Below are 72,089 nucleotides of genomic sequence, written 5' to 3'. Positions count from 1 at the left end.
AACTCATCAAAACCAAGCACTACGCGCATGCTCCTAGGGGGATAGATTGGTAGGAAAAGACCATCGCTCGTCCCGGACCGCCACTCATAAGGAGGACAATCAAAGAAACACCTCATGCTTCAAATTTGTTACACAACAGTTACCATACGTGCATGCTACGGGACTTGTAAACTTCAACACAAGTATTTCTCAAATTCACAATTACTCAACTAGCATGACTCTAATATTACCATCTTCATATCTCAAAACAATCATAAGGTATCAAACTTCTCATAGTATTCAATGCACTCTATATGGAAGTTTTTATTATACCCATCTTGGATGCCCATCATATTAGGACTAATTTTATAGCCAAAGCAAATTACCGTGCTGTTCTAAAAGACTCTCAAAATAATATAAGTGAAGCATGAGAGATCAATAATTTCTATAAAATAAAACCACCACCGTGCTCTAAAAAGATATAAGTGAAGCACTAGAGCAAAATTATCTAGCTCAAAAGATCTAAGTGAAGCACATAGAGTATTCTAATAAATTACGATTCATGTGTGTCTCTCCCAAAAGGTGTGTACAGCAAGGATGACTGTGGTAAACTAAAAAGCAAAGACTCAAATCATACAAGACGCTCCAAGCAAAACACATATCATGTGGTGAATAAAAATATAGCCTCAAGTAAAGTTACCGATAGACGAAGACGAAAGAGGGGATGCCTTCCGGGGCATCCCCAAGCTTAGGATTTTGGTTGTCCTTGAATTTTACCTTGGGGTGCCTTGGGAATCCCCAAGCTTAGGCTCTTGCCACTCCTTATTCCAAAATCCACCAAATCTTTACCCAAAAACTTGAAAACTTCACAACACAAAACTTAAACAGAAAATCTCATGAGCTCCGTTAGTGTAAGAAAAAAACCACCACTTTAAGGTACTGTAATGAACTCATTCTTTATTTTTATTGGTTTTAAATATACTGTATTCCAACTTCTCTATGGTTCATACCCCCCGATACTAGCCATAGATTCATCAAAATAAGCAAACAACACACAAAAAACAGAATCTGTCAAAAACAGAACAGTCTGTAGTAATCTATATCAAACGAATACTTCTGTAACTTCAAACATTATGAAATAAATTGGTGGAAGTGAGTAATTTGTCTATTAATCATCTTCAAAAAGAATCAACCTAAAATCACTCTCCAGTAAAAAATGGCAGCTAATATCGTGAACGCTGAAGTTTCTGTTTTTTACAGCAAGATCGCAAAGACTTCACCCAAGTCTCCCAAAGCTTCTACTTGGCACAAACACTAATTAAAACATAAAACCACATATAAACAGAGGCTAGATGAATTATTTATTACTAAATATGAACAAAAAGCAAGGAACAAAAATAAAATTGGGTTGCCACCCAACAAGCGCTATCGTTTAACGCCCCTAGCTAGGCATAAAGCAAGAATAGATGTAGTATTATCATGTTTAGTGTGCAATTCTTCAATTGGACACTTATAACCCTTAGGAGATTCTTTCCTTTTGTTAATGATCAAACTTTTAGGCAAGAAATCAAGAAATTGATTTGTAGCAAAAGGTTCCTTAATGATAGCAAAAAAGTTGGGGTGAACACTTATTGATTTGAGATCTTCATTCTCCTTACTAGAAGATTCACCCTTATTTTTAGGAACATGCATAAACTTGGCAACTTTGGTAAGAGGAAGGTTTGAGGTGTTTCTAACGGTAGAAAAGGCAGACCCTAAGTTGGTAATAATATCCTGAAGTTTATCAATTCTAGCGGAATCTTGATCTATCTTTTCATTAACTATGGGTTCCTTTTCTCTAAAAAAATCAAAGTAACTCCTACCTTAGATCCATATTGGGTAATTTGGTTGTGGATCTTTTTATCCAAATTCTCGATCAACTCTACAGTGGTAATTTTATTTTCAATAATATCAAGCCTTTGCATCACATGTTCCAAAGTTAAAATAGTTCCATTAACCAAAAGAGGTGGTGGGCCTAACAAATCTATCATAGCATTATAAGAATCGAAAGTATGGCTACCCAACAAATTCCCTCCGATAATGGTATCAAGAATATATCTATTCCAAGGAGTGATGCCTACGTAAAAATTGCGAAGAAGAATGGAAGTATATTGCTTCCTAGTGGATCTATTCTAAGCATTGCAAATTCTATACCAAGCATCTTTTAGATTTTCTCCCTCCCTTTGTTTAAAATTAAGAACTTCATTATTTGGAGTACTAACAATGATAGAAGGACTGGCCATGACGGTGAAACAAATGATCTAACACACGGACACACAAGAAGAAAGCAAAAAGAGACGAACGAAAAAGGGCGAATAAAACGGCAAAGGTGAAGTGGGGGAGAGGAAAATGAGAGGCAAATGACAAATAATGTAATGCGAGGGAGAAGAGTTTATGATGGGTACTTGGTATGTCTTGACTTGAGCGTAGATCTCCCCGGCAACGGCGCCAGAAATCCTTCTTGCTACCTCTTGAGCATGCGTTGGTTTTCCCTTGAAGAGAAAAAGGTGATGCAGCAAAGTAGCGTAAGTATTTCCCTCAGTTTTTGAGAACCAAGGTATCAATCCAGTAGGAGACTACACGCAAGTCACCTAGTACCTGCACAAACAATCAAGAACCTTGCAACCAACATGATAAAGGGGTTGTCAATCCCTTCACGACCACTTGCAAAAGTGAGATCTGATAAAGATAATAAGATAAATATTTTTGGTATTTTTGTTGTATAGATTGGAAAGTAAAGATTGCAAAATAAACGGCGATAGAAATTGGCAAGTTGACGGGAAACTAATATGATATAAAATAGACCCGGGGGCCATAGGTTTCACTAGTGGCTTCTCTCAAGATAGCATATATTACGGTGGGTGAATAAATTACTGTCGAGCAAATGATAGAAAGGCGCATACTTATGAGAATATCTAGGCATGATCACGAACATAGGCATCACGTCCGTGTCAAGTAGACCGAAATGATTCTGCATCTACTACTATTACTCCACACATCGACTGCTATCCAGCATGCATCTAGAGTATTAAGTTCATAAGAACAGAGTAACGCATTAGGCAAGATGACATGATGTAGAGGGATAAACTCAAGCAATATGATATAAACCCCATCTTTTTATCCTCGATGGCAACAATACAATACGTACCTTGCTGCCCCTACTGTCACTGGGAAAAGGACACCGCAAGATTGAACCCAAAGCTAAGCACTTCTCCCATTGCAAGAAAGATCAATCTAGTAGGCCAAACTAAACCGATAATTCGAAGAGACTTGCAAAGATAGCAAAACATGCATATAAGAATTCAGAGAAGAACCAAATATTGTTCATAGATAATCTTGATCATAAACCCACAATTCATCAGATCTCGGCAAACACACCGCAAAAAGTATTACATCGAATAGATCTCCAAGAACATCGAGGAGAACTTTGTATTGAGAACCAAAGAGAGAGAAGAAGCCATCTAGCTAATAACTATGGACCCGAAGGTCTGTGGTAAACTACTCACACATCATCGGAGAGGCTACGGTGTTGATGTAGAAGCCCTCCGTGATCGAATCCCCCTCCGGTAGATCGCCGGACAAGGCCCCAAGATGGGATCTCACGGGTACAGAAGGTTGCGGCGGTGAAAAAGTGGTTTCGTGGCTCTCCTGGATGTTTTCTGGGTATAAGAGTATATATAGGCGAAAGAAGTAGGTCGGTGGAGCTAAGAGGGGCCAACGAGGGTGGGGGCGCGCCTACCCCCTGGGCGCGCCCTCCTGCCTCGTGTCCACCTCCTTGCGTCTCTGACTTCCACTCCAAGTCTCCTCGATTGCGTTTGTTCCAAGAAAGATCCTCGCGAAGGTTTCGTTCTGTCTGATATTCCTTTTCTGCGAAACACTGAAATAGGCAAAAAACAGCAACTGGCACTGGGCCTCCGGTTAATAGGTTAGTCCCAAAAATAATATAAAAGAGCATATTAAATCCCATTAAACATCCAAAACAGATAATATAATAGCATGGAACGATCAAAAATTATAGATACGTTGGAGACGTATCAGTGTGCTATTTCTCTTTCTAGAGGCATGCATCCTCCACTTACACCTTTTGTAAGCACAGTGAACAGTTAGTCTACTGGGCTCACTCTTGTCAATTATAAATTCACTTTGGATCTTGATTGAAAAGGTGGCAAGTGCATTCCTACAATCTATGACATCTGAAAATATAGTTCCTTCTGCTAAAGAAGGATCATCTCTGTTATACTGCACATTAGGCCTACCCTCATCCTCTGTCTCAGAATATCCCATGTCCATGTCCTCCTCTCTTTCATCAGAGTCTGTCTCCTCAAATTGTGGGGGTGGAATGTAATCTTCACCATCGTGCTCATTGGGTGGTTTCCTAACAACAAACTCTGGGTGCATTCTTTCATCCTCATCGTCTGTGGGCACTTCATCAAGAAATTCCTCTTCTATGATTGGATATGTTGTTGCTTTCCTATACTCAGGACATGGTTGACTAGGCAAGTTGGCACTTGGGGTTCCTGGTTGCTGTACTGTGCTGTGAGTTCCATTTCCTCTTCTAGCCTCACTACTATCAGGCTCTGAAGTTGCAGCTGCTGATTTCCTTCCTCTAGATGCACACATTTGAGACTGTGAACTACTAGTTGCTACTTTCCTTCTACTAGCTGCTGCTTTCCTTCTACTAGTTTGATTGCCTCTAGGCTGTGAATAATTGGGTGTAGATCTTGCTACTCTGCTCTCTGTTTCCCCTCTTTTCCTTTGTATGACATTAATTTCCAGTTGCACTGAATTGCTCTCAGCATTTGTGGAAAACATAACCCCTAACTCATCATCATTTTGAACTCGCACCCATACAGTATTCTGCATGTCCCAATATCTAAATTCTACAGCATCAAAAATACCCCATGGATATTTATCACTTATAGCACCTCTAAATTGGACAAATGTTGATGTTTTGTCCACGACAAAAGGAAATGTGAAGCCTGTACCGGCTCCTTTTTGTGTCACCAATGCCTATAATAGTGGTCTCCATTCTACAGTTGAGACGAAAAGCTCTCTCTGGTTTCATCCTACGATAATTGCAATATAAATGACATTACAAGCATGTAGAAACCACTAAGAGCGCATTCAATCGGGCTAAATCTATGTACAGTAACAGAACACAGATCTAGGTCAAGATTCAAAGAAATTTACCCTGCTGGAATTTGCATTCCTGTCGTCTATGTCGTCTGCCTGGATACTTCTTTGGCACCACCGCAATCATCGACCACCGCCATCTCTTGTCGACACCGCCTCCTTTAGCACCATAGCAGAGGGAAATAGACGATGGATAATCACCTCCACTCCCACCGCATCCCGACGCCCACAGTCCTATAGATCCGCCGCAGCTACTAGACTGTCGGTGAGGGATTTAGGGTGACCTAGGTTTAGGGTTTCGGTCACCAAGAGGGGAACGAGAGAAGAGGTGCATCGCGAGGGAGAAGAGAGTGAGCGAGTGGATAATGTTTTAATGCGGGCCCACATGTAAGAACCAGGGGCAAAAATGTCCAACAGACGCCCAGTTACCGGTCAAAGACCATTGACCCGACGGAAACGGCCCGGAGGGGGATTTCTATAAGGGCCACAGACGGAAGAGGGGTATTTTTGAGCATACCTGAAAACTAGGGGCAAATCCCAGGTGGTGGCTCAAGTTAGGGGGAGAATTGTAATTGTCCCTATTTTCAATTTCTTCCATCCTCCTAGAGTGAGGATCAACGTTCTTTGGTTGAGCCATAAAGACAGGAAAGCACACCAACACACAAGCACACAAAAAGCAAACAAAGAAGTCGAACAGAAGAAGGGCGAAGAACAGGCAAATCTTTTTGAAAATCGTTTTAGAAGTGGGGGAGAGGAAAACAAGAGGCGAATGGCGAATAGTGTAATGCAAGAGATGAGAGTTTATGATGGGTACTTGGTATGTCTTGACTTGGCATAGATCTCCCCGGCAACGGCACCAGAAATTCTTCCTGCTACTTCTTGAGCTTGCGTTGGTTTTTCCCTTGAAGAGGAAAGGGTGATGCAGCAAAGTAGAGATAAGTATTTCCCTCGGTTTGAGAACCAAGGTATCAATCCGGTAAGAGACAACGCACAAATCACCAATAACTGCACAACCAATCAAACAACTTGCACCCAACGTGATAAAGGGGTTGTCAATCCCTTCACGGTTACTTGCAAAAGTGAGATCTGATAGAGATAGATGAAAGTAAACAAACGGTAAAACTAAATATTTTTGGTTTATAGATCGGAAAGTAAAATATTGCAAAATAGTAGATCGGAAACCTATATGATGGAAAATAGACCCGGGGGCCATAGGTTTCACTAGAGGCTTCTCTCAAGATAGGAAATAATACGGTGGGTGAACAAATTACTGCCGAGCAATTGATAGAAAAGCGCAAAGTTATGACGATATCTAAGGCAATGATCATGAATATAGGCATCACGTCCGTATCCAGTAGACCGAAACGATTCTGCATCTACTAATATTACTCCACACATCGACCGACTCCTGCCTGCATCTAGAGTATTAAGTTCATGAAGAACAGAGTAACGCATTAAGTAAGATGACATGACGTAGAGGCATAAACTCAAGCAATATGATGTAAACCCCATCTTTTTATCCTCGATGGCAACAATACAATACGTGCCTTGCTTCCCCTACTGTCACTGGGAAAGGACACCGCAAGATTGAACCCAAAGCTAAGCACTTCTCCCATTGCAAGAAAAACCAATCTAGTTGGCCAAACCAAACCGATAGTTCGAAGAGAATTACAAAGATATCAAATCATGCATAAAAGAATTCAGAGAAGATTCAAATAATATTCATAGATAAGCTGGTCATAAATCCACGATTCATCGGATCTCGGCAAACACACCGCAAAAAAGTATTACATCGAATAGATCTACAAGAACATCAAGGAGAACATGGTATTGAGAATCAAAGAGAGAGGAGAAGCCATCTAGCTACTAGCTATGGACCAGTAGGTCTGAGGTAAACTACTCATGCTTCATCGGAAGGGCAATAGAGTTGATGTAGAAGCCCTCCGTGATCGAATCCCCCTCCGGCAGGGTGCCGGAAAAGGTACCTAGATGGGATCTCACGGGTACAGAAGGTTGCGGCGGAGGAAAAGTGTTTCCGTGGATTCCTCTGGTGGTTTGGGAATATATGTGAATATATAGGTGAAAGAATTAGGTCAGGAGGGTCACGGGGGGCCCACGAGATAGGGCGGCGCACCCTACCCCCCTGGGCGCGCCCTCTACCCTTGTGGCCGCCTCGTGGCTCCTCCGACTTCATCTCCAAGTCTCCTGGGTATCTTCTGGTCCAAGAAAAATCACCGCGAAGGTTTTATTCCGTTTGGTATTCCTTTTCTGCGAAACTCTAAAACAAGGAAAAAAAGGAACTGGCACTGGGCCCTAGGTTAGTAGGTTAGTCCCAAAAATAATATAAAATAGCATATTAATGCATATAAAACATCCAAAACATATAATTTAATAGCTTGGAACAATAAAAAATTAGAGATACGTTGGAGACATATCAAGAGCATCCCTAAATAAATTCTCCTAAATTATCTCATCTTGTGACGCTGCTTAAGAGTAGAACTTGAAAGTCTTGGCGTCAAGGATGATTTGGGCACAACCCGCCGATGGGGGACAACAACATGAGCAGAACTCTGATCACGATGAATATCCAGTTGAGGAACCATGTGACGTTGTATCTGGTGGGCTTGCGTAGCATGAGCCAGATGATGCAGGGCAGGAAGTATGTTGTTGGCGCGAATGTGAAGCCTCCAAAGAACCCCGAGCATGCCATCGAAGAAGGGGAAGGTTATGCCGACGAGCATCGCGAGCGCGACATAGGCGGAGTGGGCGGTGAGGCAGGCCGGGGCTGAACATGAGCTTCTTGATGGGCACCATCTCCATCATGTCTTTTTTTAACGAAAGAGGTTTCCCTCTGATTTCATTAATGAAACCAAACTAGCAACAGCCAGGTAATCCCGTTCAGAGTAATCGGGTTCGAAACATTCGACAAACTACGGATATCGGAGCACAAAAGTCATGCATCTCTTACATAAGTTCAGATAATCTCCAACAAGCACGATATTACAAAGCTAAAATCAAAGAACAGAGGCCTTTGAAGAATAGCTGGAGTCAACATTCCAGACGCCGCATCCCAAGCCTCCACCCCCGCGATGCCTTGTATATATCACTTGCTACCCGCTCGATTAGCTTTGCTCCCAGCAGCAGTAGTTTTTGTTTCGGCTTTTTTCTCTGCAAAACCGACCAGTCAGCAATCCAGTTGCACATAATTCTAATGAATATCATTGGATCATTTTTTTTTATCTGAAGATAATATCATTTCTACATTTCCAGAGAGCCCAGAAATAGCAGATATTCCAACTAGTACTAAATTTTTCTCAGGCTTTCTGAAAGTTTTAATCCATATATCTAAGCAATCACTTGAATTTTTTGGAGTTGTTCTAAGATCGAAAGCACATTTGACTAAACTCCATACCAATCTAACCGCAGAGCATTCAAAGAAAAGATGGTCAATGTTTTCATCTTGACCACAATACAGACATTCTTTCCCTCCCTTCCATCATTTTTTGATCAAGTTGTCCTTGGTTAATATGCTCTTTCTAGTAAATAACTAGAAGAACATTTTGATCTTAGCAGGTATTTTAATTTTCCACAGGAATTTATGTGTAAATCCAACACCATCATTGATCAGAAAGGAGTATAATGATTTCACAAAAAATTCCCTATTTTTAGTAAGCATCCAGAGTGGTTGATCTTTTCCACCATGCATCCTTACCTCCTCACATCTTGCCTTCAAGCTATTCCATAGTTCTATTGTTTCCCCAGTCAAAGTACGTCTAAAAGTAAACGCTTGCCACCCTCTATTTATGGCATCTGCAACCGATATGTTGTGATCAAAATTAATGTTGTATAGCCTGGGATATAAATCCTTTAGTGGCTTAGATCCTGCCCACCAATCTTCCTAGAACCTAGTCTTATCCCCCCCCCAGTTTCTTCTTGACATGTCGGAACTATATTTTTTTAACTCCCATCAAACTGCACCAAAACTGGAATCTCCAAGTTTCTTCTCTATTACAGATAAGCATTTGTTCTAGACATATTTGTTCATCAAAATATCCACCCAGGTTCCTATTTCAGTTTTCATTTTCCATAGCCATTTGGCTAACAAAGCTTTATTCATGATTTCCAAATGAATAATCTCAAGGCCCCCTTGTTCTTTTGGTAGGCAACAAGTTTTCCAGTTGACTAAGTGATATTTTCTCTTGTTTTCATCTTCTTGCCAAACAAGTCTAGCTCTAAAGAAATCATCTTTTTTCCTGACTCCAACGGGCAAAGGGTAAAAGGACATCATACAAATAGGAATATTGGTAAGGCAGGCTTGTACCGGGATCACTCTCCCAGCCATATTCAATAGCCTGCCTTGCCAACACGCACATCTTTTTTCAATTTTTTCAGTGACCCCCTTCTAGAATTTATTCCCCAATCTTACATCAGCACAGGTAATCCTCGATACTTTATGGGTATTTTCCCCACCTCACATGTAAAAATCTCCTGATACATATATCAGTTTTATTTATAGCTTCTCCAAACAGAAAGATTTCACTCTTGTGGAAATTTATAGTTAGTCCAGAAATTTGTTCAAAAGCTGTTAAAATGAATTTTAGGTTTTCTGCACTTTCTTCGTCATCTTGCAAAAGGAAAATTGTGTCATCAACATATTGTAACATGTTGATTTCACAGTTGTTATACTCTGAAAGTACTCCTTTAACAAATCCCTCCTGCTTAGCTTTGTCTAGATTGATGGCCAGTGCATCAGCAGCTATATCAAATAAAAGGGGAGACAGGGAATCTCCCTGCATAAGCCCTTTTAAGGTTTTAAAATAAGGTCCAATAATGTCATTTACCTTAACACCCACATGCCCCCTGCTACTTCTTGAGCTTGCGTTGGTTTTTCCCTTGAAGAGGAAAGGGTGATGCAGCAAAGTAGAGATAAGTATTTCTCTCAGTTAAGAACCAAGGTATCAATCCAGTAGGAGAAACATGCAAGTCCCCAATATATGCACCTACACAAACAATCAAACACTTGCACCCAACGCGATAAAGGGGTTGTCAATCCTTTCACGGTCACTTGCAATGGTGAGATCTGATAGAGATAGATATAAAAGATTATTAAAACATAAAACAAAATAAAAGTAAATAAATTGCAGCAAGGTATTTTTTGTATTTTTGATATATAGATATGAAAATATATCAAGGAAATACACCCGGGGGCCATAGGTTTCACTAGAGGCTTCTCTCTTGAAGGCAAATAATATGGTGGGTGAACAAATTACTGTCGAGCAATTGATAGAAAAGCGCAAAGTTATGACGATATCCAAGGCAATGATTATGAATATAGGCATCACCTATGTGTCAAGTAGACCGACTCCTGCCTACATCTACTACTATTACTCCACACATCGACCGCTATCCAGCATGCATCTAGAGTATTAAGTTCATAAGAACGGAGTAACGCCTTAAGCAAGATGACATGATGTAGAGGGATAAACTCAAGCAATATGATGAAAACCCCATCTTTTTACCCTTGATGGCAACAAACAAATACGTGCCTCACTACCCCTACTTTGTCTCTGGGCGAGGACACCGCACGATTGAACCCAAAACTAAGCACCTCTCCCATTGCAAGAAAAACCAATCTAGTTGGCCAAACCAAACCGATAATTCGAAGAGAAATACAAAGATATCAAATCATGCATATAAGAATTCAGAGAAGATCCAAATAATATCCGTAGATAAGCTGATCATAAATCCACAATTCATTGATCTCGACAAACACACCGCAAAAGAAGATCACATCGGATAGATCTCCAAGAACATCGAGGAGAACATGGTATTGAGAACCAAAGAGAGAGAAGAAGTCATCTAGCTACTGGCTAGGGACCCGTAGGTCTGTGGTAAACTACTCACGCTTCATCGGAGGGGCAATAGAGTTGATGCAGATGCCCTCCGTGATCGAATCCCCCTCTGGCAGGATGCCGGAAAAGGCCCCAAGATGGGATCTCACGGAAACAGAAGGTTACAACGGCGGAAAAGTATTTTGGTGGACGCTTCTGGTCGTTTGGGAATATTTAGAAATTTATAGGCCAAGAATTAGGGTTAGAGGAGATCTGAGGGGCCCACACGCCAAGGGGCGCGCCCTGAGGCTTCTGGCCTCCTCGGGACTCCTCTGACTTCATCTCCAAGTCCTACGTGTGTCTTCTGGTCCAAGAAAAATCATCAAGAAAGTTTTATTCCGTTTGGACTCGGTTTGATATTCATTTTCTGTAAAACTCAAAAACAAGGAAAAAATAGAAACTGGCACTGGGCTCTAGGTTAATAAGTTAGTCCCAAAAATAATATAAAATAGCATATTAATGCATGTAAAACATCCAAAACAGATAATATAATAGCATGGAACAATAAAAAATTATAGATACATTGGAGACGTATCACCCCCCAACCATAATGTGCATCACCGGATCACACCATTGGTCAGGTAAGTTCTTTCGTTTCATAATTTTGTAAACAAAGGACCACTTGATTATCATATGCTTTCTCAAAATCCACCTTAAACAGCAGAGCACTCTGTTTCTTTTTGTGAACTGTATTTAAGGCTTCGTGTAACACCACTACTCCTTCCATTATATATCTCCCTTTTATAAATGTTGTCTGGTTTGGGGAAATTATTGGTTTGATAACCTTGCTAAGCATGTTCATTAACACTTTTATTATGATCTTGAAGCTAACATTATGAAGGCAGATTGTTCTAAATTTCTGTATTTTCCTAGCATGTTTGACCTTAGGTACCAGGGTAATGATACCATAGTTCAATCTTGAAATGTCTAAGTTTCCCGAATGGAAATCGTCAAGCAATCCCTTGAGATCCCATTTAACCATTACCCAGAAATTCTGATAAAATTCTACTGATAAAATTCTACTAGTAATCCATCTGGACCATTTCCTAGAAATTCTGATAAATTTCTATTGGTAACCATTTCCCAGAAATAACATGCAAATATAACAACTAAACTAGCAAAAAAAGTCAATAACAAATCTACTTCTAAAGTGGCACCAGAGCTAATTACGCATAACTCAGGGTCGGCCATCAGGCTTACACTCATTGAACGACATTCCACAAAAAAAGAATGGCCTTTTGCAACTGAACCATAAACCCAAACAAGGACAAACCTCAAATGCATCAACTAAACATTGAGTAAAGAGCTCAAGATTCACAAAGACCTCAAGCACAACAATGAAAAAAAAGACTATGCAAGTTCATAAGACACATAAACAACATAATCAACTCAAAGTGCAACAAATGTAGACCCCAAAATAAAAATATTTGAGATAGGAACCAATCTAAAACCAAATATTCCCTAACAAAACAATAATAGCAAATCACTAAGGACCTGGTCAGAAAAAAGAAATATATTGGACAAATGGTGGAGACTCACAAACCCTAACCAAATCATGATAATTAATCATCAAGCAGAAAACCCTAATGGGGAAAATTAACACTTTTTGCAGTATACTTAATAATTAACCTAATTAATAAATTTAAGACCTAAAAACTTGCCTACTACACATCAATCAAACCGAATCACCTACAAAACTACAAAAGAATTTAATCAATACCTAGCACAACCATGCTCATCCTTGTAAATCAACAAAAACACAAGCGCAAGTCAACAGGGAAATGAACTTCACCTACCAGAGATCTAATCCACCAGTAAAACATTAGGGATGGGAACCAAACTAAGAACTAATAGGACCTAACACAAGAATATGATCAAGAAAAAGATTAAATCACAGAAGGGGAATCTGACCAAACCCTAGCCAAATCACACTCATACCAAAAAAACTCACCTACACATCACATAACACCACAAATACTAAGTCAAAGCACAAGAGAATGAGCATACACATACCTGAAATAGCATATTTGCTCGCGGATGCAGCACAAGAACCCTAACCCAAGCACCAACTAGAGCAAAACCTGCAAAAAGAACATCAAAGAAAGCCTCAAAGAACTAAAAATATATGCAGAACTCAAGCAGATCTAAAAGATAAGAAGAGGGGAAATCACAATAACACAAAAATAGTCGACGAATCCTAGCTCGAGAAGGGGAGAGGAGGCGACAGAAAGCGAGGGAGAGTGACGGACAGAGACATGAACTGATTGACCGCACGCGACCAGCGAGTGGATAATACAGCGCGATGCAGGCTGGGCTCACCAGATAACAGGTCCAAGAGCTTAACGGGCACCACATCGAGCCCAGGAGCGAATCGGCTGACCCTAAATTGGGGCCAGTCAACCAAACCCAGCCCAACAGAGCCACGTTCACACCCATAGAAAAGAAAGAAACACATGAATCTCAAAGCATGATCCAACGGCCAAAAAGTTCGACTAACCACAATTCTAAACTCACGCGACTGTCATATAGCTAAAGTGAACGTGTGTACAATGTAAAAAAATGTTTGTGTGTTGTAAAAAAATGTGTCATACCCTTAATAGAATATACGTGACATGTGTTTGAAAAAAGTGTATACGATTTTAAAAATGTTGAACAATGTAAAGGAATGTTCATGTATTTTTATAAAAATGTTTATTATCATTAAGAAAATGTAAAACATGTAGTTTCTGGAAAAATATTACCATGCATTCAAAAAAGTTTTGAAAACATGTATTTTAAAAATTGTACAGAATGTACTTTTTTGCATGAAAATGCACATCATGTATTTGCAAATATCAAAATTTATCAAAAATATTTCATGTGTGCGTTAAAAATGTTGATTCGGTACTAAAAGAAATAGATATGTGTGAAAAAGAAAAAATAAAAGAAAACAAAAACAATCAAAGAAAAACCATAGCAGAGCGCGCGAATACTGGCTAAGTCCTCTCAAGGTTCAAAATAGACCGGGATAAAAGAGTTTAGTGTGCTGATTTTAGGGGTTGAGATTTCGGGGTTTGAGATTTCAGGGTTTGATTTAGTTTTTGCCTACAAATTCAAGGTTTGTTTTGGACCTTTTTCCGCTGCTCCGTACGCACTCCAGTCTCCAAAGCTGGTCAGTCCGGTCACAACACAAAATTCCGTTCTGGTGCTGTTGGCTAGCTAACATAAGGGATCACGTTGATGCATCGATTATCCGAGCCGCGCTTGCATGCCGAATCCGAGTGGGCTGGGAAGACCGGAAGTCTCACGTTCTTGGCTTGTGCCTAGATATACATGGGAGGCAGAAGCTAGCGCTACCCACCTGCCTCAACTCACGAACCACGATCGAAAAGAGGTGCAGAGCAAGACGACGACGACGATCGAACAACTGCATGCGGTCGAACAATCTAAGCCAGCTAGCTTGATTGATTGTAGCTTCGTACGTGTCGTGTGAATAATCATGGAGGTCGATCGATCAATCGAACTGCCTGCGGTTCAACAAGAAGGAACTACGTCGTCGCCGTCGCCGGAGTTGGATATCATGGAGGAGTACGTGGAGACGGTGAAGGAGCGGGAGTCGGAGGCGAAGCTCAAGGACGTAAACCTGGACGACTGGCTCCCCATCACGTCGTCCCGCACCGCCAAGTGGTACTACTCCGCCTTCCACAACGTGACGGCCATGGTGGGCGCCGGCGTGCTGGGCCTCCCGTTCGCCATGTCGCACCTCGGCTGGGGCCCTGGCGTGGCCGTCATCGCCAGCTCCTTCGGGATCACGCTCTACACGCTGTGGCAGATGGTGGAGATGCACGAGATGGTCCCCGGCAAGCGCTTCGACCGCTACCACGAGCTCGGCCAGCACGCGTTCGGGAAGAAGCTGGGCCTCTGGATCATCGTGCCGCAGCAGCTCGTCGTCGACGTCGGCACCGACATCGTATACATGGTCACCGGCGGCCAGTCGCTCAAGAAGTTCCACGACCTCGTGTGCAACGGCCGGTGCAAGGACATACGCCTCACCTACTTCATCATGATCTTCGGCTCCGTCCACTTTCTGCTCTCCCAGATGCCCAACTTCAACTCCATCTCCGGCGTCTCCGCCGCCGCCGCCGTCATGTCCATCTGCTACTCCATGGTCGCCTTCTTCGCGTCCGTGCTACACAAACACCCTGCTGCAGTTGGAGCCGTCGACTACGGGCTCAAGGCGGCGACCACGGCGGGGCATGTGTTCGGCGCGCTCAACGCTCTGGGGGCGGTCGCCTTCGCGTTCGCCGGCCACAATGTGGTGCTCGAGATCCAGGCCACAATCCCGTCCACCCCGGAGCAGCCGTCCAAGAAGCCAATGTGGCGCGGTGTGATGGCCGCCTACGGCATCGTCGCGCTCTGCTACTTCTCGGTCGCCTTCGGCGGGTACTACGCCTTCGGCAACTCGGTCGACCCCAACATCCTCATCACCCTCGACAAGCCGCGGTGGCTCATCGCCCTCGCCAACCTCATGGTCGTCGTCCACGTCATCGGCAGCTACCAGGTGTTCGCCATGCCGGTGTTCGACATGATGGAGACGGTGCTCGTCAAGAAGCTCAAGTTCGCCCCCGGCCTCCCGCTCCGCCTCACCGCCCGCTCCGCCTACGTCGCGCTCACGATGCTCGTCGGCATGACCTTCCCCTTCTTCGACGGCCTGCTCGGGTTCTTCGGAGGCTTTGCGTTCGCGCCCACCACCTACTTCCTGCCCTGCATCATCTGGCTCATGCTGCGCAAGCCCGCCAGATACAGCCTGACATGGTTCCTCAACTGGATATTCATCGCCATTGGAGTTGCGCTCATGCTGCTCTCCCCCATCGGTGGGTTGCGCCAAATCATCCTTGACGCCAAGACCTTCAAGTTCTACTCTTAAGCGCGCAGTACAAGATTAGATGATTAAGAAGAATTTATTTAGCAAGCACAATAAGATAATGTAAAGAAAGATTAAAGTATTATAGTTTTGTTGAGTTAGCTAAGAGAAAAGTGAAGCATGATATAGATTATCAGCCAGCTGCAGCACTAACTCAAAAACATTATGAGAGTATAAGGTGCACCATGTATTAATAAATTATTACTTCTTAGTAATTAGCTATTTTACATGTTGTTTATTAGTTTGACTGTAGATAATGTGACAACTTCATATAGTCGGTTGTTGTCTAGACACATTTCTATCTTGACATGGATATCGTCTCCCAGAAAAAATCCGGCTTAAGAAGAAACGTTGAACATAAAACATAGTGTTTCTTTATCCCTAATGGTCTAAGAGTAAAACAACTCCACTAAACAACCAACCGATGGTTGGTTCTTGATATACATCATATTAATGCATGATGATTATAATTATGAAATATCTACATAGTTGCGTGAAAATACAATATGTCCCCTGCCAAAAAAAAATCCCTCCTTCATTTCAAACTGTATGGCATATTTTTCTTTGTTAAGGAAAGGTTTTGACCAATAATTGTTCCAGTCGAAAAGTAACTATGCAATGAAGACATTTATGTTGCCTAATGAGAACTTATGCCTTAAAACTTTCTTACAATGCAACCAATATTCCCATTCAATAAAGCTAGCCATTATGACCTACTTCCCTTAGAAACTCGTTTAGTGTCAAATAATATTACTTTTTGTTTCTCATTTTGCTTTAACAAAGGACGTTGATATTTCTTTGGCCTTTTTTACTTCACCCGATAAGATTGGTATAGCTAGAAATCTTGCAGCAACGTCGATCTCACGGTCAACCATATCGCCCATCATAATCATGTCAATCTTCTCGCAAAGAGGGGGAAAACTAGACCAATAGGGGGAGAAGCCCCTACTGATTTTTATTAAGAGAAGAAATGTAAGACAGCAGCGTACGAGCCGAGGCTCGAACCTGCGTCGGCCACGAGACACACCGCCTCGCTGGCCACCGGACCGACTCCAATGGAAGTGGAATGCTTCAGGCACTTACACCGCCCAGTCCTCGTACCTCGCCACCTTCCACGGCTCTACATCCTGTCCGGCATGGAAGCTTACCTGGAAGGGCTGGGGCCCCCCGCGCGTGAAGTTCTTCCACTGGCTCGCTAGCTTGGGACGCTGCTGGACAGCCGATCGTCTCGCCCGCCGTGGACTGCCGCACCCTCCTCGCTGCCCGCTTTGTTATCAGGCGCCGGAATCGATGAACCACCTGATCCTAGACTGCCCCTTCACCAAGCAGGTTTGGCATGACGTTCTGTCTTGGCTGCACCTACCATGCAGCGCGCCTAATGGTGAAGGTTCCCTGTCTGTCTGGTGGCGCACGGCGCGGCAGGCCATGCCCAAGCTGATGCACAAAGGACTCACAACCGCAACGTTGCTAATCCCCCGGATGACCTGGAAACATCGCAACAATTGCGTTTTCAATGCTGCAACCCCATCGACTAGCGTCTTGGTAGCAAGGCTCAAAGAAGAAGATGCGCTTTGGGCAACCGCGGGTGCTCGAGGCCTGCGTGTCATCCTCCCACGGACCTGGGACGTCCACTGACGTTTTTCTTTGTGTTTTGTCTGTACCGGTGCCTCCTAGGAGGATGTAACAAACTATCTCTCTTTTCAATATAATGAAACGCAAAGCCTATTGCGTTTTCTCGAAAAAAATCTTCTCGCAAAGAGGGCGCTTTGTTCTGTATAAGTTCATTCCAAGTTATCACTATAACAAAACAGACATTTAATCACCATTGGAACGAGATGCCATGACTATTGAAAGTGGAGTTCCTACTCTCTTTTTTTGGCGTTCAGTGGAGTTCCTGCTCTTGTAGCCACCTCGTGCATGACATCAACATACCCAACCTACACGACGTGCGCAAACCAAATCCAACGGCACCTAGTTTGTAACACGTTGGGACCGAGTTACCGCATCTTCGCTCATTATCTTTGCCGACATTGTCTGCGCAATTATATGGGCCTCTGCTAGTTATTGCTTGTTATTAAAGAAAGAAATTGATGTATTTCTTTATTTTTTATCGGAAACAAATAAAAAACTATAATTATTACCAAAACAAGTTCTTTTTTCTTGGAAGCACAGATAGGAGGTGATATGCTTCTTGGAAACAATTATTAGGAAGCAAATCAAAGCTTAGAAATGGATTTCGCTACAAATCCAACGTCAAATTTCTTAGCATGGCGAAACGAACGTCGAAGACGGCAAATCATGTTGTGGCAAGGCTGTCAATTTCCTTGAGCAAGTATGGTTTTGCCTGGATTTGCCATGCTTGATGAAGAAGGATTTGCCGTGCTTGATGAAGAAAATTGACATCCTCGCAACAACATAATTTCACATAAGGAATTATAAGAAAAAAGTACAGTAACATCAAGCTTTCTGGTGGGAAAAAAAGGCAAACATCAGGCCCGCACTCGCAATCGGACGGTGTAGAGAGCTAAGCAGTTCGATGGATCGCTGGCCCTCCGATCCTAGTGGTTCCCAAAGGAAAAAGAGGAAAGAAATTATAATCATCCAATAGTGGTTCTTTTGATGTTTCCGATTTCCCCGGCCCCAAATCTCGGGACAGTCCGTGCTTCCCGTTTGCCCTAGTGCCGCAGGCGCACGAGTTGATTTCCTCTGTAGATCTGGTAAATGAATCCCGCTCTAGTTCTTGTGCGATTTTCTGCTCTCCTTCACGCTGACCGCTTACAAATTTGTGTATTTCGGGTTTGCTTTTCTGCAGGGAGGATCGGGGCATTGGGTTTTTCCACCTAGACTGGCTAGAGGTGCGTTCATGTCGCACGAACTGGAGCGTGCGGCGGTGGCGGCCGCGCCCGAAGAGATCCCGACGCCCTTGGCCAAAAGGGTGAAGGAAGATCCGGCGGTTCCGGCCATGGCGACTGATGACTGGTCCAGGTGGTCCACGCTCCCGCCCGAGCTCCTCCGCCTCATCGCCGAATCCTTCCTCGGCACCAACGACGTCGACTGCTACATGGACTTCCGCGCCGTCTGCCCCAGCTGGCGTGCTGCCACCGACGACCCAAAGGACAACACCTCTGACCGCCGCTTCCAGCCGCGGCGGTGGATCGTCCTCGACGAGGTCTTCGACCGCGAGGGGAGATTCTTCCTGTTGAACACCGACACCGGTCGCTTCGTCGGTTCGTCCACAGAAAGCTCCCGCTCCTCAGCGAGTACTACGTGGTGGCGACCACTCACATCGGCTGCGTCGTCCTGGCCGACAAAATCCCTCCCCACGTGGCCGGTTAGACTTTATAACATAGTCCAACTGTGTAATCTGTATATTGTGTAATCTTATAAATATATGTGATAGGCCATCCCTAGAGGGTTGAGCCAGTTCCCACAAATCCTATGTTTAACATGGTATCAGCCTAAACCCTAGGTCCTACTCCACCTCAGCCGCCGCCGCCGTGCCCCCAACCCTAGGGCCGCTGTCGCCGCAGCTGCCATGACCGCTTCCGCCTCCGGTTCCGCCAGCTCCGGGGCCCTCCCCGCCACGTTGGCCCCCCTTCTCAATCTCCCCGCCCACGCCGGTGCGTCGCCGAGGCCCCAATTCTTCGGCACCACCACCGTTGGCTCGATGTTCTCGGCTCCAATCCCGCCATCTCCCGCGACATCGACGGTGGCGGCCTCCACCGCCGCGATGATGGCGCCACCCGCGGCCCTCGCTGGTTCGTCCCCGACACTCGCCATCCTGCCGGCGGCCTCGGGGGCCTCCGATGATCCGCTCGCGGGTGTGGCACCCGCAGCCCCTGCGGCGTCCGTTGTTGCTACCACCGACGCCGCCATGTTCTTCGGGCCTTTTCACTTCGACAACCTGATCACCACTCGTCTCACGCCGGACAACTATCTGTTTTGGCGTGCCAAGGTTCTACCCCTGCTCCGCAGCCGCTCCCTCCTTGGCTATGTCGATGGTTCCCTGCCGTGTCCGCCGCAGGTTATCCCCACTGTCCACGGCCCGGCCATCAACCCGGCGCACCGTGTGTGGGTGCAGCAAGACCAAGCGATCCTCTCCGCCATCCAGGGCTCCCTAGGAGACGGGGTCGCTGGCCTTTGCCTCTTTGCTGCCTCCTCCTTGGATGCGTGGACGACTCTGGAACATGCGTTTGTCCAGACCTCCACCGCCCACTCGATGGCTCTTCACAGCAAGCTCGATGACATCAAGAAACTGGACTCATCTGCCACAACATACTTCAACAAAATCAAGGTCTTGGTGGATACACTAACCTCTATTGGTCGACCGCTGACTGATGAGGAGTTCGCCGGCTACGTTATCAAGGGTCTCGATGCCGAGTACGACAACCTTGCCGAGGCCGTCCACAACGCCAAGCCGCCGCTTCCTCCGCATGAGCTCTTCTCCCGTCTGCTCTTCACCGAGCAACGCATCGAAGCTCGCCGGTCCGTCACCACCATCGCCGACCAGCCAGTGGCCTTTTGGGCCTCGCGTGGCCAGCGCCCACATGCGCCCTCTTCGCCCGCACGGATTGCCACCCCCCCCTGCGCCAACCTCGGGCGGGGGCCCCGTGCGGTGCCAGCTTTGCGGCCGTGAGAGGCACCTCGCCTCCAAGTGCCACAAACGATTTCAGCGGAGCTTCCTCGGCATCGGTAATGATGGCAAAGGCAATGAGTGCCAATTTGCCATGGCAGATTTTGGCCCTCCTGCTGTCCATGTTGCCGCCAAGGGCAAGGACACACGCGTCGACCAAGGTTTTACGCCGTCATACCCGATTGATCCTGCATGGTATATGGACACCGGCGCCACGAATCATATGACGAACGAGCTCGCCAAGTTGTCCACTCACCAGCCCTACTACAGTCACGACAAGGTTCACACCGCCAACGGTGTAGGTATGCCCATCTCTCACGTTGGTCAAGCATCTCTCTTAACTAGTCATCCATCTAGGCAGCTTCATCTTCATAATATTTTACGGGTCCCCTCGGTGACTCTTAATTTGTTATCTGTTCCAAAACTCACTGACTCACTCTTGATAACAATGTCCTATGTGAATTTCACCCGTTTGATCTTTTTGTCAAGGACCGAGCCACCCGGGATATTCTGCTTAGCGGCCGCCTGAGCCATGGCTTATACCGCTTGGAGGATCCATACGCCCCGCGCGTCTTCAGCGGTGTTCGTGTGTCGCCATCCCAGTGGCACTCTCGCCTTGGTCACCTCGCCACTCCCATAGTTCGCCATATACTTCACCGTCATGAGCTGCCTATCGAGTCTAGCAATAAGGAGATGTCCGTGTGTGATGCGTGTCAACAAGGCAAGAGTCATCAGTTACCATTTGTCTCCTCTACTCGGGAAGTAACGAGTCCTCTTGAGCTTGTGTTTTCCGATGTGTGGGGTCCCGCACAAACATCTGTCAGTGGTCACAACTACTATGTTAGCTTTATTGATGCCTATAGTCGCTTTACCTGGCTTTATCTTCTTAAGCACAAATCTGATGTGTTTGATATATTCATTCAGTTTCAAGTGCATGTTGAACGTCTTCTTAAGCATAAAATTATTCATGTTTAGTCCGATTGGGGGGGCAAATATCGCAACCTCAACACTTTCTTTAATAAGCTTGGGATCTCCCATCATTTATCATGTCCTCACACACATCAGCAGAATGGCGCTGTTGAGCGCAAACATCGACATGTAGTTGAGACCGGACTCACACTCCTGGCTCACGCCTCCGTACCGTTTCACTTTTGGAGTGATGCCTTTGCTACTGTGTGTTTTCTTATTAACAGACTTCCTACGCGTGTTCTGAATATGAAAACTCCTATTGAGCTTCTTTTACATGAAACTCCTGACTATACCTTCTTTAAGGTGTTCGGGTGTGCCTGTTGGCCTCATCTTCGTCCATATAATCATAGAAAGCTTGAATTTCGGTCGAAAAAATGTGTGTTCCTGGGTTATAGTTCTCTCTATAAAGGCTACAAGTGCCTTCATGTGCCAACAAATCGTGTCTACATATCCCGTGATGTTGTCTTTGATGAAAACGTCTTACCCTTCTCCGCCATGCCGCAGCAACCCACCACACCTCCATCTATGCATTCATCTCCTATTATGCTTGGCCAATTTGAAGATGTTGCATATTCGTCTGTGTTGTTACCTAATCATGGTGCAGGAATTGGACGCGGTGCTCGCTTGGAACTACTCCCTGATGCATCTCCTGAGACGCACGTCGATCGGCCGGTGCACGTGCATGCACTGCCTCCCGCCTTCGACCCCGCCTCTGGAACCACGCCTGCCCATGCAACTCGGCCGGCGCCTGCAATGGCCTCCGTACCTGGGTCGGCCTCCGTCACGGCTGCTTCTGCGCGGCCCACATCACCGATGGCCTCACCCGAGAGGCTCGAGCGGTCCTCATCACCGTCTCCATGCCTGGCTTCGCCTCCGTCATCGCCTACGTCGCCCGCCCGTACATCTTTGCCGCCCCTCTCACCAGGGTCAGCTGAGCCTCTCGTCGCCTCGCCTGGGCCCCCGTCGCCCGATCCTCCTTCACCGACGCCTCAAGGATCGGTGCCGCCTGCTCCTGTCATCGTTGCACCGCAACATCCGCACACTCGCAGCCGCAGCGGTATTGTTCTTCCCAAACAGCGTCATGATGGAACTGTCACATACCTGGCTGCTTGCCTTGCTCATGTTGTTGCAGATCCCACCGCTGAACCACGCAGTCATGAGGCCGCTATGAGTATTCCTCACTGGAGGGCTGCTATGGAGGAAGAGTACCACGCTCTTATGCATAATGAGACCTGGACACTGGTTCCCCCTCCACCTCGCGTCAACATTATTGATTCGAAGTGGGTTTTCAAAGTCAAGAGACATGCAGATGGATCTATTGAGCGCTACAAGGCGCGTCTTATGGCCAAGGGGTTTAAACAGCGTCAGGGTCTGGACTATGAGGACACATTCAGCCCCGTTGTTAAACCTACTACTATTCGGCTTCTCCTGTCTCTTGCAGTCTCTCGTGGTTGGTCTCTTCGACAGCTCGATGTGCAGAATGCTTTCCTTCATGGGCTGCTTGAAGAGGAGGTTTACATGCGGCAGCCACCAGGGTTTGTTGATCACGCTCAGCCTCATCATCTCTGTCGTCTGACGAAGGCTCTCTATGGACTGAAGCAGGCGCCCCGTGCCTGGCATGCTCGCCTTGCTTCGGCCCTTCATACTCATGGCTTCGTTCCGTCGACAGCTGACAGCTCGCTGTTCTTATTTCAGCGCCCGAGTGTGACTGTGTATTTGCTTGTGTACGTGGATGATATCATTTTGGTCAGCTCCTCTGCAACGGTTGCTGACTCTCTTGTGACTGCACTTGGCAGAGATTTCGCGGTTAAGGATTTGGGACGGCTCCACTTCTTCCTGGGTATTGAAGTTGCGCATCAGTCTCGCGGCAGCTTAGCTCTCACCCAGAAGAAGTACTCCCTTGACCTCTTGCGCCGCGCTAGTATGCTCAAGTGTAAGCCATCCCCCACACCAACGTCCTCCACTGACAAGCTCTCAGCTACTGCTAGTACGCTTCTGTCTCCTGCGGATGCAACGGAGTATCGGAGTATTGTTGGTGGCTTGCAGTATCTGACGATCACACGCCTTGATCTTTCCTTTGCGGTTAACAGGGTATGCCAGTATCTTCATTCACCTACTAATGTGCACTGGTCTGCTGTGAAGCGCATTCTTTATTATGTGCGTCTCACTGTCTCCTATGGTCTTCATCTACGACCCAGTTCCTCTACCGTTCTATCTGTGTTTTCAGATGCTGATTGGGCTGGGTGTCCGGATGACAGGCGATCCACGGGGGGATATGCTGTATTTTTTGGTCCTAATTTGATCGCCTGGAGTGCACGCAAGCAAGCCACTGTTTCTCGCAGCAGCACAGAAGCCGAGTACAAAGCAGTTGCCAATGCGACTGCTGAGCTTATCTGGATTGAGTCTTTACTTCGAGAGCTGGGAATCTCCCAGTCACATCCTCCAGTTCTTTGGTGTGACAACATCAGTGCTACGTTTCTTTCGACAAACCCGGTGTTCCATGCACGAACCAAACACATTAAAATTGACTATCATTTTGTGAGGAAACGTGTTGCACAGAAGCTACTACAGATCAAGTTTATCTTCTCGAAGGATCAACTTGCCGACATCTTCACCAAGCCTCTACCTTCTCCTATGTTCGAGGTCTGTAGGCGCAATCTCAACCTTCTAGATGCATCAGGAGTGAGTTGAGATTGAGGGAGGGTGTTAGACTTTGTAACGTAGCCCAACTGTGTAATTTGTATATTGTGTAACCTTATAAATATATGTGATAAGCCACCCAGAGGGTTGAGCCAGTTCCCACAAATCCTATGTTTAACATAGCCAGCGTCCTCAACCCTCTCACCGGCATCGTCGTCCGCTTCGCGGTGGCCGTGCCACCGGAGGTGGGGGTCGCCCATGTCGTCGTCTCCCGTGGCAGCTCTCTGCGCACGCTCGTTTTGCTTGGCGACTCGTCTCGCACGCATTACATGGCCGGTCCCGACAGTCAGGATTTCACGGCCATCCATGAGGCCGCGGCAGATTACCATTGCTTCCTCAAGGCGGGCGTAGGTGGTGGCGTCTATGCGCACATCAATGCATACGTAGATGGTGTGCTCCCTGTTTTCTTCAACTTCTTGGGGGCATATCGTTCTGATCCTGTCAAGTTTTTATCCGGCCATGCCAATGACCGCGGTTTCCTAGTTGCACTGGCTGGACACATGCTGCTCGTCTTCAAGCCACCGGGAATCGACCATCCCTATGTTCTCAGATTCGACACGGCGACACGTCAGCTTGTGCTTGTGCAGAGAATCGACAAATTCGCCATCTTCGTTGGTCATCAGAGGTGCCTAGCTGTGGATTCCAACAAGTTCCCGGGCGTTGAGGAGAACTGCGTCTACTACACTCAGCATTTGGGTACATCCGCTTTCATATACAAGTGTAACATCACGGACAAGAAAGTAGAGAGGATCTCTGAATCCCACGATTTCGTGAGGCTGGGCAAGCAGTTTGTTCTTGTCGCCCACCGTCCTTTCACGGTCATCCACAATATCCCGGATTCTCAACTCGCCTTGCAACAGATGTCATAAAGGGCCGGCAAATCTTTGTTCAACTCTGGGGATATATAGTGACCTTGATGACCGACCGACGACATGGCTATGATTTTGCTAAGTGAATGTTCTTGTTTTCTCTAGTCTTTTGTTTTGTTATCTTGGACTTTTGGTTATGGATTGCCATGTTATGGGTAAAAAACAAGTTGTGTTGCTGTCTTAATTAGGACATGGCATCAACCTAATGCCACACCTATTGTGTTGATGCTATCCTTTATCTTCATGTCCACTTCTCCTCTTATAACCCCCTCCGTTCCATAATTCTTATAGTTGTAGTAGTTAAAACTTGAACTGAAACGACGACAAGAATTATAGAATGGAGGGGGTGTTACTTTTTAGCAATGCAAACCAGCGCTTAATTCTAGCAGTATTAGATGTTGGTCCAATTTTTGCCAACTTGTGAGTTTACCTCCTGCAGCTGGACCGGTTAACATATTACTATGCCTCGTCCTTCTCTGCTAATTTTGAAGTGAATTGCAGAAAACATCGACATTAAAGGTTAGGTTTGCACAAACCACACTTCTACAGTTTTATGCCAAAAACCACTAATTCTGAACCTAATTTTTTGCAAAAAGCACTAATCACCCGGTTTGTTAGTTTTAATCATGATTATGACACTAATTCTGAACCTAATTTTTTGCAAAAAGCACTAGTCACCCGGTTTGTTAGTTTTAAATCATTATTATGACAGATGGGTCTCACCAAAAAGGGTGCTGTGGCACGACATAACGGATCGCAACTAGACATAATACAAGGGACTACAATGTAAAAGGGCCTAAGAAGATAAGGTTGTTTTTTTCATTTAGAAAAAGAGAGGATAAGGTTCCGGCGCCGCCGTTCGCTCGTGCCTGGCCGACGGGTGGCGCTGCTCGCTCGCGTCGCTCCCATCGCCGCTGCTGCTCGAGCGTGTCTGTCGGTGCCGCTGCTCGCTCGCGCCTGGCCGCCGGCGCCGCTGCTGCTCGCTGGCGTCGCTCCCGTCGCCGACTTGCCGGGGGAAAAGTGACATCCAGCACGGGTCCAATAATTTGATCGATACGACCTGTACTTTTTTCTTCAATTGTGGAAACCCCGGGAGGAGAAGTAGTAGGATTGGTTCTCATAATTATCACATAATTAAAAAAAGGAATTTGTCAAAAAAATTCTTCATTAATAATATTTATTCATCTAAGTGGATAAATCTATAATATAAATATAGAGGCACTTCTTTTTCTTTTTAAAGAAGTTTTAAAATATATCTTTTCTTTATGATAAAGAAGGGGGTGAGATTCCCCTTTATTTTTTTGCGTTTCTTAATTTTGTATTCCGCTATTCCGACGAATAACGTCAGGAGTCCATTGATGAAAAGGGGTTGGGGAAAGCTTAAACCCAAGTCCTACAGTGATGGATATAAGCGCAATTGAAATTCCTGGAGAGTTATACATTTGTGTATTGATAAGACCGTTCACAATTTCTTGAAGCTCGATCTCCCCCCAGATGAACCATATAGCCAAGAGAAACCATGAACCAGAATAGAAGAGCTTGCCCCACCCATGAGTAAATATTTTATAGTAGCCTCATTAGACCGTAGATCTCTCTTGGTATATCCAAACAATAGGTAGGAACATAAACTGTCTACCTGAGACTGTCCCTTGGCCCGCGGGTCTGACACAAGGTTAGAATCCGAGCTCTTCCAGAGTGGTATCTCACTGATGGCTCGGGCCCCCCAGAAGAGGGCCTTCTTCACCTTCCACCTAAGCTGCGCAGGAAAGGCCCAAAGCCAATGCTCCTCGTTCGCGCCTGGCCGTCGGCGCAGCTGCTCGTGGCCAGGGCGGCTGCTGCTCGTTCGCGTGCCTGACGCTGCCCTCGCACAATGTGGACGCGGCACCACCGGCCGAAGGCCTGACGCTGCCCTCTTGCCCCTCCAGGCGACGCTCCGGTGTCCGTACCTCGCCGGTGATGAGATCCCATGAACGCGTGCTGCAGTTTTTGCTTGGACAGGACCTGATTGCATTTTTATTTTTGCCCAAAGGGTGTCTATGTAAATGTAGATTAACCTGTCTAACGCCGTATGTGGAAAACCATTATGCCACGTCAGCTTTTGCGGGCTCAACTTGTCATAATAGTCATCAAATGGGTCAAAACCAACAACTAGTATTTTTTGCAAAAAAAAAGGCTCGGAATTAGTGGTTTTTGGCATAAAACTATAGAAGTGTGGTTCCTGCAACCCTAGCCTTCAATGTCGATGTTTTCTGCAATGCACTCAGCTGTGTTGTGGTTAATTTGTAGAACTGCACTTTACAGTCCTTGATCTGCAGTGACTACATAATGATATAATCTCCAGCCGCGCCCCCAACAAGGCCCCCCAGGCGATTTTTTTGGCCGCCGGCGACGAAAAATCGGACCAGTCGCGCCCCCAAAGGCCCTTTTTTCGCCGGCTCGGGCCGAAATTGGAGCCGGCAGACCCAGGCCGAATCGTTTTTGGCGCGAAAATCGGCGGGCCCTCCTTGGCAGCGACTCGGCTGTGTTCTCGTCGCTTCGTCGTCCTCATCGCCTCGGTTCCCGCAGTGGAATCAATGCCAAAGCTGCCGCGCGCTGTCGCGCCGGTCAGCCTCCATTGATGCCTCACGGGCGGCGCAGTGAAGGCGGGGCGACGCGCGTCCCTCACCCGCCACGCGTACACACGGCGGCCACGCGGGCGCCGCCTATATAAGTCGCCCCTCCCGCACTGGTGAGCCACGCGCAGACCTCGCTCTCCATCGCCGACGCCCCCGTTCCTCCCTCTCTTCTCGCCGTTCACCCAATGGCTGAGCGCTACTCAGGTGATGGCGCGGCGGCGAACGACTTCGGCCGCCGCCACCTTCACGAGGACGAAGCCCGGCTTCTCTATGAGGCCGAGTACCCGGTCCCTCCGGACATGCGGGTGCCGGGGGCGTGGAGGATAAGCGCCGGCGGGGTCCCGGTGCCACCGCCGTCCGCCAGGGCGACGCGTCGTGCGTGCCCGTATCCGTGCCTCTCTGCCGCAGCCGGCGAGGGAAGGGCCGAGGTACACCCCCGGCAGCACGTTGTGGGAGCCGCACTTCCGTCGCCGCCACGCCGAGCAGCTCGAGGCCACCAATGGCGTCGTGCCCTCCGGGAGGCTCAACGCCGACGGGCGCCGCCGATGGTGGGGCGTGCCCGGCCGCACGCTGGAGGACGTCCTCGAGTACATCAAGGGCGGCAACACGCCGAGGCTGGAGTACCCCGCTCCCCCCACCTTCTCCCGCCGGCGTGGGAGCTCGTGGACGCCGAGACGCATGGACCCGACGTCCTCCTCCTTGTCTGGCCGCTCGTCCGGCTCTCCCTCCCTCCTTCCCGTCAAGCCGGAGCCCCAGGAGATCAGTCGGCGCACCCGCAGCTGCGGCGTCCGCATCGCCGAGTCCTCCCCCACCTCTGCCCGGCTCATCAGGCCGAAGGTGGAGTCCGGCCTCCCCGCGGAGTACGAGGCTATATCCCGGCGCGGCTTCTCCGACGAGGCCGCCCTAAAGTGGGCGCGGGACGACTACCTCCGCGACGAGATGGTCCGGCAGCGCCGAGCCCTGGAGGAGATAGCCGCCCGCCAGCGTGGGCGAGAGGACGAGAACGGCATGGTGATCCTCGACAGCAACGAGGACGAGGACGCCCCCGGACCGTCCAACCCGCCGAGCCTCGGCGACCCTGGGGAGGGGAGCAGCAGGGATGGCGGTCGCGGAGGAGGCGACGACGACGGCGGCGGCAACTACACGCAGTTCTACAGGCTCCTCGGCATGTAGAGATTCAGGGCGACGGGCGGCGAGGAATGGCGAGGGCGACGTCGGGTCTAGTAGTGTTTTTTTTCTTCTTTTGTAAAATATTTTATGAACTCGCCGAAGTTTGGTTAAATTTGCGCCTTGTTTGTGCGAATGTGTGGCCAGATTTTATTTTTCAAAAAAACATGGGCGCGGCGACTGGGGAACATCACGCCCCCAGCACGCGGTTTAGCACCGGTACGCCCCCAGGCGGCGATTTTAAGCGCCTCCTGGGAGGGCCAACGGCTGGAGATGCTCATGTTGTGCAAGATGACACAGCATGTCATGATCTCCCACATTTGATCTTTCGACCAGGTCTGAGCAGGGTACCGGACAACAGCAAATCGAGATTGGAGCATACCAAATGCCCGCTCGACATCCTTCCGGCAAGCCTCCTGCACCTTGGCAAAGTGGGACTTCTTGCCTCCTGGCACAGCGTTTGAGATAGTCTTCACAAATATAGACCATCTCGGATAGATGCCATCAGCTAGGTAGTACCCCTTGTTGTAGTGTCGCCCATTGACCTCGATGCCTTCGAGACGATGCCGGTTCTTTGCTTTCATCCGCCCCGGCGCCGAGCCACCTCGCCGCGGCTTTTCATTGCTCGCCAGCAGCTGGGCGAGGGCGGCGAGCACCATGAGATGGTCTTCTTCCTGGACGTCGGCCTCGGCTTCCTCCTCCAGCAGCGCGGCGAGCGCTTCCTCGTCGTCCGAGTCCATCGCCGAGGCAGGCAAATCGCCGAACACCTTGCGTCCAGTGGGCGTGTACCCGCCGCTAAACTGCCCCTCTGCGACCAGAAACGACGGCAAAAAACGCCCAGCTGCTGGTGGAGGGGCTGCCTTGGCGAACCGCTGCTCTTTTTCCAGCGGGGATTGGCTATCTAGCGGTGAAGGGCGGTGGGCGGCGCCGGGATACAGCTAGTGGCGGACAAGGGCGCGGGGGGTGGGAGGCGAGTCGGGAAGAAAAACTTGACTTTTCACCTGACGGTGTGGGCCAGCCGCGCTTTTCCCTTGCGCCGGAGCCCCCGAGCGCCCCCAGCGCGCCGGGTTCGGCCTGCGGCCGCCGGGCCCAAAAACGGGCCGAACCGACGGATTTCGGCGTCCTGGGGGCGTGACTGGGGCGTTTTTTCGGCGCCGGCGCCCAAAAAGTGGCCTGGGACGGCTGGAGATGCTCTAAGCATCCAGCTCCAATCTAGGAACCGTGTAGGTGTAACAGAAAACATGGAAATCCTACATTCTACTTGGATATGAGTGTATCATAAGTTTCATTGCTTTTATATAGTCAAATAGGATTGAGCACTGATCCGAAAAATGTAAAGGCAGAATACAGCATGTTAGTTAGCAGCTTCAGCTTATAAAAGCGCCAGATTATCACTCGCAGCTTATAAGTTGTGACTACTACCTTGTAACTTAATCTAGCTATATGGCAAAACTAAACGAGTCAGTGCTGAAAATTATACATTTCACCCCTGAATCACTTAATCGACTATCAAGTCGACAAACTGGTATTGCTTTTTAAGGAAAAAAAACAATTGATATGCTAACTTAATGAATTGATGATCTTGCACGATGCAAACTTCTAAAGTTCTAATCAGTTACACTAGAAGTTAACTTTGCATGGCACATACGGACCCATCCCACCATGGCACCAAGCTCACTTCAGATACACCAAAAGAAATGCATTGATGAATGGTAAACTACAGCTTTGACAAGATGTCAACCAGAGCAATATCATTTCCTCTCATGTCAGAGAACAAAACAAGACTGCACTGCAGTTCGAGATGAAGAAATTATAGAGGTCGGGGTGAGAACTAGCTAGTAGTTGTGCATGTACCTGTTGTAAAATTAGCAGAGAAGAACAAGGCACAGAAATATGTTAACCGGTCCAGCTGCAGGAGGTTAACTCAAAAGTTGGCAAAAATGGGACCAACATCTACTACTGCTGGAAATTAAGCGCTAGATAGATTGCCTTGCTAAGAAGTAATACAAGGGAAGAAGTGGACACAATTGGTGTAGCAATAGGTTGATACGTACCATGTCTTGATTAAGACAACAAACGACCTGTTTCTTACCCATAACAAGACAAAGCATAGCCAAATGTCCAAAATAACAAAACAGAAGAATATAGAGAAAACAGGAACATTTATTTAGCAAAAATCGTAGCCCCGTCGTTGGTGGGTCATCAAGGTCACTATCCGGCCCCAGAGTTGAACGAAGGTTTGACGTCCCTTTATGGCATCTGTTGCAAGGCGAGTTGAGAATCCGGGATGTTGATGGTGTAGCTGGAGAGAATGTGGATGATGGTGAAAGGACGCTCGGCCACTAGGACAAACTGCATGTCCCGCCTCACGAAATCGTCTGATTCGGAGATCCTCTCCACTTTCTTGTCCGCGATGTTGCACTTGTATATGAAAGTGGATGAACCCAGATGTTGAGTGTAGTAGACGCAGTTCTCCTCGACGCCTGGGAACTTGTTAGAATCCACAGCTAGACACCTCTGATGGCCAACGAAGATGGCGTATTTGCCGATTTTCTGCACAAGCACAAGCTGGCGTGTCACGTTATCAAATCTGAGAACACAGGGATAGTGGATTCCCCGTGGCTTGAAGACGAGCAGCATGTGTCCAGCCAGACCAACTAGGAAGCCCCGGTCGTAGTTGGCATGGCCGGAGAAGAACTTGAGAGGATCAAAATGATAGGTCCATAAGAAGTTGTAGATAACAGTGAGCACACCATCTACGTATGGATTGAGGTACGCGTAGACGCCACCCCCTACGGCCGCCTTGAGTAGGAGATCCTAATCTGGCGCGGTCATATGGACGGCAGTGAACCTGGCTGTCGGGACCAGCCATGTAAAGCGTGCCAGACGAGTTGCCGATCAATACGAGCGTGCGCAGAGAGCCGCCACCGGAGACGACGACATGGGCAACCCCGACGTCGGGGGGCACGGGCACCGCAAAGCGGACGACGACGCCGGTGAGAGGGTTGTGGACGCTGGCCACGTGAGGAGGGCTTTTGTCCGCCAGGACGACGTAGCCACTGTTAGTGGTCGCCACCACATGGTATTCGCTGAGAGCAGCGGGAGCTTCCTGTGGACGAAGCGGCCCGTGTCGGCGTTCAGCAGGAAAAGTTTCCCCTCGCTGTGGAAAACCTCGTCGAGAACGATCCACCGCCGCGGTCGGAGGTGTTGTCCTTTGGGTCGTCGGTGGCAGCACGCCAGCTGGGGCAGACGGCGCGGAAGTCCACGTAGCAGTCGACGTCGTTGGTGCCGAGGAAGGATTCGGCGATGAGGCGGAGGAGTTCGGGCAGGAGCGTGGACCACTTGGACCAGTCTTCAGCCGCCATGGCCGGATCTTCCTTCACCCTTTTGGCCCGCGGAAGAAGAGGGGTGGCCAAGGGCGTCGGAACCTCGTCGGGCGCCATGGCCTCCACCGCCGCATGCTCCAGTTCTTGCGACATGAACGCACCTCTAGCTAGTCTGGTTGAAAAACCCCAATGCCCTGATCCTTCCTGTAGAAAACCAAACCCAAAATACACAAATTTGTCAGCGGGCAGCGTGAAGGAATCTGGGGAGAAGTAGAAAATCGCACAAGAACTGGAGCGGGATTCAGTTACCTGCAGATCTACAGAGGAATTCAACTAGTGCGGCTGCACGGACAGTCCCGAGATTAGGGGCCGGAAACATCGAAAGAACCAGCAATGGATTATAATTTGTTTCCTCTTTTTCCTTTGCCTTTTTTTCCCACGAGAAAGCTTGATGTTATCTTTTTTATCCCCTTTTTTCAAGAATTCCTAATGTCAGCTTTTTTTTTAGGGTAATACTCCCTCCGTTTTTATTTACTATACATATTAGGTTTGACTGAAGTCAAACTTTGTAAACTTTGACCAAGTTTATAAAAAAAATATAAACATTTAACATAACAAATCTATATGATGTGAAAGTATATTCAATAATGAATCTAATGGTACTGCTTTGTTATTGTATATGTTAATATTTTTGTTTATAAATTTTTTCAAAGTTGACAAAGCTTGACTTTGACCAAAGCTAATACGCGAACTAAATAAAAACAGAGGGAGTACTGAAAATCGGAGATCAGATTTGTAAGCATGGCAAATCGAATGTTTTCTATTGCGTGGATGGGATTTTCTTTAGCAAACATGGCAAATCTTGACAAAAAGCTGAACATGGCAAAGATTTGCTACCTCTGACATTCAATTTGCCATGCTAAAAAATCTGACGTTTGATTTGTAGCGAAATCTATTTTTTTTTAAGTTTGATTTGCTTCCAAGAATATCACTTCCAATCTATGTTTCCAAGAAAACCCCCATATTTTTGGAAATAATTATGGGATTTATTTGTTTTCAACAGTGAATAAATAAATGTATCAAATGATTATTTTTGTCTAACAAGCTGCCCTTACAATTGCCTTGACAATATCGACAAAGATAACGAGCAAACATGCGGCAACTCGGTCACAGCGCATAACAAACTCTGTGTCGTTGAATTTGGTTTGCGCGTGCTGTGTAGGTTGGCTATGTTGATATCATGCACGAGGTGTCTACACATCATGCGCATCACGCCATATCACAGCCCCCTCTATCAGTGTCCTATATTTATATTAATACAGATAGGGTCACACATACAATTCAAAACCTTATTTCACACGAATAGCTAAAATGTTAGCGTGTAGTGATAGAGAAGGGGTCATCGCCAATGAATCAAGAAAAAATTGTGCACAATAGGGTGGTCTGTACACATAATTTTTAAAGAAAACGTGTGAGATGATTCAACAATCGCACACGATCTAAATATTGAAACTGTTTGCTGCTAGGGAACTATAACACACGTCACTCGAGGAGAACACAACCTATATGACAAGCAAGGTCGAAACAAAGTATGCTAGAAAAAAATCTAATTAGCCAGCCAACAAGCAAACGAAGCAAGTAAAAGGTGCGGGAAAGGGTTAACCACCATTGAGTCTTGAATGTACATTTTATACCAAAGTTCACACTCTTTGGGAGTGTTAATCTTTGTTGGAGCGGTGCTGAAGCCAAATTTCTAGAGCATCATCAAGTTGCTCACTGTATTCTCCCTTAGATTCACCCTCGGATCACTGGAGGTTGATCTTGAAGGTGACCACCACACCTTTACAAACTTCTCGAGAGCACACTACAAGCAAGGAAGCTTTTGGAGGAACCTGTACCGCCGGGAATGTATCCGGTGCACCCGCACTTGTGGTGCTACCGGTGCACCGAATGCCATAGAATATTTTTAAAAGTCTAAAAAAATTCTAGCATGTTAACACAACATCAATGTATAGTGTCGCAAAATTTCGTATAAAATTTTGAAATATTTTTTGAGATACAATAATGACAAATTTGACATCAGTGTGATAATGGGCCAAATCTAGAGCCCAAGTTATGTTATGTACTATTTCACTGTTGAATTTGTAGTTTCCTTTTTCGAGTTATGTTTTGAACTTGAAATTGAAATTTTGTGACAATCTACATTGATGTTGTGTGAGTGTGCTTAATTTTTTTTAGAATTTTTTGAACATTTTAAAAGAACATTGTGAGTTTAGTGCACCGGTAGCACCACAAGCTCCGATGCCCCAGATATTTTGCCCTGTACCGCCTAGATGACTAACTCCAAGAGTAACAAGTGTTAATGGATAAATCAAGTGGGGAACATGAATCAGTTTGGTGGAAGTGTAACTCGGTTCTTGCTCTCTCAAATCCCAAAGTATTGGAGTGTTTGGGTGGAAGGATTGAGAGTATTGAGAAAAATGGAGGTTAGCAATGGTGGAATAACTCATAAGACAATAGAGTTGAGCTGGAGGAGAAAGAAGGTGCTATTTATACCCCCTTCAATAAATCTAGTCATTGCCACCCTGGAGGCTTTGTGTGCACGGGGTCACCCATGAGAATTCCCCAAACCCCGTCGGCTCGAGGTAGAGACCCCGTACGGACGGAGTGTCGACAGGATTTGCATTCGACCCCGTGGACATAGGGCGCCAGGGAGCATGCATATGGATTATCCAGGCAATAAACCCTGGACCGTGGACATGGGTAGGGGGCACATAGTATATCTGTGAAGGGTTTTGAGGTAGTTCTTGAATCTTGAGATGGGAAGGTTGGTGTATGAGTTTGTTGTGTACCCACAATTTCGTTCGAGCACTTGGACTCCTCTTAATAGTGCGGTTGCCCTAGGACTCAAGTCAATTGAAACCAAAGCTTCGAGTGGTAAAAAAACCACACCTTTATCCTTTTTGAAGTGGGAGGGGGCAATCATCTTCTTTTTAATCAGTCGAGAATCCAATGACCTGAGATGATGGTATAGCAACCGTCATTACTTTCACTAACTACATGATCATCACACAAAGTACCTTTTAGAGATAAATGCACTTCAAACATCAAGGAGACTACAGAGTTAAAGGTTGAAGTAGGAGATATTGTATTTCATTTCGAGAGAAGAGAGGACAATAGTGATGCCCACAATATGGCTAGAACCTCACTAGGCTTAGCAGAAGGACGGCATTCTGTCTGGCGGCGCTCCCAGCAATGCAAAATGATCTTCGATTGATGGATAGCTCGGGTGATCTTTCTCGGAAAAAGGTGTGATTTGTTGGTTCTAATTCATTATTATTTTTTTGTACCAACTTGCCTTTCGCTTCATTTTCATTTGCTCGGTTTATTTTAGTTTTAAAAATGTCTACTAATTTGAAAAGGTGTTCATAAATATTGGAATGTTTGTGAATTAGAAGATGTCCATGACTTTGAAAAAATGATCTTTAAGTTAACATATATTCGATGATTTGAAAAACATTCATGAACTCAAAAAGTTCATGAGTTCAAAAAAATGTTCATTAATTTGAAATTTTATGCACAAATTAAAAAATATGGCCTAATTTTTTAAAATGTTCAAAATTCAGAAAATATTCACAAATCTGAGAATATTCTTCCAGTTTCAAAATATTCAAGAATTTGGAAAATATTTATGAGTTTAAAAGATGTTCACAACTTAGAAAGTGTTTGTGGGTTGCTAATTCAAAAAATCGTCAGGAATTTATTTATTTTTTGAATTTTAAATCATGTTTGTCAATTTTTTCACAAATATTAAAAATGTTCAGGAATTCAAAAAATGTCTACAAACTAATTTTTACATGAATTTTAAAAATATTGGTGAATTTTTAAAATGTTCCCAAATTCAGAATTTATTAATGTATCTAGAAAAGTTCATGAATCTAAAAAATGTTCCAAATTTTAAAGTGTCAGCCAATTGGTTCCCCCCACAAATTCAGTGAATGTTTATTAATATGAAAAATTATCATGATTTCAAAAACTATTCATGAATATAAAATGTAAGTGGATTTTAAAAGTGATCACATATTCAAACAATATTCCCAATTTATAAAAAAATATCCGTGGAACTAAAAAAATGTCTGCAAATTTTAAAAATGATCAGGAATTCATTAATTGTTTACGCATATGAAAATGATTGGAAACTCAAATATATTCCCCAATCCAATATATATTCATGGATTTAAAACTATTCATGAACTCAAAAAACAATTGTGCAATTAATAATAGGAAAACAAGGAACATAAGAAAGATAAAAATAAAAAGGAATAATCTCATAAGAAATAAACGAAAATAAGAAGAGAAAAACAGAAATGCCAACACTAAAAAAAGAACAAAAAACTGGCGTACTCGTCGATCGTTGGTAGCGAGCAGTATGGTACTGCTCACTGTAAGCGATATATAGGATTCGTTCCACAGGGCCGGCCCTGGGGTATGGCGGATGGGGCGACCGCCTAGGGCCCAGGTCTTGTAGGGGGCCCATGATTGGTGATGCATGCATATGTATAGCCCAAGCAGCGCGAATGCGTGATGGACTTGGCGGCTGATCGCTAGCGAGGAAAAGGTCAAGCGTCGCATCGCTAGCTTCTCGCACACATCCATTCATCTGTAGGGATCGCTACTTTCAATCAAAGAATAGAAAAAACACATCGCGATCGCTGCCTCATCGTCTTTGTGTTCGTCGCTTGAGACTCAACCGTCGCTCCAGTTTCTTGCCGCTTGCCGCCGCTCAGCGCCCTGCTGGCTGCCGCCGCTACAGCCTGCCGGCTGCCGGCCCTGCCTTCGTTCCCGATTTTTGCTCTCCTGCACCGTGCCGTCGTTGATCCGTCTTGACCTTGCCGTCCGGCCGTCCTCAAGGCTAGGAGTTCATTGATCACCGTCCTCTCAGTTTTTCAAAGGTACGCAATGATTCATCCGTCAGCAATTTTAGTATACATGTTATAGAATTGTTAAGGTGTTTCTAATCGTATGTACTGTTTTTCTTCATCATGTATGGCTGAAAAATTACTCTTAATATTTTGCAAATGAAGTTAGACATACACTACATGCTAATATAATGTGCAGAAACATACATATACGCATAATATTAGGGGCCATGTCGTCGAGTTGCCAAAGGCCCTCCGAAACATAGGACTGGCAAACTGATTTTTCGCCGACCTGTCCTACATCACTGTTACTGGTTATATTTGTTTATTCCCATAATTTGTCAGACCTGTTTAAAAAATATGTTAAAGACATTTAAAGAAAAAGACCGGATGGTATATTATAATTTGTTTGTGTAATATTAAAAAAATGTTCATAGAATATTAATAAATGTTCATAGGACTACAAAAAGGTTAATGAGATTTTCGAAAAAACGCTAAACATGTGTTTAAAAATGTTCATCGTGTATTTAGAAAATGTTCGATGTGCATTTGATAATTTTTAATAGTAAAAAAATCTTCAATCTGTATATGAAAAATGCTTAACTTGTATAAGAAAACTGTTCAACAGGTATTACAAAATGTGGACTTGTATTCCAAAATAGAAACTATAAAATAAAGAAGTGAAAATTAGTAAATGCAAAAACAGGTAAAACCAAATCTATATCTATATCTATACCTACTAATAAAGCAAGGTGCGTTTCTCCGCTTTTTTCATCCGTTCACCAACGAAAAGATTTTCCTTTTATCCGAGGTGGTACTAAATTTTTGTGCTATCGTGTGCTATAAAAGAAAAACGGGTTGTTCAGATTTCGTACCTGGGCCGGGCGTTGAGGCCCAGTGCTGCAAGGCCACTTATTTTCCTACGCACACAACTGGCAGAACCCTATTTAATGCACAGAGCGTCAAATACCCAAAGATTCGCACAGGTCGCCCAACACTGAGCCGGCCCATTTTCGTTTTATCCTGTATTCTATCTTTTTTCTTTCTTTCTCTTTTATTGTCCTAATTATTTTTACGTTTTACCCTTCCAAGTTTAATTTAGTTTTTTTCTAATAAATTCGAAACTCGAAAAAACTCAGAATTACAATTTTTGGTTCAAGTTTTCGACCAATATTCCAAATTCTAAAAAATTTGTGTTAAAACAATTCAGAACTTTGTTTTTTTTCTGAAATTTGTTCAAAATAAAAATGTGCACTAATTCAAAAACTGTTCAGGTTATTATTAAAAGTTTCATGTTTTCTGAATTGTTTTGTGAATTTAAATAAATATTCTAATTTAAAATTTTCTCATGTCTTTTGGAAATATTCATAATTTTCAAAAAACTGTTTGAAATTTCAAAAAATGTCATGTTTCAAAAAATATACGCAAATTCATTCTTATTTTCTATGATAAGTTTGAAAAAAATATATGTTTGAAATCTGATGATGCATTATGTTCTTAAATATCCGTGCTTGCCATTGGTCAATAGAAACCGTTTGTTCAAAAAGAAAAACGGGTTGTACAGATTTCGTACCTGGGCCGCGCGTTGAGGCCCAGCGCATCAAGGCGCACACAGCTGGCAGCACCCTATTTGCCGCACAGAGCGTCAAATATCCAAAGTTTCGCAAAAGTCGTCCAACACTGGGCCGGCCCATTTTCGTTTTATCCTGTATTCTGTCTTGTTTCTCTTTCTTTCTCTTTTTCTTTCCTAATTATTTTTACGTTTTACCCTTACAAATTTTTCAAAAAACCTCAGAATTTCAATTTTTGGTTCAAGTTTTGGGTAAATATTCGAATATCTTAAAAAACAATTTTTTTATAAAAGTTCAGCACTTTGTTTTTGTTCAGAAATTTGTTCAAAATAAAACAAAAGTTCCCAATTTTTCAAATAATGTTTATATTTTATGCAATTATTCAAAATTTCCAATGTTTCTTTTTGCATTTAGAAAAAATGTTTCAAATTTGAAAATGTTTTTTTGTGTGAAATGGTTACGAAATTAAAATAATTTTCCTAACATTTTCGAAAAATTTCTTAATGTTCAAAACATGTTACCATTTAAAAAAATTGTTCACTAATTCAAAAAATGTTCAGTTTATTATAAAAGGTTCATGTTTTAAGAATGTTTTTGTGGATTTAAGAAAATATATTTCAATTTAAAATTTTGCTCATGTCTTTTGTGAATATTCAGAATTTTCAAAAACTGTTTGAAGTTTCAAAAAATGTTCATGTTTCAAAGAGTATACGCAAATTCTTTCTTATTTTTTATGATAGGTTTGAAAAAATTTGAAATATGTTCGAAATCTGATACTGCATTATGTTCTTACATATCCGCGCTTGCCATTGGTCAATAGAACGTGTTTGTTCAACTAGCTAGCAGCATGTCGTCGAGTCTTTGATTTATGCGCTGCAATTAGTAATACATTTGGTTACGCCGTGATAGGAGACGCAGACCAACCCCACCACTATCAAGATCTCGTCGGCCAAACATGATCCACGAGAAGATCGCAGCTCCTAGCTCTGTCGGCCACCGCTACGGAGACTATTTTCGGAGGACACATCATTTCTCTCCCGTTGCTTCTCGTAATAAATATCTCCCGTTGCAACGCACGGGCATATGTGCTAGTAAAACATAAAAAGAAGAAGAAGAGAAACACACATATAACCTTTTGAAAACTGGGTGGAAGGTTCCTTAAACCAACCCCTACTTGCATTAAAACCTTCCTAAAGCTGCTCGCACACAGCTTGTTGGGCTCGCCCATTCAAATAAGTTGTGTTGGCGAGGGTTTTAAGCAAGACCTGGCATTTGCAACGGTCAAGTTTTGCTCAAAAAACAAATTGCGACGGTCAAGCTCGCTGGAACGGTTGGGTGACTTCGGCCTAGGCTTGTCATGTGTTGGATGTCCTCTGTTTCTCCTTCCCTTTGCTACTATGCATTTTACTCATCTGATCTCCACTCTTCATTTGAGTTTCGCCTCTATAACTCACACCAATCGATCGGTATATCTGCCCAAAACCGTATGTGTGTCTCGTATCAGATGGATTAATCACACATATTCCCTGCGTTCCAAAGTAATTAAAATTCTAGGATTTTTCCAAGTAACTTTAAGTTTGATCAAACGTATAGAAAAAATCCACAAAGATCTACAATATCAAATATATGTAATATAAAAATATATCTAATAATGGATCTAATGAAATAAATTTGGTTTTATAGATGTTGATTCATTTTTATATAGACTTGGTCAAACTTAATGAAGTTTGACTTAGGACACTCCTAGAACTTCAATTATTTTGGAACGGAGGGAGTATGAGGGAGTGATCGAGTGCATCCACATACCACCGAAGCAACCAAGAATATACACATAAAACGACGATGTACCGAGTTACACCGGAATTAGATGCATTATTTAGAAACATAATCTCAGCTTCACCAAAGTTGCCCTACTTCCTTCCTACTTGTTTGTTTTGGATAGGGCGGACACATAACCCCCCGCGGGAGAATCCCCGTATCTTCCCTCTTTGTCCATTGTGTCCACTTTGGTTTACGTGGCTAGTGTTTATCATGTTATTTATTATTGTATTACACATTTTTTATATCTATGATCTATGGAATACTTATTTTTTTAATATGTGATGTTTGTAGTTTTTGGTGCACAAAAGTATGGGTTATTAGTGGGTGGTATTTTGCTCCATGGCAAAGGACTGAAGTGATTCTAGATAGCTGGCCAAGAATCTGCATGAAACATCCACGGGTGATGCTGGTTTTGCATGAACGATCTCATTGCGGACATACCAGATACGCCATAGCAACATCATGAGCATGACACGCATAGACTCCTCAAGACCACTGGCTAGCTGAATAAACCAATCGTCACGTTCGGGAGAATTGTAGTAATGTCAGGAAGAACCCATATTACCGCCATTGCATGCCAAAGCGCTGAGCATTTACGCATGAGCAAAACGCATGAAAAGTATCCTCATCGGCGCATCCACAGACCGGACAAGTTTCGACCACCTCCAGGTTTATCCGCTGCTTGTTGTACCATGTAGGTAAGCAATTAGTGGCCAGGCGCAATGCAAAGTGCAAAACTTTTGGCGGCCCAGAACTAGACCAGACCACATTCCACCCATCGTGTGATCCATCAGACCGAGAACGAGTAGAAGCAATCAAAGAATTATGTTGTTCTCCGCAGCAAGTCTATATGCACATTTTACAGTAAACACACCTGACTTCTCCGGAGCCCAAGCGGTGAAGTCTTTTCCCAGCCAGGGTGACAGTCGGATTTTTGTTACCTCGTAGATATCAATAGGAAGGAAGAACTGTTGTAGTTTCATGAGGTCCCATGCGCCATTGTGATCCAATAGTTCAGACACCCACTTGTATCTACAACGCCCTTCTTAAGTTATAAGGCCACATGTAGGGTCCCGCCAAATACGAACATTTTGTCCATTGGCTATCCTCCATACCAAACCTTTTTTCAATAGCTCCAAACCATAACTGACAGCTTGCCACGTAGGAGATGGATTAGCAAAAAAACTGTGTCCTCCAATCTACCACTTGGATAATATTTGGCCTTCAAAAGTCGAGCACACAAACTGTTAGGGAATGCAATTAAGAACCAAGCTTGCCTGGCTAGGAGAGCCTGGTTGAAAAGACCGAAGTCTCTAAATCCAAGTCCACAACGAGCTTTTGGCCTTGTCAATTTATTCCACGCATACCAATGTGTTTTTCTTTTTCCTTCCTCGGCACCCCAATAATAATTGATGACCATGCGATTGAGATCATCGCATACACCCTTAAAAACTCTCATAATGTAAGTAGGTATTGATTGTTGAGCGGACTTGACCAATACTTCCTTACTAGCCTGAGTGGGGCGCCCATCATAAGAGAACAACCTCTTTGTTTTAACCATAAGATTTTGAAATTTTCCTTTTGTCATCCTTCCATCAGGTGTCGGGAGCCCCAAATATTTTTCCTCAAGCCAGACGTGATAACCTGCAAAGTGTTCTTGACCGCACTTATAGCATCTTGTAAACAAGAATCACCAAAGAGAATAGAGCACTTTGCGGGGTTAATCAATTGCCCAGTGGGTTGACCATACACATCAAGCATACTTATAACATGCATAGCTTGTTGAAGAGTAACTTTGAAGAATAGTAGTGTGTCATCAGCAAACAACAAGTGGGAAATCCCTGGAGCTCTTCTAGTAATTTCCAGTGGCGAATTACTTCCTTCCCCGATTCCTTTCTGAATAATTGCAGACAAACCATCAGCAACAAATAGGAACAAATAAGGAGATAGTGGATCACCTTGTCGAAGACCACGTGACGCTACAAATGAATCCAAGATGGCTTCATTAAATTTCACGGAGTATCTCACTGAGGTTACACAAGACATAATCCAATTAACCCACCGTTGAGCGAAGCCAAGCTTTTGCATCACTCGTCTAAGGTAATTCTAATCCACCCTATCATAAGCTTTCGAGAGATGAAGCTTATAGGCACAAAAACTTTTAGTAGGATCCTTCTCCTGCTTTATATAGTGAGTGCACTCGAATGCTACTAGAGCATTACCTGTGATCATCCACCCCGGAATAAAAGCACTCTAGGTTGGTGATATTAGAGCATCTCCAGCCGTTGCCCCCCCCCCCCCGCCCCAGGACGCATAAAAATCGCCCCCTGGGGGCGAGCCGGCGATTCGTTCGGCGCTGGGGGCGGTTTTGCGCCCAGTCGTCGCCCCCAGCTCGCCCCCAATCGCCGATTTTGGCCCACTTTTGAAGCCCCATTTCGACGAAAAGGCCCATATGGGCGAGAATAGGCCCATATTCGGCGTGGTTCGCCGTGGCTCGGCGTTCAATTATAACATAAATATTTTTTTATCACATATTTCATCACAGAAAATTCAAATACTTCAACAAAATAGTTTAACAACAAATAGTTCAATACAAATTATATAGTTCAACAAATAAAAACTCATATTTCATCACACGTCGCGCCTGGTGTCGCCCTTGAGCCTCCATAGGTGCTCTATCAGATCTTGCTGCAGTCGCCCTTGAGCCTTCATCACACGTCGGCCTCGACTTCCTCCTCCAGCAGCGCGGCGAGCACTTCCTCGTCATCCGAGTCCATCGCCGAGGCAGGCAAATCGCCGAACACCTTGCGCGCGATGGGCGTGCACCCGCCGCTAAACTGCCCCTCCGTGGACGGAAACGCCCAGCTGGTGTCGGAGGGGCTGCCGCGGCGAACCTCTGCTATTTTTCCGGCGGGGAATGGCTATCTAGCGGTGAAGGGCGGCGGGGCGGCGCCGGGATATACCTAGTGGCGGCCAAGAGCGCGGGGGGTGGGAGGCGAGTCGGGAAAGAAAATCTTGACTTTTCACCTGACGGCGTGGGCCAGCCGCGCTTTTCCCTTGCGCCGGAGCCCCCAAGCGCCCCCCAGCGTGCCGGGTTCGGCCTGCGGCCGCCGGGCGGAAAAAAGGGCCGAACCGGCACTTTTCGTCGTCCTGGGGGCGCGACTGGGCCATTTTTTTGGCGTCGGCGCTGAAAAAGTCGCCTAGGGGGGTCTGTTGGGGGCGCGGCTGGAGATATTCTTATGTCATCAAGCACCGCCGAAGTCTATTAACAAGACAGTTTGAAACCACCTTTTAAATTACATTACAAAGGCTAATAGGACGAAAAACAGTAAGCTTAACCGGGTTAGTAATTTTTTGGATCATAACAATAATAGTATCATTCACCTCAGTGGGCATGACTCTGGTGCGGAAAAATTCCTTAGACAGAAGCGACGATACCTTCCTGTAGGGTCCCCCGGTACGCTGAAAAAATCTCGCCGGAAAACCATTCGGTCCGAGCGCCTTTAATGGCCTATCTGAAATAATGCGTCAGAAATTTATTTTTCTATGAACTCACTACAAAGTTTTTTTCCTCGAATACGCATAGCATGCGTATCTTGCATTATATATAGAGAAAAAGGGTACAAGAACCCTCCACCGAGGGTGTTACAACACAACCACACCACCGTACACTATCCTTGGTCTACGTCTCGCCCATTACCCACATGTGTATCCGCCCAAAGAATCGTTCCATGTCGGACCTTATGAGGCCTGCCGTCCTCCAAGCTCTACCTTCCGCAAGAAGCCTACCAAGTAGTTTAGTAAGCGATGGCGACTCCCCTTCGAACACGATCTCATTGCGGTGCTTCCACAATTCCCAAAGCGCAAGGATGATGATGGCTCGCAAATCCTTCTCCGGCATGCCCTCAATGCCCTTGTTCAGTAGCCATTCAGGGAGTGTGTTGTCCTGCGCTGGTGTCCACTCCGGCTTAGTCAAAGCCGTGCCCTGCAACCAAAATGCCCCGGAGAAAGCACACTGTAACATGATGTGATTCATCGTTTCGCCCTCTTGGTCGCACAGTGGGCATGCGTCCTGGTGCGGCAGCCCCCTCCTAGCCAAGCGGTCCGAGGTCCAACATCGGTTGCGGACTGCGAGCCATAGGAAGAAACTGCACTGTAGGGGTCCCGGCTTTTCCAGGTTACTGCCGCCGGCGGAGCTGCTTCCCTGCCCATGAACTTGGCGGCGTATGCCGAACGGGCAGAGTAGATCCCGTCTCTCTCCCACGCCCATGTGATCTCGTCAGGCACTTCATCCTGGAGTTGCACCGCTTCAACTCTCACCCATAGCTTCATAAATTCCACAAGCGTCGGCCCGTCCATGTCCGGACCAATATTATGTGCCCATGTTCCGCTCGCCACGGCCTCGTTCACATGCACTACAAAGTTTTTCATTTGTCTCCACTGAGACCAGCGGTTCAATCAAGTTCACACATGTTTTAATGGGAAGTATTCTCAAGAAAAGATAAAAATATATGGAAGTAATCTATAAATGGAGAAGAATACTATGAATTAAAGTGTGAAAAGCGAAGAAGAACAAAAAGAAGAAGACATGGGCTTATTTTGTCCACCAGAAAGTAGGATACACCTATGTGCGTGGACGTGTGCAACGTGCGAACTACTTGGCATGACCTTCTGCAACGCGCGCTGTCATGTTCCTCTCTCCTCAAGCTGTGAACTAGCATGATCTATTTTTCGAAAGTAACTATTGTATATTCATTTATGTTTAATTATCCCGCGTGTGTGCCACACGAAAGGTCTAACTTGTTTTCTGGAGTAAATTATACAAGAGCAATTCCACGCGGAGTCGCTGTATATATGTACATAATTATATATATTGTTCAATTTGTTCTTGGTTGCTTGCACGGTATGGGGTTGCACTCACTCCCTCATCATGCATGATTGATCGATTCGGCACGGCACGTTCGGCTTCGGCATATATATCGATCGGTCGGTTCGCCCGTCGTGGTCTGACCGACGTGATGGGTCGTATGGATCGTCATGAGTCGCTGCAGCTTGATGAAGTTAATGTGTGACCATCGTCCCGGCGACTAGTCCATCATCATGAAACTAATCTGTGTGGCCTGCTGCCACCTTTATCGGCAGGAGATCCGGGAGAAAAATGAAGCGTGCGTTCAACCTAAATATATTGTTTCCTTCGTCACACAATATAAGAGCGTTTTTAACACTAGCAGTCGTTTTTTCGCCTGACATCGAACACGACAAGTAGGGCCCGCATTGCTGCAGTCACGTTTTGCAAACCCTTCTGGAGCTGCGTCCAAAAGAACAAAAAATACTCTCCTCGAGCTGAGAAGCAACGAATAAGGGGTTAATCAATACGCACTACTCCTCAGTACAATAGGGTAGTACGGCGTAGACGTTGAGAAATATAGATGTTTAAGCTGGCGGGAGCGGCCAGATTGTCCTTAGTTGAATAGAGCATCTCCACTCCCCAACCCCGACCGGCAGCGGCAGGCAGGCCCCCGTCGTCTCTCCCACGGCGCCACCCACGACCACGTCCATATAAACGCGTGCCACGCACGAGAAAACCCAAATTAACCAACGCGCCCGCGCCCACCAACCAGACCAAACCAAACCAGCCAGCAGCTCCGGGAAGCAAGAACCAACAAGGCCGACGATGCGGCAGCAGGAGGACCGGGCGCTCCTCCCGACGACGGCGGCCGCCGGCCCGGACGCCGCCGCGGCGTCCGGGCCGTCGGGCCGGCTGCGGACGGCGGGGCTGGTGGCGGCGTGGTACGCGTCCAACATCGGGGTGCTGCTGCTCAACAAGTACCTCCTCTCCGTCTACGGCTTCCGGTACCCGGTCTTCCTCACCGCCTGCCACATGTCCGCCTCCGCGCTCCTCTCCTCCGTCTTCGCCGCCGCCACCACCTCCTCGTCCGCCTCCCGCCGGCCGCTCTCGCGCGGGCAGGCGGCCAGGGTGGCCGTGCTGGGCGCCGTCTTCTGCGGCTCCGTCGTCGCCGGCAACGTCTCGCTGCGCTACCTCCCCGTGTCCTTCAACCAGGCCGTCGGCGCCACCACGCCCTTCTTCACCGCGCTCATCGCCTACGCCGTCGCGGGCCGCCGCGAGGCCCGCGCCACCTACGCCGCCCTCCTCCCCGTCGTCGCCGGCGTCGTCATCGCCACCGGGGTAACTAAAATAAACTAAACTAGATCGAGCAGCAAAATCTGAATATGGATCTTTGAATTAATCTAGCTCAAATGCCAAATCTTGATGTGCTCGCGCGCCGACATTGATTGTTTGCTTGCATTCAGGGCGAGCCGAGCTTCCATCTGTTCGGGTTCATCATGTGCGTGGGCGCGACGGCGGGGAGGGCGCTCAAGACCGTGCTGCAGGGGATCCTGCTCTCCTCAGAAGAGTAATAATCATCATACTTCATTCATCACGTTGACCTATACTGAATGATACATTTGCTGAAAATGGGGCCTCGGATTTGATGGCGTGCAGGGAGAAGCTCAACTCCATGGACCTGCTCCGGTACATGGCGCCGGTGGCCGTGGTGCTGCTGGTGCCGGCGACGCTGACGATGGAGCCCGACGCGCTCGGGGCGGCGGCGGCGCTCGCCAGGGAGGACCCCAGCTTCGTCTGGTTGCTGCTCGGCAACTCCTCGCTGGCCTACCTGGTGAACCTGACCAACTTCCTGGTCACCAAGCACACCAGCCCGCTCACCCTCCAGGTTCGTCCTGCCAACCATGGTGCTCTGCTCATTGACTGAACTTTTCAGATGAACACACACACGGGTTACCGACTTACCGGTGATGCTCATGCGCCTTGTGCTTGGTCGTTGCAGGTCCTCGGGAACGCGAAAGGGGCGGTCGCCGTCGTGGTCTCCATCCTGATATTCAAGAACCCGGTGACCGTCATGGGGATGCTGGGCTACGGGGTGACCATCGCCGGCGTGGTTCTGTACGGCGAGGCCAAGAAGAGGAGCAAGTGAGCTGCGCCGCCGTGGGGAACAGGCCTCCAGAAGATATGCTGACTGTCACATTGACCTTCCGCCGGAGCTCCCATGTGTTGATCCAAGTTCCGGCAGAGTCCTGATGGTGGCCCGATGAAGACGACCAACCCATTTGTATATTTATTCTTGCTCCAGGTGCAATCTGGGTTCCTCAAGTGTAGGACTTGGTGATGTTAAATTATCACAAGCCGTTAGATCAGATGCATTCATGCTTGTAAATTGGTGTGTAGGCTGCACTACTACATTACAAGTGACGATTGATCAATACTATTGCTAGTCACAGATATAAGACACCCTGATGAAACATGCTATGCCTGTTAATACTCAGTAGGAATACTACAAACAGTAACTGAGAGCGAAATCATATTTATACGCTTTTACTCGCAAATCTGCAATTGACATAACAGGATCAAGTGCTTTGGGGACAACAGAATACCACAGTTTTCCACCATGTCCTGCGTTTTTTACTACACTCGTAGCACTCACTCTTTGAACAGCTAAAAGGAAACAAAAGAAAATGTAGGACAGCCTTTTGTACTAACTTCAGCTGTGGTTGCCTTCTGGATAACAAGGATGTAATCATAAATCAACCAGCAGCATACGATTCCAAAACTCAGTTCCTCTGGCAGAACAAGGCACCTAGTCGGTGACATCGCCGAGAGAAATGGAGGAGAGCTTCTGCGCCAATAGGGTCAATGGAGTCGCGTCCCCATTAGATTGTCCTTGAGAAATGGAGGGCGCCTTCTGGGTCAATGGAGTCGCCTCCCCATTAGCTTGTCCTTGAGAAATGGAGGACAGCTTCTGGGTCAATGGAGTCGCCTCCCCATTAGCTTGTCCTAGAGAAATGGAGGACAGCTTCTGGCTCAAGAGAGTCATTGGAGTCATCTCCCCTATAGCCTGCGCATTTGTATGTGAGGCCAGAATGCTTCCCTTTACAGGAGTCATATGCTCTTCAGGCTGGATATTTTGATGCGGAGCCAGAATGTTCTCCTTTAGTGGACTCGAATAACCACCAGGCTGGACGTTCTCTTTTGCGGTATCCATGGCTGGAATGTTCTCCTTTGCAATATCCATGGCTGCCAACACTGGGCCGGCCTGGGGCGTGCAAGCTTCATGCTCAATCACCTCCACTGGTTCTACTTCCACTTTTGCAACTCCAAGAGGCAGTGAAGATGATACCTCAGTTTGAGAAGAAGTGTTATCCTCGCAAGGTGCTGCTGTAGCTTCTGATTGTTGCTGACCAGAGGTACCTGATGACAGCTCAACAGTTGATGAACTGATATCGCCATTTGCCTGGACATTCTGATTTAAAGCTGCAATGCCCTCCTCTGCTATGTCCATGGCGACCAATTGGCCAGTCTCCAGCATGTATGCTTCATGCTCCGACACCTTCGATGTTTCTACTTCATGGTCAGTCACCTCCAGTGGGTCTACTTCCATTTTTGCAACTCCAAGTGGCAGAGAAGGTGATACCTTGATTTGTGAAGGACTGCTCTCCTCGCAAGGTGCTGCTGTAGTTTCTGATGCTTGCTGACCAGAGGTACATGATGATTCTACTTCACCATTAGCCTGGACATTCTCATGCAAAGCTGGAATGCCCTCCTCATCTGTAATGTCCATAGCGACCAACAGACCAGTCTCCTGCATGTGTGCTTCATGCTCCGACACCTTTGATGATTCTACTTCACCATTAACCTGGACATTCTCATGCAAAGCTGGAAAGCCCTCCTCTGCAATGTCCATGGCGAGCAACAAGCCAGTCTCATTCACGTGTGCTTCAAGCTCAGACACCTTTGATGATTCTACTTCACCATTGGCCTGGACATTCTGATGCAGAGCTGGAATGCCCTCCTCTGCACTGTCCATGGCGACTACCAATGGACCAGTCTCCTGCATGTGGGTTTCATGCTCTGACACCTTTGGTGTTTCTATTTCAGTTTGAGCAGCTCTAATTAAAGGCATTGAAGGCCCCTTTGTTCCAAAAAAGTCATGCTCCGCCACCTTTGCTGGTTCTACTTCAGTCTGTGCAACTCTGGGAGACAGTATAGGCAATGCCTCAGTTTGAGAAGCTTCATGCTCTGCCACCTTCAATGGGTCTACTTCAGCTTGTGCAACTCTGATGGGCAGCGAAGCCGATGCCTTAGTTTGAGAAGCGTCATGCTCTGTCACCTCTGATGGTTTTACTTCAGTTTGTGCAACTCTGAGAGGCAGTGGAGTTGATGCCTTGTCTTGAGAAGCTTCAGGCTCGGTCACCTTTGATTGTTCTACTCCAGTTTGTGCAACTCTGAGAGGCAGTGGAGTTGATACCTTAGCTTGAGAAGCTTCAGGCTCTGTCACCTTTGATGGTTTTACTTCAGTTTGTGCAACTTTGAGAGGCAGTGAAGGCGGCGCCTTGGTTTGAGAAGGTGCTGCTGCCCTAGATTTTGGTTCTTCTTGCTCAAAGGTAAGAGCTGCAGGGATTGTCTTCGGAGTAGAAGGAATCCAAGAGTTCTGTGTGGCCAACGGTGAAAACAGAACCTTCGTGGGTTGCAGTTGTGCCCGTGCACCGGCTTTTTGTTCAACAGATTTCTCCTGAAGACATAACAGAACCAAGAGTTTTAGAACAAATAAAGAGCATTGGCATCATTACAAGAAAGAAAGCATACAATTCACTTACGGCATCAAAATATCCAATCTTGGGTGTAGGCCTTCGTAGACCAGATGGTTTAAAACCATTTCCTTGGGTTGATGTGTCGACATTAGATTTCACATTATCAGCAAATGCTCCTGAAGCCTGTCCTTCTGTAACAATACCAGGCCTCCGTAGTGTGGTTGGAGGGTGGTCATTGCTCTTTCTGGTGGAAGGGGACAATGAAGATGACCTTGTACTATAGGTCTCAGATGTATGACTCGCTCTCCCTACAGTGGATGCTGTTGAAACCCCAGAAATCACAGAACTCATGCTGTCCACGGAGCTGCTAGGTGAAATGGTCGGTGATGCACCCTCACCGTGACTCTTATTTCTTGATGCCCTTGCTGGGTCAACCTTGCTGATATCAGATCTTGATGATGAACGAATAGGGATCCTCTGGGCAGTCCTGTTCTTGCTGATTAGGGTTGGTGACTTTGTTTTCCCACCTGCCATGGGAGCACTACGCAAGGAAGGACTTGCTGCTGAGGACAAAGCACCAGATTTTGAGGTTGAGTTGTTCTTTGTCCCCCCACCAGGCCGAGATGGCACGCTGGCTGAACTGTTAGCAGACTTGGCAACTGCCTGCCTGTTGACTACACCTCCTGCAAGAGGGAAAAGGTGTATTATTAGGCTTGCAATCTATGTAACATTTATGGCAGACCAAATTTAAGTATGCTGATTCACACACCAGTGCTACTTCTTTTGTCTGAAATCCCAGAGGTGACAGCTGTGGTAGTCGGTGCTCTCATTGTAGCAACTCTTGGCAGAGCTCTGGGAGGTTTTGAGGATGGTTTTGCTTCTGCAGCTTTCGATACAGCCTTCGCAAGCAAAAAGAATAAACATGTAAGTTCAGATTAGTACTCGATGGGAACTTCAATTAAAACAAGCAATTAGCCAACTTTGTTCTCCGTAAAAGATAACAAATTATCTAACTGGAGTTTTTTTATTAGTTCTATGCAATTCCAAAACAAGGTTTCACTGGACAAGACACGAGGTAATCTAATTGTCGGTAAATGCAAGAAACGGTTAGGCTCTCAAAAACAGATTCACAGGGGAAATAATTACTGATTACTGCAATTATAGATCCTGGTGTATGTAGCAAGCATCACGCAGAGCATAAACCTCTAGTTAGGTGTAGACAGCTAAACTACAGAAAGATCATGGATATTCTGGAATTGCAAGCATGTAACATACCACTCTTGCAGCTGCAGGCTCTTTCAGGGTGACTTGGGGCCTTTGTTTGCTACCACCAACAGAACCATTGCTTGTTGAAGCAGGGGGCCTTATCTGAGGCAGCATTAACAAGTATTGATTAGTAATGATTACAGACTGCAGAAAACTGGGTTCAAATCACTGAAGAATTGTGTCAACATACCTTGCTCTGAGTCTGAGGTATCCGATCAACTCCCTTTCTCGCTGGAAAGTAGCGACACAGCAATCATGTTAGTAAAAAAAAAATACAGCGGATGGTGCTCCCTGAAGTTACAGCAGCATAAGAAATTAGCATGTTGCATCAACTTCTGAGTTTGAGACATCTTACCTGTGACAGGAGGCGCCTTTGCTGTGGCCCTAGGGGTTTTTGAGCTAGCAGATGGGACAACTGGAGCTTTATCAGGTTTCCCAAGTGTCCTCTGAATCGAAGCACGGACATTGTCAAACAGCTCAGTCTCAAGGCTTTCCAGCACAAAGCTTTCACTTTCCAGCGAGGAGGTGGTGGACTCCATTGACCTCCTCATTTCCTCTGCTATTCCTGGCAGCAGCCTAGAACCCTGCGACTTGCGGAAAGTGCTGTTCACAATGCCCAATTCCTCAGTATCGAGAACACCTGCTCAGACCAGGAGGAAACGTTAGCTGCTATCAATCAACACATCAGGGTGACAGGTATAACAAAAGACAAGTACAGAGCTGGAAAGGGAAATGGTTAGAACTGCTGTATCTCTACATCAAAATGCACAGGTCTGATATAACAAAAGACAAGTACAGAGCTGGAAAGGGAAATGGTAAGAACTGTTGTATATCTACATCAAAATGCACAGGTGTGATATAACAAAAGACAAGTACAGAGCTGGAAAAGGACATGGTAATAACTGCTGTATATCTACATCAAAATGCACAGGCCTGATATAACAAAATACAAATACAGAGCTGGAAAGGGAAATGGTAAGAACTGTTGTATATCTACATCAAAATGCACAGGTGTGATATAACAAAATACAAGTAGAGAGCTGGAAAGGGAAATGGTAAGAACTGCTGTATATCTACATCAAAATGCACAGGTCTGATATAACAAAAGACAAGTAAAGAGCTGGAAAGGGAAATGGTAAGAACTGCTATCTATCTGCATCAAAATGCACAGGTACAGGCGACAGATTTTTTTTTCAAAAAACGAAGGGGAATGTTAGGAGCTGGTAGGACTGGTAGCAATCCAGATCAGGAAACAATAGAGGTTTGGCTGGTTTGTGGAGGCGACGCACAAACCTTCGCTGGTGAAGAAGGCTTTGTCCCAGGCGAGGCTCTTGCGGAGGTTGACGCCGCCCTTGGGCTTGGTCTTCTTCGGGGACTGCGCACGCTCCGGGCCCTGCTCCGCGGGATCCACGACCTGCCCGCCCGCCGCCACCGCCGGAGGAGGAGGAGATCCGACGGTGTTCCGCTCCGAAACGGCGGCCACCACCGAAACCCCTGCAAGAGAAAAACCGCGGCACGGCCCGTCAGATCGGAGGCACCAACCCACCCACGCGCAGATCCCCGCCGAAATGGAAGGAACGGGAACGGGAGACGGGAGACGGCGCGCTTGCTGACTCACTGACCTGGGGCGGCGCGGGGGGGCGGGTCGGGGTGCTGCGGCGGCGAGGCGAGGTCGAGGAGGAAGTCATCCTCCTCGCCGGAGACGTCGATGAGGGAGAGCGCGTCCATCGCGGCGCGGGCGCAGGCGCAGGCGGAGGGGGGCGAAACCCTAGATCGCCGCGGATGGGGTGCGGGTGGGGGGAGGAGGCGAGCTGCTAGAGAGACGTTGGGGGCTGAGATTTGGGTGAGGGGCGGGCGGCGAGGGGGGGTGGAAATGGAAATGGAAATGGATGGCGTGCGTATAAAAAAAAGTTGGGAGGGGGACGCGGAGTCGAGACGGGTGTGGAAGTGTTGCGCGTTCGGGAGCCTCGGGTGTGGCTGGCGGGTGGGTCCAGGCGTGGGTTTTGCGCCGGGGTTTCTTTCCGGATGGGGCTGGGGCGAGCACATGGGCGGGATGGTTTGAAATTTGGGAGGGGAGAGGAACGGAACGGTTGTGACGGGAAACGGTAACTGGCGAACGTTCACTTTCGCTGGAGAGAGCGCAGCCATGTTTTCTCTTTTTTTCCGGAAAAAAAGACATTACAATTAAGCTATGATGTGCAAAATATCGATCACAAAGAGTAAACTATAATAAGAAATAGCGATGCAAAATGGGCGCATCAACGTGCAGGTCCACAAATGAGAAAATCGCATGACAAACCAAATATGGGTATAACGATCGAGCAACAACTGAAACCCATATAAAGTTAGCACAAAATTACATGTGGATGTTTGTTTTGTTTAATAGTCGCAATAACATTATGAGCACCATTGAAATTCCACAGTCGGCTAAGAAATGGTCAGATATCGCTAATGGTGGAGTTTGTTAAAATGAGGAGTTTTCAAAGGGTGAAGATAATATGTTGATCTTGTCACACTTTTTTTGTGCAATGGTGCGGTTAACACTGCTCTAACAACTAGATGAAACCATGTGCGTTGCCACCACACATTTAGACAAAATTAGATATTTTTAAATATTACGTACATATGAGTACATGAAGCAAAAAAATCAAAATGGAGAAATAATATTAATGGAACATCACACATCAACTAGGTTGGCGTACCAATAACTCATATGATCGATTAACGATCACTCAAATGTTAGGTAAATGTGACATCATGCGGATTGTCAGAAATACATTGCATTATGAGCATTAACAATATATACGTGTTTCTCATCCAATACATATGGGCCTCTAAGTCCGCCTCAAATTACTGAAATGACATGCTAACGTACATCTTTAAAACAGTGTCGTCCACCTGCATGTGAATGGGGTTAGGGAATGGAATGCATGAGCGAATACAAATTTCTCTTTGACTTGATTTTTTTTTTGAAACATCCCTTAGAGGCTTACACTTAATCATTTAATGTTGGTGTGGTACATGGTCTAAGACGAATGATTTACTTGCTCAGTGGCATAAGGCAAACCAAAATACCTAGATATCCATTAATGAAAAGAACAATCGAGATACTAAGGTACTGCCAAAATAATTAATGAAGATGTTTACTAGTTGTGTACTACCAAGATATTAACACCACTAAATATGTGCATTGGCTATTCATGAAAAATGTCATGATTCCACACCACTCTTTGTCTTCTTTTGTTTAGTCAAATCGTTGCATATTTTGAAAATAAAAGAAGTTGACCGAACGACCAATGAAACTTTTGTAAGGTGGAACGGTAAGCAGTTGTGAAAATGGACAACTTGCAGGATACTAGAGTATCTATTTCAATTTTTGTACAATAGCATGAGATCGGCCATGAGATGCATCTAGACATCTCATACAAAATAGCTGCTTATCAAAAGCTATGGAATTCAAACAACATAGATGAAAGTGCAACTAATCCCTGGGTGGTTTTGGTAATTCATAACAACATATAGCTCATTGAACTAATATCCTTTCAAGTTGATTATTTCAGAAAGTTTAATGATTGGCATGGCATGGACTAGAGATGTGGACCCCTCAAAATGCTAAGGACAAATATTGGCAAAAGCTCAAGACTCTTCATTCTATTTTGCTGATCCAAGATCACATTAAATCCATAGGAAAGCCAATACTATTAAAAGGGGATGGGGTGTTGCTTAATGGTCTACTTGCTCAAAATGCTTAGTGATATGCTCCAAAGCCCTCAACCATCTTCTCAATTCCAAATATGTCCAAAACCTAAAGTCAAACTCGGCCCCACCGATTTGATCCATCCGGCGCCACCGAGTTCAATTGACATAGCCATAGCCAGAAACCCTAATCAGTTCGGTCTCACCGAGATGGGACTGCAAACTTTCTGTTTCCCTTCGTAACGTTTCGATCTCACCGAAATGAGCGATCGATCCCACCGAGTTTGCAGTGCAAACTCTCTGTTTCTCTTTCGTAACGTTTCGGTCTCACCGAAAGGAGCGATCGGTCCCACCGTGTTTGCCTGACCAACTCTCTGTTTGCTTGTTACTAAAAGCGGTCTCATCGAGTTGAAGTGATCGGTCAAACCGAGATCAAGTTTTGCCCTAACCCTAGCTCATCGGTCCCACCGAGTTGATCATGTCGGTCCCACCGAAAATCCTAACGTTCACATTTTGAACTGAATCGGTCTCACCGAGTTCATATATTCGGTCTGACCGAGTTGGCTCTTTTGTGTGTAATGATTAGATTTTGTGTGGAAGCTATATATACCCCTCCACCCTCCTCTCCATCAGAGAGAGAGCCATCAAAACGTACCTACACTTCCAGCATTCATTTTCTGAGAGAGAACCACCTACTCATGTGTTGAGACCAAGACATTCCAATACAACCACAAGAATCTTGATCTATAGCCTTCCCCAAGTTGCTTTCCACTCAAATCATCTTTTCACCATAGCCAAATCTGTGAGAGAGAGTTGAGTGTTGGGGAGACTATCATTTGAAGCACATGAGCAAGGAGTTCATCATCAACACACCATCTATTACCTTTTGGAGAGTGGTGTCTCCTAGATTGGTTAGGTGTCTTGGGAGCCTCCGTCAAGATTGTGGAGTCGAACCAAGGAGTTTGTAAGGGCAAGGAGATCGCCTACTTTGTGAAGATCTACCCAAGCGAGGCAAGTCCTTCGTGGGCGATGGCCATGGTGGGATAGACAAGGTTGCTTCTTCGTGGACCCTTCGTGGGTGGAGCCCTCCGTTACCCTTCGTGGGTTGAAGTCTCCATCAATGTGGATGTACGATAGCACCACCTATCGGAACCACGCCAAAAATCTATGTGTCTACATTGCGTTTGCCCTTCCAAACCCTTTCCTTTACCTTCATATGCAATGATTTACATTCCGCTGCTATACTCTTAGACTTGCATGTGTAGGTTGATTGCTTGACTTGTGCTAAGTTACTAAAATCTGCCAAGACTTAAAATTGGGAAAAGGCTAGATTTTTATTTGGCCAAGTAGTCTAATCACCCCCCTCTAGACCTACTTTCGATCCTACAAATGGCATCAGAGCTTTGGTCTCCATTTTCCTTGATTTCCATGGCTTTGGTGATCATAGCCTTGGTTTCACAACCTAGGAGAGTATGGCGTCTAGCAAGGGAAATTACCACCGTAGAGGTCCTTACTTTGATGGTACTAATTTTGCTAGTTGGAAACATAAGATGAAAATGCATATTCTTGGACATAACCCCGCTGTTTGGGCTATTATGTGTATTGGCTTGCAAGGTGAATTCTTCGATGGAAGGGAACCAAATCGTGAAGCAACGGCGGAAGAATTGAAGATGTTGCAATACAATGCTCAAGCTTGCGATATCCTCTTCAATGGATTGTGCCCCGAAGAATTCAACAAAATCATCCGCCTTGAGAATGCAAAGGAAATTTGGGATACTTTGATTGATATGCATGAAGGTACCGACTCCGTCAAGGAATCCAAATTGGATGTGCTTCAAAGTCAACTTGACAAGTTCAAAATGAAGGATGGTGAAGGTGTCGCTGAAATGTACTCTAGGCTTGCTCTCATCACAAATGAGATTGCCGGCTTAGGAAGTGAAGAGATGACCGACAGATTCATCATCAAGAAGATCCTAAGAGCCTTGGATGGAAAATATGATACCGTGTGCACATTGATCTAAATGATGCACAATTACAAAGATCTCAAGCCAACAGAAGTCATTGGTAGAATTGTTGCTCATGAGATGTCACTCAAGGATAAAGAAGAGCTTCACAACAAGTCTAGTGGTGCTTACAAAGCTTCATGTGATGCTCCTACATCATCAAGTGAGAAACAAGTCTTCAATGAAGAACTGAGCCTAATGGTGAAGAACTTCAACAAGTTCTACAAGAGTAGAAGCAAAGAGAGAAGTCACAAGTCAAGGTCCTACAATGACAAAAGATCTTCTAGTCGTGATCGCAATTGCTACAATTGTGGAAGACCCGGACACTACTCAAGTGAGTGTATGGCTCCCTACAAAATAAGAGAAGACTCACCTAAAAGAAGAAGCAAAAGAGAATAATCACCACCAAGAGAAAGAAGGAGTAGAGATGATCGTTACGAATGAAGATCCTCTCGCAGAAGCAAGGATTCGAAAAGGAAGGACAAGTCATCAAAGAGCTACACAAGACGAAGACATCAAGCTCATGTTGGTGAATGGGTATCCGGTTCCGACACCGACAACCACTCCGAGAGAAGCTATCACTCCGACTCTGAATATACTCAAGATGAAGGTGTTGCCGGTCTCGCACTTGTGTCATCCAACTCCTATGACATATTTGATTCGCCAAATGAAGGGATTGGAAGATGCTTCATGGCTAAAGGCCCAAAGGTATCACACCCCGAGTATGTTGATTTCAATAGTGATGAAGATGATTTGCTAGGTGATGATGATTTACTTGTTGACAACTCTAGTGATGAAAACTATGATGAAATTGCTATTAATCATGCTAATCAAGATAAAACGAATGACGATGATAAGAAGGAGATTGAGCGTCTAACTAAAGAACTAAACACTCTTAAGTTAGCTCATGAAACTACTTTAGAGGATCATCGAGAGCTTTTAAAGACTCATGAGAAGCTACGCTTTGAAAAGCTCAATCTAGAGCAAGAGCATGGGTTCTTAAAAGCAATCAATGATGATCTCAGCAAGAAAAGTTCTACTTACATTGCCAAGCGTTTACTCTTGTCTACTTACATGCCACAAGTAAAATCTAGCAACAAGAGTAAGAAAGATTCTTCTTCTAGTAGGAACAACAATCATGTTAAATCCAATATTGTTGCTTCTAGTAGTTCTCTTGATTCCACTAATGATTCTCTTAGCCAAGTTACACTTGAGCAAGAAAACAATTTATTGAAGAGAATTATAGAGAAAGGTGTTTACAAGAGCCTTGCCGAAAGTAAGCAATTAAAGTGTTGGTTTTGAACGCAAGTTCAATGCCAATGGAGTTGAGTGGGAAGAAGATAAATACCCCAAGACGAAGTTTTTTCCTCAACAAGAGAAGTATGATCCCACTTCTTTCAAAGGAACACAAGCTCAAGATGATCTTCCACCACAAGACCACAAGCTAAAAGGCAAGGACAAGCTTCAAGAGGAGATTGATGCATTTGAAGAAGCTCCTAAGGCCTTGGTCAAGTGGGTTCCCAAGACTACATCAAGTTCTACTTCATCAAGTACGACTACAACTCCAAGGATTCCCATCGAGATGATGTGGATCCCAAAGAAGAAGAGCTAGAGAGTTCTTGAGGGTGACTCCGCCAACAAACTTCACTCATATTCATTTTGGCAAGGACAAGTGCAATCAACTTCCATATCTTGCACTAGTTCAAGGAGTCACAAACCCTCTTGTTGGTAAGACAAGGGACAAGGTAACCTAATGCTTTCATGGACAACATCATGTGTGAATTTCACTCTATGTCTATGGATATCCTTGTATGTTCCTTGTGGGACTAACCCGTGTAGGTATTGAAAGTGCAACTCACTCCAATGGATTGCTCCAAATGATCTACATCAACATTGAGCATCTACATCTTCAACACTTACATGAAGTCATCATCGACAAAACCCAAGGTTAGTTCATCCCTCTTAGGGGGGATATCACATCTAGGGGGAGCTTTGTTCTAAGAATTGAGCTAAAGCAACTCTAATGGTGTGAACAATACAATGCTTTATGTAAAAGTGGTAACCCCGCTTGTGCTTAAACGATGAGTATGACCTATGATCAAATGTTCTCATTTGACTCCTAAGTCAATATACTCATATATAGATGACCTAGTCATCGCCAGATTGCTTGATAGATGCTAGAGTGTTTGTGCATGCTTTGCCACATATTTCATTTGCTATCTTATTGTGTGAGCATGTTGATTGCATATTTTTCTCATTCGAGGACATCCACTTGTTGCTTTGGTTGTTTGGCTTTATCTTTTTGCCAAATGGATGGACAAGAATGCCTAAGAACTTCCTCTAGCTATCTATGCTTTTTCTCGTCTCAAACTCTATTCATGCTATATCACAAAGTTTGAATAAGTTGAATTCGGACCCTCCGGGTAAGGAGCACTCGGAGTCACCGATCTGTCAAGGGCTTATCTTCCAAAACCTCTTAGTGCATTTCAGTCTGACCGATCCATTCCATTTGGTCACACCGAGTTCATTAAGTTGATCTAGGTTTTTAATCTCGGTGCAACCGATTTGAACCCTTCGGTCATACCGAGTTGCAGCAACCGCTTGCGATTCTGCATCTCGGTGCCACCGAGTAGTTCCACTCGGTCACACAGACAGAGTCTGGATATATATACCCACAGGCTGAAAATTTCGAAATTTCTCCAAACGCTTCGTCCGCGCCTGTCCAGCTCTGCCGACTCGAGGTCTCCAGATCGTCTCCTCGTCGCCCACGACCTCCTGCCGCTGGTGTCCTCCGCCGTCAACGGAATCTTCGCCGCCGTTGTCGCCGTAGCATGTTCATCACTAAGCTAGGGTATGAACTCGAACCTTTGTGCTTTCCCCTCTCTGATTCTTAGCACAAAGACAATGCCATGATTCTTGCCACGATTGAAATAGTTCTATCCAATCAAAACTTCCTCTAGATTAGTTTTGATCCAAAAACTTGGGGTTAGGTTTCCGCCGAACTCATCTCGGACCGACCGATTTGAAATATTCGGTCCCACCGATTTGGCCCAGGCCATTGCACATGTACTACTCGGTCTGACCGAAGTGTACAAATCGGTGTGACCGAGTTTACTTTCTCAGTGAAATCCTAGCATCTCGGAGTCACCGAACTGTGTCTCCACTACAAAAAAATACACTTTCGTGATGATACGTGTTTGTCACAGTAGGTCACATTTTCTGTCATGCATGTACATCCATGAAAATTTTATGACAGAATCAAGATAGTCATACCTGTGCTGTCGTAGAAGTGTTCCATGACATTACCAAAATCATCATCACGGAAGTGTCCACTTCCATGACGATAAATCATGTGTCATAGAAGTGCTTTCGTCAAGGGTGACCGACACGTTGCATCCACCGTAACGGGACGCCGTTAAGCTACGGGTCCGGTTTTGGATCCGATAACCCGCTAACAGCCCGGACCAATGAGGATTTTCCACGTGTAAAATTCTCATTGGCTGGAGGAAACACGTGTTGGCTCACCGTTTGGACAGATGTCATCCATTCATTGGACAGGAGGTGCCTATGATACGTCGACACGTGGCATGGCCCAACAGAGGCCCATTCCGGTGAAAAGGCCGACCCATTTGACTTGGTCAAACGGTAACGGGCAGGCCCACGGAAAGCATGTTAACGGCCTGTTCGTATATAGCCCATTTACGGCCCGCTAACTCACGACCCGTTACGGCTTACCGGAATTAAGCCAGTAGCTTCATCTGGGTCGTCCAATATGATTCTAGTCTGTTGTAACATCCGGCCCATGTATGGCCCATGATGTCTTTCGGCCCATACGAGGCCATTTGTAACTCTTGGCCCATTAAAGGCCCGTGGTGAATCTGGCCCGCAATGAACAGTGTACCGCTTTATACCCATTAATGGCCCATTATTCCATTGGGTCGTTTCCAACCCGTGTTATGTTTCAGCCTTCTCAGGGCCCATTTATTCTTGGGCTTATTTCCAGCATTCGGTTACTTATGGCCCGTTACTGGCCTTTTCTGCTTGTGGGCCAAATTCGGCCCGTGGTTACAATCGGCTCGTTTGCGGCCCGTTAATCCGTTGGGCCGTTTTCGTAGCGTCATCAAATACAGATGATTAACGACGGCCCGTTATGGTCGGCCCATGAACGTGATGGGGATCGTAGCAGAATTTTAAATTTTTTCTACGCTCACCAAGATCCATCTATGGAGTATACTAGCAACGAGGGGAAAGGAGTGCATCTACATACCCTTGTAGATCGTGAGCGGAAGCGTTCCAATGAACGTGGTTGATGGAGTCGTACTCGCCGTGATCCAAATCACCGATGACCGAGTGCCGAACGGACGGCACCTCCGCGTTCAACACACGTACGATACAGCGACGTCTCCTCCTTCTTGATCCAGCAAGGGGGAAGGAGAGGTTGATCGAGATCCAGCAGCACGACGGCGTGGTGGTGGATGTAGCGGGATCTCGGTAGGGCTTCGCCGAGCGTCTGCGAGAGGGAGAAGTGTAGCAGGGGAGGAGGGAGGCGCCCAAGGCTGTTGTGTTGCTGCCCTCCCTCCCCCCCTTTATATAGGCCCCCTGGGAGGGGGGGGCGCCGTCCAGGAGCCCATCTGGATGGGGGGGCGGCGGCCAGGGGGGTAACTTACCCCCCAAGTCAAGTGGGGCGCCCCCCCACCCTAGGGTTTCCAACCCTAGGCGCAGGGGGGAGGCCCATGGGGGGCGCCCCAGCCCACTAAGGGCTGGTTCCCTTCCCACTTCAGCCCATGGGGCCCTCCGGGATAGGTGGCCCCACCCGGTGGACCCCCGGGACCCTTCCGGTGGTCCCGGTACAATACCGATAACCCCCGAAACTTTCCCGGTGGCCGAAACTGGACTTCCTATATATAATTCTTCACCTCCGGACCATTCCGGAACTCCTCGTGACGTCCGGGATCTCATCCGGGACTCCGAACAACTTTCGGGTTTCCGCATACTCATATCTCTACAACCCTAGCGTCACCGAACCTTAAGTGTGTAGACCCTACGGGTTCGGGAGACATGCAGACATGACCGAGACGCCTCTCCAGTCAATAACCAACAGCGGGATCTGGATACCCATGTTGGCTCCCACATGTTCCACGATGATCTCATCGGATCAACCACGATGTCGAGGATTCAATCAATCCCGTATGCAATTCCCTTTGTCAATCGGTATGTTACTTGCCCGAGATTCGATCGTCGGTATCCCAATACCTTGTTCAATCTCGTTACCGGCAAGTCTCTTTACTCGTACCGTAATGCATGATCCCGTGACTAACTCCTTAGGCACATTGAGCTCATTATGATGATGCATTACCGAGTGGGCCCAGAGATACCTCTCCGTCACACGGAGTGACAAATCCCAGTCTCGATCCGTGCCAACCCAACAGACACTTTCGGAGATACCCGTAGTGTACCTTTATAGTCACCCAGTTACGTTGTGACGTTTGGCACACCCAAAGCACTCCTACGGTATCCGGGAGTTGCACGATCTCATGGTCTAAGGAAAAGATACTTGACATTGGAAAAGCTCTAGCAAACGAACTACACGATCTTTGAGCTATGCTTAGGATTGGGTCTTGTCCATCACATCATTCTCCTAATGATGTGATCCCGTTATCAACGACATCCAATGTCCATAGTCAGGAAATCATGACTATCTATTGATCAACGAGCTAGTCAACTAGAGACTTACTAGGGACACGTTGTGGTCTATGTATTCACACATGTATTTGTTGGGGAACGTAGTAATTTCAAAAAAATTCCTACGCACACGCAATATCATGGTGATGCATAGCAACGAGGGGGGAGAATGTTGTCCACGTACCCTCGTAGACCGACAGCGGAAGCGTTATCACAACGCGGTTGATGTAGTCGTACGTCTTCACGATCCGACCGATCAAGTACCGAACGCACGGCACCTCCGAAGTTCTACACACGTTCAGCTCGATGACGTCCCTCGAACTCCGATCCAGCCGAGTGTTGAGGGAGAGTTTCGTCAGCACGACGGCGTGGTGACGATGATGATGTTCCACCGACGTAGGGCTTCGCCTAAGCTCCGCGACGGTATTATCGAGGTGTAATCTGGTGGAGGGGGGCACCGCACACGGCTAAAATATCATATATCAAGTGTGTCCATGGGGTGCCCCTGCCCCCGTATATAAAGGAGCAAGGGAGGAGGAGGCCGGCCCTAGGAGTGGGCGCACCAAGTGTGGAGTCCTACTAGGACTCCCTAGTCCTAGTAGGATTCCACCTCCCATATGGAATAGGAAAAGAGGAAGGGAAAAAGAGAAGGAAGGAAGGGGGCGCCCCCCTTCCGTAGTCCAATTCGGACCAGACCAAGGGGAGGGGTGCGGCCACCCTTGAGAACCTTTTCCTTCTTTCCCGTATGGCCCAATAAGGCCCAATACGTATTCCCGTAACTCTCCGGTACTCCGAAAAATACCCGAATCACTCGGAACCTTTCCGAAGTCCGAATATAGTCGTCCAATATATTGATCTTTACGTCTCGACCATTTCGAGACTCCTCGTCATGTCCCCGATCTCATCCGGGACTCCGAACTCCTTCGGTACATCAACATACATAAACTCATAATAAAACTGTCATCGTAACTTTAAGCGTGCGGACCCTTTGGGTTCGAGAACTATATAGACATGACCGAGACACCTCTCCGGTCAATAACCAATAGCGGGACCTGGATGCCCATATTGGCTCCCACATATTCTACGAAGATCTTTATCGGTCAGACCGCATAACAACATACGTTGTTCCCTTTGTCATCGGTATGTTACTTGCCCGAGATTCGATTGTCGGTATCTCGATACCTAGTTCAATCTCGTTACCGGCAAGTCTCTTTACTCGTTCCGTAATACATCATCCCGCAACTAACTCATTAGTCACAATGCTTGCAAGGCTTATAGTGATGTGCATTACCGAGTGGGCCCAGAGATACCTCTCCGACAATCGGAGTGACAAATCCTAATCTCGAAATACGCCAACCCAACAAGTACCTTTGGAGACACCTGTAGAGCACCTTTATAATCACCCAATTACGTTGTGACGTTTGGTAGCACACAAAGTGTTCCTCCGATAAACGGGAGTTGCATAATCTCATAGTCATAGGAACATGTATAAGTCATGAAGAAAGCAATAGCAACATACTAAACGATCGGGTGCTAAGCTAACGTAATGGGTCATGTCAATCACGTCATTCTCCTAATGAGGTGATCCCGTTAATCAAATGACAACTCATGTCTATGGCTAGGAAACATAACCATCTTTGATTAACGAGCTAGTCAAGTAGAGGCATACTAGTGACACTCTGTTTGTCTATGTATTCACACATGTATTATGTTTCCGGTTAATACAATTCTAGCATGAATAATAAACATTTATCATGATATAATTAAATATATAATACTTTATTATTGCCTCTAGGGCATATTTCCTTCAGTATTACGATTTCCGGATAACACAATTATAGCATGAACAATAGACAATTACCATGAACAAAGAAATATAATAATAACCATTTATTATTGCCTCTAGGGCATATTTCCAACAGTCTCCCACTTGCACTAGAGTCAATAATCTAGTTACATTGTGATGAATCGAACACCCATTGCGTCCTGGTGTTGATCATGTTTTGCTCTAGGGAGAGGTTTAGTCAACGGATCTGCTACATTCAGGTCCGTATGTACTTTACAAATATCTATGTCTCCATTTTGAACACTTTCACGAATGGAGTTGAAGCGACGCTTGATATGCCTGGTCTTCCTGTGAAACCTGGGCTCCTTCGCAAGGGCAATAGCTCCAGTGTTGTCACAGAAGAGTCATCGGGCCCGACGCATTGGGAATCACCCCTAGGTCGGTAATGAACTCCTTCATCCAGACTGCTTCATGTGCTGCCTCCGAGGCTGCCATGTACTCCGCTTCACATGTAGATCCCGCCACGACGCTTTGCTTGCAACTGCACCAGCTTACTGCTCCTCCATTCAAAATATACACATATCCGGTTTGTGACTTCGAGTCATCCAGATCTGTGTCGAAGCTAGCGTCGACGTAACCCTTTACGACGAGCTCTTCGTCACCTCCATAAACGAGAAACATATCCTTAGTCCTCTTCAGGTACTTCAGGATATTCTTGACCGCTGTCCAGTGTTCCATGCCGGGATTACTTTGGTACCTTCCTACCAAACTTACGGCAAGGTTTACATCAGGTCTGGTACACAGCATGGCATACATAATAGACCCTATGGCCGAGGCATAGTGGATGACACTCATCTTTTCTCTATCTTCTGCCGTGGTCGGGCATTGAGCCGTGCTCAATTGCACACCTTGCAATACAGGCAAGAACCCCTTCTTGGACTGATCCATATTGAACTTCTTCAATATCTTGTCAAGGTATGTACTCTGTGAAAGACCAATGAGGCGTCTTGATCTATCTCTATAGATCTTGATGCCTAATATATAAGCAGCTTCTCCAAGGTCCTTCATTGAAAAACACTTATTCAAATAGGCCTTTATACTTTCCAAGAATTCTATATCATTTCCCATCAATAATATGTCATCCACATATAATAAGAGAAATGCTACAGAGCTCCCACTCACTTTCTTGTAAACACAGGCTTCTCCATAAGTTTGTGTAAACCCAAACGCTTTGATCATCTCATCAAAGCGAATGTTCCAACTCCGAGATGCTTGGACCAGCCCATAGATTGAGCGCTGGAGCTTGCATACTTTGTTAGCATTCTTAGGATCGACAAAACCTTCCGGCTGCATCATATACAACTCTTCCTTAAGGAAGCCGTTAAGGAATGTCGTTTTGACGTCCATCTGCCATATCTCATAATCATAGTATGCGGCAATTGCTAACATGATTCGGACGGACTTCAGCTTCGCTACGGGTGAGAAAGTCTCATCGTAGTCAACCCCTTGAACTTGTTGATAACCCTTAGCGACAAGTCGAGCCTTATAGATGGTCACATTACCATCCGCGTCTGTCTTCTTCTTAAAGATCCATTTGTTTTCTATGGCTCGCCGATCATTGGGCAAGTCAGTCAAAGTCCATACTTCGTTTTCATACATGGATCCTATCTCGGATTTCATGGCTTCTAGCCATTTGTCAGAATCCGGGCCCGCCATCGCTTCTTCATAGTTCGAAGGTTCACCGTTGTCTAACAACATGATTTCCAGGACAGGGTTGCCGTACCACTCTGGTGCGGAACGTGTCCTTGTGGACCTACGAAGTTCAGTGGTAACTTGATCCGAAGCTTCATGATCATTATCATTAACTTCCTCCCTAGTCGGTGTAGGCACCACAGGAACATCTTCCCGCGCTGCGCTACTTTCCGGCACGGAAGGGGTGACTATCACCTCATCAAGTTCCACTTTCCTCCCACTCAATTCTTTCGAGAGAAACCCTTTCTCCAGAAAGGACCCGTTCTTGGCAACGAAGATCTTGCCTTCGGATCTGAGGTAGAAGGTATACCCAATAGTTTCCTTAGGGTATCCTATGAAGATGCATTTCTCCGACTTGGGTTCGAGCTTTTCAGGTTGAAGTTTCTTGACATAAGCATCGCATCCCCAAACTTTTAGAAACGATAGCTTAGGTTTCTTCCCAAACCATAATTCATACGGTGTCGTCTCAACGGATTTCGACGGAGCCCTATTTAAAGTGAATGCGGCAGTCTCTAAAGCATAGCCCCAAAATGAGAGCGGTAAATCGGTAAGAGACATCATAGATCGCACCATATCCAATAGAGTGCGATTACGACGTTCGGACACACCGTTTCGCTGAGGTGTTCCAGGCGGCGTGAGTTGTGAAATGATTCCACATTTCCTTAAGTGCGCACCAAATTCGTGACTTAAATATTCTCCACCACGATCTGATCGTAAGAATTTTATTTTTCTGTCACGTTGATTCTCAACCTCACTCTGAAATTCCTTGAACTTTTCAAAGGTTTCAGACTTGTGTTTCATTAAGTAGACATACCCATATCTACTTAAGTCATCAGTGAGAGTGAGAACATAACGATATCCTTCGCGAGCCTCAACACTCATTGGACCGCACACATCGGTATGTATGATTTACAATAAGTTGGTTGCTCGCTCCATTGTTCCGGAGAACGGAGTCTTGGTCATCTTACCCATGAGGCATGGTTCGCACGTGTCAAATGATTCGTAATCAAGAGACTCCAAAAGTCCATCTGCATGGAGCTTCTTCATGCGCTTGACACCAATGTGACCAAGGCGGCAGTGCCACAAATATGTGGGACTATCGTTATCAACTTTACATCTTTTGGTATTCACACTATGAATATGTGTAACATCACGTTCGAGATTCATCAAGAATAAACCATTGACCAGCGGGGCATGACCATAAAACATATCTCTCAAATAAATAGAACAACCATTATTCTCGGATTTAAATGAGTAGCCATCTCGAATTAAACGAGATCCAGATACAATGTTCATGCTTAAAGCTGGTACTAAATAACAATTATTGAGGTTTAAAACTAATCCCGTAGGTAGATGCAGAGGTAGCGTGCCGACGGCGATCACATCGACCTTGGAACCATTCCCGACGCGCATCGTCACCTCGTCCTTTGCCAGTCTCCATTTATTCCGCAGTTCCTGTTTTGAGTTACAAATATGAGCAACCGCACCGGTATAGTACTAGTAAGGTACACATCAATTACATGTATATCACATATACCTTTGGTGTTGCCGGCCTTCTTGTCCGCTAAGTATTTGGGTCAGTTCCGCTTCCAGTGACCACTTCCCTTGCAATAAAAGCACTCAGTCTCAGGCTTGGGTCCATTCTTTGACTTCTTCCCAGTAACTGGCTTACCGGGCGCGGCAACTCCTTTGCCGTCCTTCTTGAAGTTCTTCTTACCCTTGCCCTTCTTGAACTTAGTGGTTTTATTCACCATCAACACTTTATGTTCTTTTCTGATCTCCACCTCCGCCGATTTCAGCATTGAATATACCTCAGGAATGGTCTTTTCCATCCCTTGCATATTGAAGTTCATCACAAAGCTCTTGTAGCTTGGTGGAAGCGACTGAAGGATTCTGTCAATGACCGCATCATCCGGGAGATTAACTCCCAGCTGAGACAAGCGGTTGTGCAACCCAGACATTCTGAGTATGTGCTCACTAACAGAACTATTCTCCTCCATTTTACAGCTGAAGAATTTGTCGGAGACTTCATATCTCTCGACCCGGGCATGAGCTTGGAAAACCATTTTCAGCTCCTCGAACATCTCATATGCTCCATGTTTCTCAAAACGCTTTTGGAGACCCGGTTCTAAGCTGTAAAGCATGCCACACTGAACGAGGGAGTAATCATCAGCACACTGCTGCCAAGCGTTCATAACGTCTTGGTTCTCTGGGATTGGTGCTTCACCTAGCGGTGCTTCTAGGACATAATCTTTCTTGGCAGCTATGAGGATGATCCTCAGGTTCCGGACCCAGTCCGTATAGTTACTGCCATCATCTTTCAGCTTGGTTTTCTCTAGGAACGCGTTGAAATTGAGGACAACGTGGGCCATTTGATCTACAAGACATAGTGTAAAGATTTTAGACTAAGTTCATGATAATTAAGTTCATATAATCAAATTATTCAATGAACTCCCACTCAGATAGACATCCCTCTAGTCATCTAAGTGAAAACATGATCCGAGTTAACTAGGCCGTGTCCGATCATCACGTGAGACGGACTAGTCAAGATCGGTGAACATCTCCATGTTGATCGTATCTTCTATACGACTCATGCTCGACCTTTCGGTCCTCCGTGTTCCGAGGCCATGTCTGTACATGCTAGGCTCGTCAAGTTAACCTAAGTGTATTGCGTGTGTTCCGAGGCCATGTCTGTACATGCTAGGCTCGTCAACACCCGTTGTATGCGAACGTTAGAATCTATCACACCCGATCATCACGTGGTGCTTCGAAACAACGAACCTTCGCAACGGTGCACAGTTAGGGGGAACACTTTCTTGAAATTATCATAAGGGATCATCTTACTTACTACCGTCGTTCTAAGCAAATAAGATGCAAAACATGATAAACATCACATGCAATCAAATAGTGACATGATATGGCCAATATCATTATGCTCCTTTGATCTCCATCTTCGGGGCACCATGATCATCTTCGCCACCGGCATGACACCATGATCTCCATCATCATGATCTCCATCATTGTGTCTTCATGAAGTCGTCACGCCAACGATTACTTCTACTTCTATGGCTAACGCGTTTAGCAACAAAGTAAAGTAATTTACATGGCGTTATTCAATGACACGCAGGTCATACAAAATAATAAAGACAACTCCTATGGCTCCTGCCGGTTGTCATACTCATCGACATGCAAGTCGTGATTCCTATTACAAGAATATGATCAATCTCATACATCACATATATCATTCATCACATCTTCTGGCCATATCACATCACATAGCACATGCTGCAAAAACAAGTTAGACGTTCTCTAATTGTTGTTGCAAGTTTTTACGTGGCTTGTAGGTTTCTAGCAAGAACGTTTCTTACCTATGTAAAACCACAACGTGATTTGCCAATTTCTATTTACCCTTCATAAGGACCCTTTTCATCGAATCCGTTCCGACTAAAGTGGGAGAGACAGACACCCGCTAGCCACCTTATGCAACTAGTGCATGTCAGTCGGTGGAACCTGTCTCACGTAAGCGTACGTGTAAGGTCGGTCCGGGCCGCTTCATCCCACAATACCGCCGAAACAAGATAGGACTAGTAGCGGCAAGAAGAATTGGCAACATCAACGCCTACAACTGCTTTGTGTTCTACTCGTGCATAGTAACTACGCATAGGCCTGGCTCATGATGCCACTGTTGGGGATCGTAGCAGAATTTTAAAATTTTTCTACGCTCACCAAGATCCATCTATGGAGTATACTAGCAACGAGGGGAAAGGAGTGCATCTACATACCCTTGTAGATCGCGAGCGGAAGCGTTCCAATGAACGTGGTTGATGGAGTCGTACTCGCTGTGATCCAAATCACCGATGACCGAGTGCCGAACGGACGGCACCTCCGCGTTCAACACACGTACGGTACAGCGATGTCTCCTCCTTCTTGATCCAGCAAGGGGGAAGGAGAGGTTGATGGAGATCCAGCAGCACGACGGCGTGGTGGTGGATGTAGCGGGATCTCGGCAGGGCTTCGCCGAGCGTCTGCGAGAGGGAGAAGTGTAGTAGGGGAGGAGGGAGGCGCCCAAGGCTGTTGTGTTGCTGCCCTCCCTCCCCCCCTTTATATAGGCCCCCTGGGAGGGGGGGGCACCGGCCAGGAGCCCATCTGGATGGGGGGCGGCGGCCAGGGGGGTAACTTACCCCCCAAGTCAAGTGGGGCGCCCCCCCACCCTAGGGTTTCCAACCCTAGGCGCAGGGGGGAGGCCCATGGGGGGCGCCCCAGCCCACTAAGGGCTGGTTCCCTTCCCACTTCAGCCCATGGGGCCCTCCGGGATAGGTGGCCCCACCCGATGGACCCCCGGGACCCTTCCGGTGGTCCCGGTACAATACCGATAACCCCCGAAACTTTCCCGGTGGCCGAAACTGGACTTCCTATATATAATTCTTCACCTCCGGACCATTCCGGAACTCCTCATGACGTCCGGGATCTCATCCGGGACTCCGAACAACTTTCGGGTTTCCGCATACTCATATCTCTACAACCCTAGTGTCACCGAACCTTAAGTGTGTAGACCCTACGGGTTCGGGAGACATGCAGACATGACCGAGACGCCTCTCCGGTCAATAACCAACAGCGGGATCTGGATATCCATGTTGGCTCCCACATGTTCCATGATGATCTCATCGGATGAACCACGATGTCGAGGATTCAATCAATCCCGTATGCAATTCCCTTTGTCAATCGGTATGTTACTTGCCCGAGATTCGATCGTCGGTATCCCAATACCTTGTTCAATCTCGTTACCGGCAAGTCTCTTTACTCGTACCATAATGCATGATCCCGTGACTAACTCCTTAGGCACATTGAGCTCATTATGATGATGCATTACTGAGTGGGCCCAGAGATACCTCTCCGTCACACGGAGTGACAAATCCCAGTCTCGATCCGCGCCAACCCAACAGACACTTTCGGAGATACCCGTAGTGTACCTTTATAGTCACCCAGTTACGTTGTGACGTTTGGCACACCCAAAGCACTCCTACGGTATCCGGGAGTTGCACGATCTCATGGTCTAAGGAAAAGATACTTGACATTGGAAAAGCTCTAGCAAACGAACTACACGATCTTTGAGCTATGCTTAGGATTGGGTCTTGTCCATCACATCATTCTCCTAATGATGTGATCCTGTTATCAACGACATCCAATGTCCATAGTCAGGAAACCATGACTATCTATTGATCAACGAGCTAGTCAACTAGAGACTTACTAGGGACACGTTGTGGTCTATGTATTCACACATGTATTACGATTTCCGGATAACACAATTATAGCATGAACAATAGACAATTACCATGAACAAAGAAATATAATAATAACCATTTATTATTGCCTCTAGCGCATATTTCCAATAGAACGGATGATTCCAAATATAGCCCGTTTACGGCCCATAATGCGGTATGTTATTGGCCCATGTTTGGCCGATCGATCATACGGCCCGTAGAAGGCCCATTGATGCTACGGCCCGTAGAAGGCCCATCGTTTCTACGGCCCGTAGAAGGCCCATCGTTTCTACGGCCCTTAGAAGGCCCATTGTTTCTACGGCCCGTAGGAGGCCCATGGTAACTACAGTAAATATGTAGCCCATGGTTATTATGGACTAGTTTTAAAAAATAGGCTATTGCTGCCACTAGCAAACCGCGGAAAAAGAACTGCACTGACCACAAGCAAACAAATAAACAAGACAACAAGGAAATAAATAAGCAAGCAACTTACGCTAGGCTA

At 46.1% G+C, this 72,089-nt stretch overlaps 3 protein-coding genes and 2 pseudogenes across 3 annotated transcripts; 3 read left to right on the top strand and 2 right to left on the bottom strand.

The window, feature by feature from the left end:
• Positions 1–14,601: 14,601 nt before the first annotated feature.
• LOC109755693 (lysine histidine transporter 2-like) lies at positions 14,602–15,948 on the top strand. The gene has a single exon (XM_020314585.1). It carries the CDS (start codon positions 14,602–14,604, stop codon positions 15,946–15,948), a length of 1,347 nt encoding a protein of 448 aa, XP_020170174.1.
• A 2,860-nt stretch (positions 15,949–18,808) lies between these two features.
• LOC109755688 (uncharacterized) lies at positions 18,809–25,116 on the top strand (annotated as a pseudogene).
• Positions 25,117–31,148: 6,032 nt separating this feature from the next.
• On the bottom strand, positions 31,149–32,377 carry LOC109755687 (uncharacterized; annotated as a pseudogene).
• Positions 32,378–46,054: 13,677 nt separating this feature from the next.
• Positions 46,055–47,840, top strand: LOC109755668 (probable sugar phosphate/phosphate translocator At3g11320). Its single transcript, XM_020314564.4, has 4 exons — positions 46,055–46,722; positions 46,848–46,951; positions 47,041–47,269; positions 47,384–47,840. Exons 1-4 carry the CDS (start codon positions 46,210–46,212, stop codon positions 47,528–47,530), a joined length of 993 nt encoding a protein of 330 aa, XP_020170153.1. The 5' UTR covers positions 46,055–46,209; the 3' UTR covers positions 47,531–47,840.
• A 45-nt stretch (positions 47,841–47,885) lies between these two features.
• LOC109755667 (uncharacterized) lies at positions 47,886–53,264 on the bottom strand. Its single transcript, XM_020314563.4, has 8 exons — positions 53,030–53,264; positions 52,701–52,901; positions 51,763–52,047; positions 51,598–51,638; positions 51,417–51,509; positions 50,911–51,040; positions 50,208–50,824; positions 47,886–50,122 (listed from the first exon to the last, which is right to left on the bottom strand). The coding sequence occupies exons 1-8, from the start codon at positions 53,133–53,135 to the stop codon at positions 48,191–48,193; spliced, it is 3,405 nt and encodes a 1,134-aa protein (XP_020170152.1). The 5' UTR covers positions 53,136–53,264; the 3' UTR covers positions 47,886–48,190.
• Positions 53,265–72,089: the final 18,825 nt, after the last annotated feature.

This window comes from Aegilops tauschii, chromosome 1 (assembly GCF_002575655.3).
Source record: "Aegilops tauschii subsp. strangulata cultivar AL8/78 chromosome 1, Aet v6.0, whole genome shotgun sequence".
NCBI classification, from domain to species: Eukaryota; Viridiplantae; Streptophyta; class Magnoliopsida; order Poales; family Poaceae; genus Aegilops; species Aegilops tauschii.
This window is presented reverse-complemented; position numbering and strand designations above follow the sequence as displayed.

Coding starts and splice junctions, on each gene's coding strand:
- LOC109755693 (XM_020314585.1), top strand. CDS start 14,602: ATGGAGGAGTACGTGGAGACGGTGAAGGAGCGGGAGTCGGAGGCGAAG.
- LOC109755668 (XM_020314564.4), top strand. CDS start 46,210: ATGCGGCAGCAGGAGGACCGGGCGCTCCTCCCGACGACGGCGGCCGCC. Junction 46,723..46,847: donor GCGTCGTCATCGCCACCGGG/GTAACTAAAATA, acceptor GCTTGCATTCAG/GGCGAGCCGAGCTTCCATCT. Junction 46,952..47,040: donor ATCCTGCTCTCCTCAGAAGA/GTAATAATCATC, acceptor GATGGCGTGCAG/GGAGAAGCTCAACTCCATGG.
- LOC109755667 (XM_020314563.4), bottom strand. CDS start 53,135: ATGGACGCGCTCTCCCTCATCGACGTCTCCGGCGAGGAGGATGACTTC. Junction 52,902..53,029: donor GCCCCCCCGCGCCGCCCCAG/GTCAGTGAGTCA, acceptor TTTCTCTTGCAG/GGGTTTCGGTGGTGGCCGCC. Junction 50,825..50,910: donor AGACAAAAGAAGTAGCACTG/GTGTGTGAATCA, acceptor TCCCTCTTGCAG/GAGGTGTAGTCAACAGGCAG.